The sequence below is a fragment of the Pinus tabuliformis genome, chromosome Q, assembly GCF_031772625.1.
Source record: "Pinus tabuliformis cultivar Carrire ecotype Pingquan chromosome Q, CPIR1, whole genome shotgun sequence".
Classification (NCBI taxonomy): domain Eukaryota; kingdom Viridiplantae; phylum Streptophyta; class Pinopsida; order Pinales; family Pinaceae; genus Pinus; species Pinus tabuliformis.
In genome coordinates, this window is record NC_142296.1 from 1,137,051,832 (window position 1) to 1,137,123,920 (window position 72,089).

Below are 72,089 nucleotides of genomic sequence, written 5' to 3' on the forward strand. Positions count from 1 at the left end.
CACTGCAAGAGTTATCTAGACTGTTGCGTCCCAGTTAATGTTCAGAACTGTATATGCCCACTTTTAAATGATCTACTTACTTAAATCCAACAATAACCATATACAATCCCAGCCTTGCGCATTAACTGTGGCACAACAAACTGAATAAACCAAAACTACATTATTTGCCATTCACTACTTTCCACAATCTTGCGATGTAACGCTTGTTAACCTCCGCAATGATGAGACTCGTACTCAAAACGGATCTGCGCCTCAACTACTTTAACGCAACTATGACTTCGCCATCACTGCCTAAAGGCCCCCTGGTGCGGCGGTGCTCATTGTGAATATGTGAAACACACAAAGAAAGTGATCAAAGATAAGAGGAGACATTAGAAAATTCATTCATATAAAAAATAAAGTTACAAAACCACATTAGGGGAAATCACAATTTCATTGTTTATAAGATGAGATGGAAGCCATTTCATTGGTCCTTTGAGACAACCTTTTTGGTTGTCACTCAATACCAATCCAACTCTATATTCCTAGCAATGTGTGTTAACCTTTTCGTACTAAATCTATTAGAATAATCTAATGAAAATATTGAAATAAAGTGATGCATATGTAGCCACATGCATGAAATATTATTGTGAAAGAATGGATGGATGGAACGCATGGATCCTTTGTGAAATTTTAGGGCTTTGAAGTGGGGACTCAAATCATCCTCACTCAAGAAGAAAAATGGAAGAGGAATAAATGGATCCTTTGTGAAATTTTAGGGTTTTGAAGTGGAGACTCAAATCATCCTCACACAAGAAGTAAAATAGAAGAGGAGCATGTGAGAATGACATGGATGAGATGTTTCCTTCATTACTACATTTTATATTTCTATTCTTATATTGGATATACAATTTATTGAATCTATTGAAGGATTCAATTACAACGCTATCTTCATGGTTGGATTTGGATAATAAGGATGTGAAAACATCATTTATGGTTGACTCACAATGGCTGAATTTAGTTCTTGTCTCAAAAAACATTTAAAATTCATTCATATAAAAAATAAAGTTACAAAACTACATTAGGGGATCACAATTTCATTGTTTATAAGATGAGATGGAAGCCATTTCATTGGTCCTTTGAGACAACCTTTTTGGTTGTCACTCAATACCAATCCAACTCTATATTCCCAGCAATGTGTGTTAACTTTTTCTTACTAAATCTATTATAATAATCTAATGAGAATATTGAAATAAGTGATGCATATGAAGCCACATGCATGAAATCTTGTTGTGAAAGAATGGATGGATGGAACGCATGGATCCTTTGTGAAATTTTAGGGCTTTGAAGTGGAGACACAAATCATCCTCACTCAAGAAGAAAAATGGAAGAGGAATAAATGGATCCTTTGTGAAATTTTAGGGTTTTGAAGTGGAGACTCAAATCATTCTCACACAAGAAGAAAAATGGAAGAGGAGCATGTGACAATGACATGGATGAGATGTTTCCTTCATTACTACATTTTATATTTCTATTTTTATGTTGGATATACAATTTATTGAATCTACTGAAGGATTCAATTACAACACTATCTACATGGTTGGCTTTCGATAATAAGGATGTGAAAACATCATTTATGGTTGACTCACAATGGTTGCATTTAGTTCTTGTCTCAAATAACATTTAAAATTCATTCATATAAAACATAAAGTTACAAAACTACATTAGGGGAAATCACAATTTCATTGTTTATAATATGTGATGGAAGCCATTTCATTGGTCCTTTGAGACAACCTTTTCGATTTTCACTCAATACCAATCCAACTCTATATTCCCAGCAATGTGTGTTAACTTTTTCTTACTAAATCTATTATAATAATCTAATGAAAATATTCAAATAAAGTGATGCATATGTAGCCACATGCATGAAATCTTGTTGTGAAAGAATGGATGGATGGAACGCATGGATCCTTTGTGAAATTTTAGGGCTTTGAAGTGGAGACTCAAATCATCCTCACTCAAGAAGAAAAATGGAAGAGGAATAAATGGATCCTTTGTGAAATTTTAGGGTTTTGAAGTGTAGACTTAAATCATCCTCACACAAGAAGAAAAATGGAAGAGGAGCATGTGACAATGACATGGATGAGATGTTTCCTTCATTACTACATTTTATATTTCTATTCTTATATTGGATATACAATTTATTGAATCTATTGAATGATTCAATTACAACGCTATTTGCATGGTTGGCTTTAGATAATAAGGATATGAAAACATCATTTATGGTTGACTCACAATGGTTGCATTTAGTTCTTTTCTCAAAGAACATTTAAAAGTTGGTTTCCTTAACTATATAAAGTTATTTTTCAATGACATTAATGGGGTTAACAATATATGCATTGGTGGGCACCAATAAATGACACCATAAACAATTTGTAAAAGGTCATAGCATTATTGTAACAATTGGAAATTTACATACTGTTCAAATTATCACAAAAATTGTAAAAATAATTTATTCCATGGATATTAGTGTTCATCTATGGGTTGTTTATCATCAAAAGGATTTAACTACAGGTTTTAATGATTCTATTTGAATAATAAGGATGTGACAACATCATTTATGGTTGTCTTACAATGGTTGCATGTAGTTATTGTCTCAAAGAATATTCAAAATTTTATTTAGATAACTATATAGTGCGTCTTTTTAATGACATTGATGGGGTTAGAAATATATGCATTGGTGGGAACCAATATATGACATCATAACCAATTTGCAAAAGGTTGTAAAATTTTGTAACCAGGGAAAATTCACATATTGTTCAAATTATCATAATAACTTTAATCATAACTTATTCCATGGATATTCGTGTTCATCTATGTGTTTCTTATCGTCAAAAATAACCTTGTGCCAATTTCATTAACATGTATTTTAACCTCTTATCTATATTGAAAAGTAGTTTGTATTATGTTCACACAATTGTTTTTGAGAGGTTTTACAGTGGGTTGATAACTCAATTTGTCATATGATTTCAAGAGATGCACTTCTTTTCTTTTAAAGTGAAGTTGTTGGCACTAGGCCAACCCATAGGCATACTCACTTAAGAGTTCATAGGGTTGAAGGCAATACATCAATATTCATAGGCAGAAAGTCATTACAACAACATTTATCAAGGCCTTATAGCTCATCATGTCAAGTGGAAAAGATCCCAATTGACATCTCTCTCTCTCACACAAATTTTTTGGAGACACATTATGCCCTAGAAAAATGACTTTATGCCAAGTGAGGAAGACCGCAATTGACCTCCACTCTCTCTCTCCTACTCTCACACAAACTTTTTGGAGACACATTATACCCTAGAAAAATGATTTCAACATAAAATTTGTTGTCTTTAAATTTATTATAATAGTATTAATCTTATTCTCATTATATTTTTTATTCATTTAAGTTAAGAAAATTTATATGTGATTCAAATTTAAACATTTGATCTTATTTTATTTCTTCTCACTCTCAACTACTCTCACACAAAATATTTAGAGACACAGTATACCCTATAAAAATGACTTCAACTTGAAATTTGTTGTATCTAAATTTATTTCGATAAAATTAACCTTATTCTCATTATATTTTTTATTCATTTAAGTTAAGAAAATTTATATGTGATCCAACTTTAATCAATTGATCTTATTTTATTTCTTTTCACTATCCAATGAATATTAAATAACAAAGAAGCAACAAAGACATGTCCTTACATTCAATATCTAAATGCTTATATTTATACAGAATTAAAATTTCATGATAATATAAATCCATTTCAATTTTAAGTATATTAAATAACTTATTGAAACTCTTATTTAAATAGGATATTGTCAATGTGGTTAAATATTTTACTAGTAGTTGATCTTATTTTATTTCTTCTCACTATCCAATGAATTTTAAATAACAAGGAATTTACAAAGACATGTCCTTACATTTAATATCTAAATGCTTATATTTATACAAAATTAAATTTTCATGATAATATAAATCCATTTCAACTTTAAGTATATTAAATAACTTAATGGAACTCTTATTTCAATAGGATATTGTCAATGTGGTTAAATATTTGACTAGTTTTGTGTTGGAAAGGATTACATTATAACCCACTTGGAAGAAGAATTATATTCCAAGTTTACAAATTTACTAATGGTAGCATCAATAAATATGGGGAACCATATCACAAATGTGGGAAACCATATCTTAATTTCCCCTAACATATTTTCTTGGGTTGAAAAATATCAACAAGTACCTTACATATAGATGACATATATACTATAGATGACATAAATGTAAAGTACTATCGATGTCATCTATAGATGACATAATGTGAACATCGATGTCATCTATTTATATATGTGCGGAGAAGAACTTTTAAAAGTTACTAAGAAATTTTATTTGGAAAAAAAATTATTAATCACAAAAAAAAACTAGAAAATTAAATTTTGAAAAGGCTTATCAAACATAAAATAGTTTTTTTAATATATTAAAAAAAAAATTAAAATAATCTCATAGTAATTTCATTTTTAATCATTATAAGTATATATCTAGCATATCTAATTCATAGTAATAAGAAGTTCTTGGGGTTGTAAATGCAAAGATAAAAGCATGTTCTTATTTTAGCAATGTTGATTTTGTTTTTTACATTAGTCAAAATATTTAGATATTTTTTATCTTCTAGATTAGGGTTGACCACTTTCTTTATCACATCATAATTTTTTTTAGATTTAGTTGTAATTACATTTTTAATATTATCATCATTTTGTGGAATAACTTTTTTTATTGCTCAATTACTTAGCCATGTCTTAGCATAATTATGTCAATGTGTTGTTTTCTTTGGAGTTTGAAGCTATTTTGTGAAGCTTCTTGTTGTTAGTGGTATTTACCTTGCTCTTGTTATTAGATACCTAGTGAGAACAATTATGATTGGCACAAATGTGGGAAACCATCTCTTAATTCCCCTTACAAGGGTTTTCTTGGGTAAATAAATCTCAAGGAGTTAATTCACCCTACAAGGGTTTTCTTGGGTAAATAAATCTCAAGGAATTATTTACCTATTGTCATGAATGTTAATTAACATTATGTCGTAGAATGCCTTCTTTTTATTCTTCGATAACTTAGCCATGTCTTGGCATAATTATGTCAATGTGTTGTTTTGGTTGGAGTTTGAAACTATTTTGGGAAGCTTCTTTTTGTCCATGTTATTTACCTTGTTCATGTTATTAGATACTTAGTAAGCACAATTATGATTGACACAAATGTGGGAAACCATATCTTAATTTCCCCTACAAAGTTTTTCTTGAGTAAAAAATATCTTAAGGACTTATTTACCTATTGTCATGATGTATTTAAGGTGCTACTTTAGTTTACAAAAAAATGTTTCCCATATGTCATTTATCTATATATATAGAAAATAACTTTTAATATTTACCAGAAACATTATTAGAAAAAAAAAATTATTAATAGCAACAAAAAAAAATTCAAACAACACATAAAAAAGACTTTTAATATATTTAAAAAATAAATTAAAAAAAAATTGATAATATTTTATTTTTTATTATTATAAATATATATAAATTCATAATATTAAAAAGTGTTATTATTAATTCAAGTGCATATTTTATAATATTAATATAAAATAAATATATTAATAAATAAATTAAATATTATTAAATTAAATAAATTATTTTCTTATTTTATAAGTAAAAGTTAATTTTGAAAATTGTTTAATTCAAAATCATTAATATGTAGTTTAATTCAAATTATTAATTAATATATATAATTATTTCCTTACTCAAACTTACCTACCCATAATACAAATGATATGAGCTATTGTTTTTAATATTAAAAAATAAAACTAAAATGAAATGCAGATGATTAACTAAATTTTTGTTTTCAAAAAGCTTCTTTGAACTCGTGAAAAAAATATATATAGGTAAAAATAAAATTAAAATAACTTTCTATCTTATGACTTTAAAAATGAGCTTAAAACTAAGCCTAAACTCACTGCACTTAGAAATAAATAGCTTCCTCACCAAGATAGTAAGTCCCACACATGCTACAAATGAAATTAACCTAAATAGCTTCCTCACCAAGATAGTAAGTCCCGCAACGACGGCCAATAAAATTAACATAAATAGCTTCCTCATCAAGATAGTAAGCCCTGCACCTGCTACCAATGAAATTAACATTCCCTGATGTATCCATGAATGCTTAATTTTTTTAAATGATAAACAATGTTATTAAAACATAATAACTTTGTCAACCTCACCGAACTTTTCACGACAAAAATAGAAAAATGATTCTCCAAATACCAAAATAGCGATAAGGACCAAAGGGTTTTTTCAGATTCATGCAGCTTAGTTCATTTCTTGGAAACGATGAACAAAATACTTAGAAAACCTTCGTTCATCTCAGGGAAACAGTGAACAAAATACTTAGAAAACTGTCCGGCTTCTACGTATCCTTTTGCACCTACGATTTGCACCCACAAACTACCCATGTAACTTGTACTGGTCAGAAGGAGCGCCTGCTGTGTTTCAATCCAATTCATTAATGAAAATCACAAATCTATGATGCACTGATTTACTTATAAAATAACATAAGGTAAAATCAAACTTGAGGCACTTTTCTCCCGGCCAGACCATATTTGTGACGACGTACTCTATTTATTCGACGAGTGAAAGCTCTGATCTACTTGAGTTTCTAAAAAATTAAGAGGGCAACCTTAGGGGTGCCTTTCTCATTCTACAACGAGTCGTCCTGGTCGAGAGAGCAATCGTGCGAGCTGGCTCTTGGCTTGGAGGTAAGCAGGCTCCCCTTTCTCTAATCACTACATGGTCTGCAGTTCGTTCACAGTCCCAGCATCTCCTTCATCTCCTTCCCATGTGATTCGAGACTGGAACCCATGACCAAGGACAAGCGGTTCGAAGCTGGGTGCCGTAGGTGCGAACGTCTCACTCCCGTCTGTGGGAGAATTACGAGCGGTGGTCAAGTAATGGAATAACCAGCGCGCCCAATTTCAAAATTTAAAATTCAAATCCTTGATGCATGTATGGTATGGGATGAAGGAGTCACACGGACGACTGACAACATCACATGTATGGTATGGGATGAAGGCAAGTGCTATTTCATACCCTATGTCATTTCGATGGGCATGAATACAAACAACGATGGCATCATGCATATCTCCATCACTATGCAATCGGAATCTGTTAGCCGGAGAACGGAGACGATGTCAGAACCCGTCTCCCAAGACTGTCCTTAGACTCTGTTAAGAGAGCATTTACTATGCTATAGTCCATGAAATAGCACTTGCCCGCTGAACAAGGCCACATAAATTCAAGAATTGATTATGTGGGGCCATTCATTCATTGGTAAGGAGTACGTTTGACTTTATTGGCTACATTCAATGCATTATGACATCTCCCTAGATCTTCGTTTCAAGTTATCAATGAAAAATAAGCCGCTTCAAAGTCCACTAAGAGTGTGAAACCATAAGCTACCATAGTAAATTTTGTTAACTTCAATTTTATCCATCAAACCCTAAAATATTCTTAAAATTAACACTCCCATAGATTCTAAACCGAAATAAGATATGTCATGTCAACGTCCTCTTATTTCTTATTTACTGTCCTTGCCCATCCCTATAGGCGATGACTTGGTAAAAATCCCATCCCTGCCCATTTCAGTGCATACATCAACCATTTACGCTTCCATTTTCTTTAACCGATCACCCATTGTAACACTCTTTAGACCTATATAATGTGAGAGGCAATGACTCCAAGATGGCATACAACTTAAAAATTAGGTAGATGAAGAATGTGTCTGATCAAGTCATTGAAATCGAGGTCGACCATTCAACAGAATGAAGGTGATTACACTAACTTAATTTAGAAGCGGCCAAATGAATATCATTTTTTGGTTTATACCAAAACTTAAGTCACTTCATCATTATTTTCATTGATGATTTATGCTTCACGTAATTTTCTTTTTGCTAATCGGTAATTGGAGGCATTCCACTTTGTATAAAATTTTGTTGGAGTTACGGAATTAATATCCAGGGATTATGGTTGGTTTTCCTAAATTGACAATGGAAATCCCTCGATTATTTTCATCCGTTTTAGTAGCAGAAATGAAGTATAGCAGCGCTAGAATAATGTACTTTGTATATGATCAAGCGATGTAGCTTTTTGATGGAGTAGTCACTATAATCATATTAATGTGCAGCAGTCAGTGACTTATAGCTTCGCAGCATTAGAATAGACTATTCTGTGTAGGAAGCCATGAAAGTCTTTGATGGGCTACTCAACTAAATCATATCTATGCTTTTCAGACTTTCTTTGAATCTGCTTCATTATAATAACCTCGGCGAAATGGGATAGGTCTCTGTTGAATTTATTCCTTATACGGGAGTTATTTGGGATCACCATGCTTTATCCTTCACCAAGTTCTGTCCAAGGGAAAAATTCATTATTCAAGTTACCTCTATTAATTTCACTTTCAATACATCACAGAAAATAGTGTGCTTTTCATAGTGTACTTTTCAAATTCCTTGACACGCTTAACTTTGTTCATGAATTTATTTTTTAACTTTGACATTATTTAGTTACAAACTTTTGGAACTGATTTTGGTCTAAGTTGAATTTATTTTTTAACTTTGACATTATTTAGTTACAAACTTTTGGAACTGATTTTGGTGTAAGTGGAATACCAAATAAATGTAGTGACTCGGATTTGGTTAAGTTCTTGAGTATTAAAATAAAATTTTGTATATGTTTAATTAAATAAATAAATAAAATTCTCCATATAGTTAGGTCAGTTGAGTTTGTTTTTCTCCCTAGAAAAGGGTAGTTCCAAGGAAGGTTGTCTCTTCTTTTTGATGGGGAAAAGGACGGAGGAAGCCAGAGGAGCGAGGGAAGAGCGAAAGGATATGCAGACCTAACATAGGCCACTATGCAGGTGAGCAATGTACTGCTATACTGAGGAGATTCCTGAGCTGGACTTGGGCCACTGGAATCCTCAGTAGATCCTTACAAGTTGGGAGTCTAAATTGGACCAGGGATCTTGAGGTTTGGAGACTAGACGACTTGGGAATTGAACCCATATTGTCTGGATGAGTGGAAGCTCGGGGGGAGACTGGATGTCATTGTTGGTCTCAAGGTTGGGAGGAGAGACTTACGGTTTTGGTTGGTATAGTTGATCCAATTTATGCTACTATAATTTACTTTAGTGCATTATTGTGTTTTTGTATTATAGACTCGTGCTTCTAACCGAAAATAGAAGAAAGAAAAAGAAATAGTTGTCCATAATTCTTGTTAAGAATATACAGAAGTACCCAGTGTTGTATAATTTTGTCAAGAACCGAATGAGTTAAGCAGGAAAGAACTCTTTTATGGTGTCACAACACTACGTACATTCTTTTAAAAGAAATTCATAAATATAGATTATAAACATTAAGCTTTTCTTCATTAAAAACACCAATGAATGAACATAGATTCCATGCAAATAACTATGATTGTTTTCCTTAATATGAAAATAATGAATTTCATGTGTAACAATGAGAGCAATGCAAGATGATACTAACCCAAGTGAACATGAAAAAGAATAATAAGTAAATTGCATACATTTCCTTGTGAACAACCTATAGTTTGCAAAAAAATGGAAATTCACGCATGCAGATAACTAGCAAAGTAACAACAATGTTGGAATAGTGCTTTAAACAATGTTTAATCAAAACTAAATCTGGTTCTGACACGTTATGACCTTGTCCCATGATATCAACAGAGGGTTTCTCAAGACCATGGGTGGGTGTCTACTAAACTAAGCTCCAATTTGGGAGGCGAATAGAGTCTGGCAACTCCATTTTTCCCACCATATTTGCTAGGCTATTGGGTAACCAATTAAACCAGAAAAGCTAGAGACGTTATCAGAGACCATGAAGGTCTTGGTCAAAAAGAAAATGAGAAGGAAACATAACGAAAAAGGAAAAACTGTACATTCGAATGAAAAAGTGACTATACCAAATTAATTATTAAAGAAAATCATTCTCTGTGTGTAAATATATGAGAAAAAAATAGTCATGTGATTTAACATTAAATAGAGCCATCGTTGGAAATAATATACTCATAGATCTGAATAGAGAAACGCTACTATAAGAAATGAGAGGCATTTACAATTAAAAAATTTGAGATTTTGACAGTGGACTCGAATAAACATCTTCTCCAAGAACTTACTCGAATTGTAAGGGGTTTGAGTGCTCCTGGTAGTAGCAACCCCATTTCAAAAATAAATAAATAAACCCGGAAGGCAAATGTGACAGAGTTGTCTCTTAAAAGAAAATAATGACAGAGCCATTATCAAAACGACTAGTAAGCCATCACTTCTATTATCGAGAACACTATGAAAGAAATTCCCAAAATAATTTACAGGGAAAAACCCTTTTATTTTTAAACCAACAAATAACCCAAGCGAACCCTCATCCAACATAAGGAGGTTTGTAGAGTAACTTGGCACCATACATCGGAAGGAGAATTGATGTCTCTATGGCTGCAAAGAAACACTAGCAGCAAGAGGATGTGCAACAGTTAGATGAACCCGCTAGTAAACAAACATTTAAAAACCTAGGTGGACAAAAAAACAACAGAGGGGAACAAAAGGTTAGGAATACTTAACTCTTGCTGAATCACATCAAGCCCATCACGTAGGCAAGTTAAATGGCCAGAATCCATGGAGGAAGAGAAATTGCAGATTCAATGAACAATGTAATTAGCAACTAGAGGAGTATCATGACAATTTACAAAAAAACACATGAAGGAAAAAGCTTATGAGTGATGGAAGGAAAAGACAAACCTAGTGAATAATTGTGGAGCAAGAGATGACTGGGTTGCAGGAATCGTGTCTAAGGAACGAAGGTAGCCCCACTACCAACAGCTAAAACTCGAGAGAAGATGTATGGCGGTCAGCCGTGGTGGTGGACTGGACATCTTACCTCCAGAAAAGTCTCCGCCTTGAATTTTCCATAAACTCTAACTATATTAGAGTTGTAGAGCAGTGGAGGGAAGGAGGGAAAATGGCAAGTGGAGAGCTGACCAAAGGGGCGCGTAGTTACCTTAACTACCCTAGAGTGATCTCCACTTTCCATGACCACCTTTCTAAATCGACGGTCTAGATCTTTACAGACTAACCCAACAAAGAATTTGGGAGAGTTCCTCATATCTCCATGGCGTCATGTCTTCATACTCGGATGATACCAACATAGGACCACCCATGTTAAATATTTGGGAATCATACCTATAGTTTTTCTTAAATGAGAAAGTTTTCTAGCAAGCCCATTAATAAGAGGAAATTAATTATAAGTACTTAGAAAGATTATATGTAAATATTGTGTCCAATGAGCAACACATAAAGTCAACAACCATATGATGTAGATTAAATGCTATGGTAAATGTAGGTAGGCCAATGACTATTAAATTAAACATAAAGATCAAACAATAGTTATTTATTGGTTGGATAATTGATAGTAATTAACAAAAAAAATTAATAGCCCATTTAATTATATAGCTCACATATCTTGAAGGCCTCCTTATGTGTAAGTTCATGATCATATATTTTTATGTTGATGGCCTATGTTAATGTTGAAGAAGATTTTTAGCTGAAATAGAGATTCTAGTACTTTTTCACGAGGGTGGTAATTTTGGTTTGTATGAGGTTTATATATTATTATTATAGGCCACAGTGAAGCCAAACATTACCAAATTGGGGTATGAGACTCTTACTCTACCTCTTTTTAGTTTTGAACCTATGACTTCTTATGAGAAAACAGATGCTCTTAACCATTAGGCTCACTCAAACTCTTAACGCATGAGCTTAAGAATTATAGGGAAGCTATATAAAATAGAATTTTATTTTAAATTATTATTATTATTAATTATAAAAAAAATTAATATGACTTAAACAATATTCTTAATTATGGGGATTTATCCTACTTTATCATGGAAATTTGTAATTTGTAAATAGTTTTTGTTACAATATCATGGGTCAATATGATGGCTTATCAATATCACATACCCAATATGACACATGTTGATATGAAATTTTCTTTAATTATCTAATTCAAGATAAATTAATCAAAAGAGCATAACTAACTTGCACTAGATAAATCTTACTCCTTGATCTATGGATACTTCTATGAATATTATAGTGTATCCTATGGAGGTTAAATCCTTACCACCCACCTGATAATTACTGATAATTAAACTAAAATTTAGAAAAGAATATTCTGAAATAGATATATCTATCAACAAAATCAATTAATAATCATGGTGAAGTGTATGTATTATTGTTGTATTGTATTATTATTGGAAAAAAAAAGAATCAAATAAATTATGTATGTAGATTTTAATAACGTATTAAGGGAGAATAAATTTTTAGTGGACCAATTTTCCAATCAAGGAACTTCCCTATAAATGGGGAAAATTATTATCAATAACAAGGTATACAACTAACATGTCCCTTGATAGTACTATAATGAAGAACACGGCATGTATCAAGTAATTAAGGAGTCATGTCATTTAAAAAGCTTATCCTAAGGCAAAGAAAATTATGAGAAGAAACCCTTATCATCTTTTCACATGCTTAGGAATTCAACTCCACATGTATTTGAATTTATAGAAGGTAATTCTCCTTCTTGTTGTGAAGGATGTCCTATTTGGAGACTTTGGTCCATAGGTTCAACCACTAATTTGTTGATTTTTGGAAAGTTGGTTTAGGTTTTATGTGTGATTTTAATCCTTTTCTAGAATATAGGTAAGCTACCACCCCTCTTTCGCTTATTTTATGAAGGGATTGCAGTGACTTAGATAGTTTTAGTTTTAGTTTAAGGAATATTATCTTTTTTCCATCCTCTCCTCCATGGGAACTTATTCTACCTTTTTATTAATTTGATTAATCTTTGGAACCCATTATTTTGGGCATGTAATATTTCAATTTTGGTTTTGGTCAAGATAAATTACGGCTCGTATAGAGGTGGAAGGAGTTTCCTTTGTTCCTTTCAACTCTATGAATGTCAAATTCAGTTGATTTATGGTCCATCCTTTGGCTCCATGTATTGATCATTGATCCTTTTGTCTACATTGAATGAAGATACTTTGCTTGGTGCTTGCTTGGAATACCTTAAGTAAATCCAAAATCTATTCTAAGATTTGAGGGATCTAAAGGTGGAGAAAACATATGGAACTATAGTAAGATTTGAGATTTCAATTTACTCTTGCATTGTTATATTTCTCAGATGGATTACATGGAGTTGCAACATATTGTGCATCCTTTGTGATCTGATGAAGAATATAACTAGTCCAATGGAGGCTCAATCTTCATGGATGCAACAAAAGTGTGTAGGTAAGAGCATCAAGTCATTATCCAAATTGTAACTATCATGGGAAATTTGGTACGATAAATAGTATTAGATCACTATTCTATCGACAAGATGAAACATGCTTAGAAAGATGGTAAAAAATCCTAGTAAGGATGGTAAGTTTGGAGTATTCAATCAAATACACTTAGTCAATTCAAATCATTACGGACCAAGGGAAGAATAAATAGTGCACTAACTTCCTAGGAATATGGAAACCATTAATTAAAGTTTAAATCTAGAAAAAATATCCCAGAACAAGTAAACAATCGCGACACAATTTGTTAAGTTTAAATGCTTTACAAAATAGTTAAAATCTTGAAAATATATATTGCTGAAATATTCTAAAATGTTTTTTTTACATAATTAAATAAATATTACTATATCTTAAAAAAACATCTCTACTTTTTAATTGAAAAATTTTAAAATAATTTTTTCATATAATTTTACCAGAATCTTTGCTAATTTTATTTTAATATAAAATTATTTAATCATTATTAAAAAATTATTATACTATACAGTTTTTTTCCTATATGTTATCCCATACAAACAAATTTTAAGTATAATTTAATTACTTTCTTATATATTATCCCATACAAATTTTAATTATAATTTAGTTATTTGATAAGAATAATATCTAAAAGTATTTCTCCTTTTCAATATTAATTTTGTCCTATATTGTGTTCTCCTACGCTCTCTAAGTATAATTCAATTATTTAATCAAGGGTGATATCTTAAAAGTATTAAGTGTGAAAAGCCTCCCTATCTCTGGTTAGTTTTCTCTAATTTCTTTACTGTACGCTGAAACAAAAATTTTATCATGGTTTTAAGATTTCAATCTTTAATAGGTATATTAAAAAATATTGAAGTGCTTTTTGTATGATTTTTTTTAAGTATTAAATTCAAAAATAAATATACATTAAGTTGATTTTGCAAATTGAATTATGATTTTTATTTGGAATTGGCATAGTAATATTCGAGTATTCATAATTTCTATATAAATTTCTTTGTCATTATATATTTAGAAAAAGATATAAAATTTATTGCATAAAAAAACAATGGTAAGAATATACAATTGGAATTGGAATTGGAGCTTACACCCTTTAAGTTTTTATATGGTGAAAAAAACTAAAAACTAAAATCATTTTGACTTAAACATGATGAAAAATTATAAATGGAACAACATGGCCTCTTGTAGATTCCCTTTAAAAATAGTCATCCAAGGTGAAAGGCCCCTTAGAGTGAAGAAGTACTTGCTTGGATAGCTTTTCCACTTGTTGATTAAGCTCCCTAAGTATTTGGGTAATAGAAATCCAGTCGAAGTATAACTCATATGAGGGAGGTTTCAACTATAATATTTTTACTTGATTGTACTTATTTTCCTAATCAATTACCAATTTTAAGTTTCCCATGATATCTAACTTTTTAACCCTTACTTAATAGCACAATGTAGAAGTGTACAGAGAGTCAAAAACCCCAATTTGTATTTTGAACTAGACATTTGATCATAAAGCAAGTGGATATATTGTCAAGTGTTGATATGCAATATCGCTCCAAGTTTGTAGATTGGTATATGCCTTAACTAACACTGTCTAAGAGTCCCCATGGAATCTCCATATTTATGGAAATATTGACCATGCATTTAATTTTTTTTTTTCCTTAGGTTAACCTTTATTCTCCTATATGTCCTTGATCATGAGGTTCAACACGAGCTCTATAGGAACTTGCATATCCTAGTTGATGTTATGGTTCCATGCCCAAAAAACTTCATAGATAAAAGAGCATGGTAGCGCACTAAAACCTACAAACAAAGTGTCCATTAGGCATTCTTGAACAAAGTAGTGAAAGATAAATTTATTATAGGTGGTATTTCACATCAATTTATGGGATATTCTTATCCAAATAACTCTGATATAATAAGAATAGAGTAAATTTATACCTAGTGGCCTTTGGCACCAATGTATGGTCTATACCTATCCAAATAGATCCAATGTATGGGTAGGTAACAAAGAGGTGGTCTATACCTATCCAAATAGATCCAATGTATGGGTAGGTAACAAAGAGGTGGTCTATACCTATCCAAATAGATCCAATGTATGGGTAGGTAACAAAGAGGTGGATAATAGTTCCCACGTAATGCTTACAGAAGGAATAAAAATTGGGACCAATCCAACCTTGCTTTAGTCCACCATCCTAGGTGAGAAATTTGTTTCCTAGGGGAAACCAATATGCAAGATTTGTATAAAAGTGGATATCAATTTTCCATAGTGGCTTCCACCACCACTTATGGACACTTTAGAATTCAACTTCAAGTTGAGTTGAGCAACCCAGTTTGACTATGAAGTCACTAGTCAAAGGGTTGGTTGAATAGCACAACATGTCAACATCTTCTAACATATTAATAAAGCTTATAGAGACCTTGTTTATGAAATTATTCCATTTCTATAGAAGGGGATGTTCTAGAATAAAATCATCTACCATATTCCATCTTTGTCTACAAACGTCATTTTAGTTCTAAGAATGAACATCATGGACAAATATCACTAAATGATACAAAATAATCATTGCATCAAAATTGAAAGACAATAAAGAATGGTTCCCACTATGTTTGATTAACATTCATAGCATCCTAAGAAAATTTTGGTTTCTTCTTTCAAAATCAGATCCATGATATTATCAAATAATAATAAAAAAAAACCAAAACCATGTTCGATATAATTAATTATACTGAATAAATAACAACATATGTAGAAAACAAAGGAACATTATTACTTAAACACAACTTATGTAAAAAACAAAGGACCATTATTACTTAAACATGATGATCAACTTAAATTATCCACAAAAACTAAATATATATCAACATAAATTGTGAAAATGGGCTACGTATCCTTTACACTAAAGGAAATAACGAAGGTTACTTGAAAGAGTGACGAAAAGGAATGTTATGTTATTAAAGAAGTGGAAACTCCATTGGTAATAAAAATGGAGAGTCACCCAAAGGAAAATTATGTTATTTTAAAAGTGGAAAGGCACCATTGGTAATAAAAGTGGTGCTACCTTTATCAGGAGGAGAGAAAACACGATTAAGTATTTGCGAAGAAGTCTCATCATATGGACTGGATTGAAAGACTTTACTAAGCAAATAGATGACTCATTTTTGTGATTATAAGAAAAGATGACTTAAAAAGGACGGAATAGTACGTGCAGACATGGTTACGTAGAAGGGAAGGTAGTAGTATTATCGACTACGGAGAAACTAGAAAACCCCAAAGGGTAACCCCAAAACCCCAAAGGGTAACCCCATAATAATAAGTCATCTCATAATTATTTTAGTTGGTTGTTCGTGGTTCACCAAAAGGGTAACCCCACTCATCCCGTTTCCTCCCCATTATATAGAGCCTCTGTACAAATTTAGTTAGTCCCGACTTGTTTAACCTGTTGGTGTAAGGTGTATTTGAGCAGGTCTGTTATAAGCATTTGCCTTTTTCTTTTTACAGTATCTGAGAGAAAGCCTGGCAGCAAAGTGAAATATGGAGGAGAAACCTTCGGAAGCCTCCCTGCAAACAGTGGCTGCACGGGCGCCTGTCACTGCACAAAGGAGATTGAACACCCAGCTGCAGGAACAAATGCCAGTGCCTTGTATGTAACACAATTACCTAGTTAGTTAGAGCTATCTCTTTTGGCTTAGTTTAATTAGATTGTAAATTCAAGTGAATTTTGATCGCAGAGTTCCGAAATTCAAATGGACAAAATTTGAATCTATAATTTGTAAATTTAAAGATTGACAATTAAGTTACTAGTTCAAAATAGTCTTATCTATTAGTTACAGCGGAACCTAACCCAACTGCGAATTTGAAATATTCCAAAATTAAAATTCATACATATAAATAAAAATGAGTATCATTATACCCAATCGATATAATCGGTTTTTAATGTTGCATCCTAATAAAAAGAAAAATGGTTGCTATTGTCTCATTGATTAACATTGAAGTTTCACTTTCTTTAATATAATTTTTTTTTTTTAGAATTTTTAGCTATTAATTCATGTTATTTCACTAGTATATATCAGTTAACACTACACATTGGTAATATGGTTTGTGTTATCAAAGTATATCAATTAATACTCTATACTGGTAATATGGTTTTGCTTATTAGAGAGTAAAGTATACTGTAATTAGTGGATTGATTTCATTTGTTTAATTTGGTTTTATTTAATATTAAATAAATATTTTGAGTTTTGTAATAATAAATTTTATTTCTATAAAATTTTAATGTAAGAGAAAAAAATTTATATACTAAATTTTTTTATACTATTAAAAATATATTTTAAACTATAAAAATTTACAAATTACTTAAAAGTTATTTTAAATAAAGAATAAAATTTAAATTAATATGTATCTACTCTTAAATATTTTATAAATTCTCAATTTTCGTACTATTTTATCATATCAAATTCCCCACACACATATATATATATATATATATATTTATTATCATTATTTGTGAGTAAAAATTTGGAATGTATTTATATAAATATATATTTATATTTATCCTAAAATATATTAAGAATCAACTAAATTATATTAGAAATCAGTTCAACAACTATATAAATATATTTTATATTTGATTAATTTAATTAAATTTAAATAATATTAATTATAATTATAATAAATTATAATAATTAAATCAAATATTTTATTTATACTTTAATTTTATCAAATATAAATATTAAATTTATAATAATAAAATATTATTATAAAATTTTAAATCACATTATTATTTATTACATTTTATAGTTTACCATCCTTGGATTTTTTATGCAACCTTATTATTGTTAAATAACGAATCCAAAAAAGTAATTTCCCCTCTATCTAAAACCTTATTATTACCTTAGTAGTGTTGGAATGTTATTAACATGATATTTTATGCCAACTTAATATGATTAACCTGTATTAGCTGTGGCGTGGGTTGACTTTGCAGATTTAGCAAGAGCCTTGGAAGCAGTAGATCCGGAGCATATAAATGGGTCTACGGATTACGATAATAAAGGGATGAGCATTCTCCAACAACATTGTGCATTCTTCGACAAGGACATGGACGGAATTATTTATCCTTCCGATACTTACAACGGTTGGTTGGTTGGTTTCTCATCTTATATCTCATTTTCATTAATCAATCTTCTCTTAAATTTATACCCTAATTTCGATAACATTTTAAAAGTTTTAAGTTTCCGGTAATTTTAATGGTAATTTTAATTTTAGCTTTGGTTTTTTTTTATTGAGATTGGTTAGTATTGGGACAGTTTATATTTTCACTAAAAGTTTTTATTTCAATTTTATTTAATATAAAATTTAAAATTATATATAAATTATTATAAATTTTTCTTAATTTTATTATAGATTTTATCTAAAATTTAATGAACAAAAGTTTTGTTTATTAGATTCTAAAATATTGAAAATTTACAATCTGTATTAGAAAATTTGAAATATTTAGTTGACCATTTCAAAGGAAAAATGAAGATCTCACTTTAATCTGTTTTAACAATTCTATTCCTAAACTTTAGGATAAAAATAAATTCAGCATCCAATCACCAACCTATTTTATTCCATGGTAAACATTAAAATAATTTCCTACTTTCATTCTACCCATTCTCCTAACGCTGACATGGTTGAACCTGCAAAGGTTTTCGTGCCGTAGGGTTTAACGTCATACTGAGCTTGGTGGCAACAGTGGTTATCCATGTAACCTCCTACTATACTCTTCCTGTAAGTATATTGTTCATTGTAATGTTTACCAATAAAGCTCCAACATATTTGAATTATGATATTTCCTCATCTACTTTTTATGTGATGTTGGTGAGCAGGGATGGATACCATCTCTGAAACACCCTATATATATTGACAACATCCACAACTTAAAGCATGGAAGCGACTCAGAGACGTACGATACTGAAGGGAGATTCGCTCCTGAAAAGTTTGATGCCATCTTCAGCAAGTACGCTACAAAACACCCCCACAAACTCAATTTCATGGAGATACAGTGCATGCTCAAGGCCAATAGGAATGCAAATGACTTTCTTGGATGGTAATGACAACTATAACTTTTCTGTGTATTGAATATATAAAAAATTTAATGATATCAAATCTCTAATTTTTCAAATTCTGAAATATTTTGTAAATCTACAATCAATAGATGAACTAATTATGGTATGGAACATTCCTGGACCGCCCAGGGTCGCGGCTGAACTGGAATGGACGTTCCTGTACCTTATCGGCAAGAACAAGGAAGGCTTTCTTGAGAAAGAAACGATCAGAAAAATGTTCGATGGGAGCTTGAGGGAAATATTGGCAAAACAGAATTCATCTCACAAAAGACGCTAAATGTCTGTTAATCAAATAATAAGGTCATATCTAGACCAAGAATTTCATTTATGAATAAGGAAATAAAGACGTGATGCCCCATCCAATCGGATATCGAGACGAAATTGTGAAATGTAATCCTGATTGGTCTTATTTGTGCAAAGGTGAAGTCGGCAATGACATATTCAGAAACATTATTTAAATCTTATTAATGATATATATTTTAAGTATCATTTATTTAGTTTCCAATTTCGAATATATATATATATATATATATATATTTAATTAATTAATTTTATAAAACATATTATTGATGAGGGGATGGAAGTTTCGTTTTGTAGTTTTGGTTTTATTGTATAACTAAATGTATTAATTAATATTATGTATCGGTAATCTTTAAACTATTAATAATAAAATCAAGGTTGAATTAACATTTTTACAATATGATTTATAAACATAATTACCATTTATATTATGTATCGGTAATATTTAAACTATTAATAATAAAATCAAGGTTGAATTAACATTTTTACAATATGATTTATAAACATAATTACCAAATATAAAGGTTAAGGTTTAAGAAAACTTCCTTTATTCATACAACATATGTGCAACATTAAAAATAGTTGTTCCCAACATAGCTGATGCATCTCACGTTTCATATTCATTTACTTTACCATTTTGGTTACCTTTCTCATGATTTTACTACCACCATCCACTTACGACAATGGACCTAACCAATCCAATCGACTGTCACATTCTTAACATTTGTTGCACTTACTCATGCACCGAGGTTCATTCATGTCTTACGTTACATGATGGGTACCACACATCTCTCCTCGAGCTCCATTAACCTTCCTCTTTCCTAACAATTTCCCAAGACTCAAAACAATAAAAGGCAAGAAAGGAAACAACAACAAGAATACCATGAAAACCAAAAGCAATACGACACCACAACAAAGTGGCACAACTATGCACTAGACACAATCAAAATCACAAATCAAGTGTAATAATCGCAAAAGACCAAAATCACAAGACTAACAATAGACACCATGACTCAATCCACATGGTTCCCAAGGAATGCTCTACCTAATCTTTCTTCAAGATTTCATGGCAACCTCTCTTGCAATGCAACTCCTTGCATCATGTTGTCATTAACACATAACTATTAGTGCGTAAATAAATATAACAATACACCAATTACCTCATCTTGTTGTACCAAGCATGTTGCTTGCAACTAAGCGCATCCACGCCATCTCTCAAGGGACTCCAATCCTTTGACAAATCCACCTATAACTAAAGGCTAGCTAATATACATGCCAAGTGCATGTTCATGAATATAGCATATATCTAAATAATGTAAAACAAAATCAAGGTTAAGAAGACTCCCCTATAGGCAAAGCATTCATTTGTTTGGAATTAGGGTTTCCAAACATATCCCAAGGAATTCTTGCCCAATTCCTTTCTTTTACCTTTTTACCTTGCTGCAACAGAGGCTTACTATGCGTTGTCACATCACGGGGGCTTCACTCAATGAACCTCTGGCATATCACGTGCGTTCTTGGCATGTTAAAAAATACCCTTAATTTGACTAAATATTAGAAAATATATCTAAAAATCACATTATTTAACCTCCTAACAATATGAACCCAATACACCTTCCTTATTTAAAAACCCCTACTTTTACTACATATTGTAGGTATCCATTTTTTCATCAACATTTTTTATACCCCGTTATATTTTTTCATTAACTTTGGGATCCATTTTTTATACCTACCAATATAATAACCCTTTACCCCCTATATATCCCCCAATATATTATGTCATTTTTTTCTCAATAAATATCCCCTAATATGAAACGACGTGATATGGTATTTCTCCCCCAGTGAATTCCCCCGTGTGTCACATCACCCAACTATAAGTTATATAAACACATCAACTATTACCTTGTCATGTTAATACCAAGCATTATTTCTGCAACTCCTCACACATGTCAACCATATGTTCCAAATATCAAAACAATTATATTGATCAATTTGAAATAAACCTTTACCAAGATTAACAATCATGTCATAATCCATACTCAACTCATATTCATGTCATGTAATTAATCAAACATTCAAGCAAGAAATGAACGCACCATGTCAGACATATCAACTAGAAGACATAATAGGCACCAAACACTTAAATACCAAATAGACAACATAATCAACAATGAAGCACCAAGTATACTACTTAAGCAACTCATACCTTAATGTACCTCAAGGGAGGCTACCTTGTCTACACAATCAATTTAGTTAGCATGATATAACTCCACGAGATATTAAATCAAACATAAATAAGATCATGATATCCAAAATAGCCACTAGCTAACATGTTTACATCATAACTCATACACAATTATCATGGACACATATTCAAAGTCAATTGAGATTATTACATCACCATATTACAAATATGTCAATTCATACCTGGATATCATAACCATAACCATATGCATAGGTCAAACTAGGTTAACAAAATACATATGACATCGAGATCTCAGTGAAATAACCCTAATCATCAAATTAATAGCATATAACAACAATAAGATATATATATATCATGCTCTTCAACGACATAAAACCTAATCGTCAAGCTAAATGTCATATAACAACAACAAGTTAACTTATAACATACTCATCAACAATGTATCATGTAACATAATCATCAAGTTATCTAACCTAACCAACAATAGCGATGCTTACAACCACATGTTACTATCATTCTTGACTATCTGACACATGTGCATATGATTATACTAATCAACTATAATTTATCATTTATGTAACCATAACATCAAAATGCACGTGCATAAAACTAATGTATATAAACCTAATACATATAACAATCCTTGACTTACATATCTGCATGCAAAACATACAATACCTATATGATGATCTGCTCTTGCCTCAAGATCCAACGCTGCAACTTCACTTTGATGATCTGCATCTCCTGCTTTGCCTCATTCAACACATTAGCATCATAACATACCAATAGCACCATGATGACCTAAATTACATACCATGACTTCACAAGGCATGTGTGACCTACTATTCATGCATAAGTATAACCAAGACCCTATATGCATAACAACTGCATATATACATATAACACATGAGTACCAAACCATACACACATAATTCTATCTAGATTCTAATCATCAATGGATGACCATATCAACTTCCCAAACCATGACCTCATGCATGATGAAAAATACCACTCCATTGCGCACAATACCACATGTAACCGTCAACATGCATAAGCAATGCCTAGTCAACTACACATACATATGAATGCATGTCGTTGAGCATAAGCGATCAATTCTTGTAACCAACCTACAAGACTGGTACATGTAATCAAACATACAAGAATGTAGCCTAACATACAAGGATGTAAGTAGGTGGCATATAATCAACATGTAAGCACCATGTAACAATATGTAATCAGTCATATACTCATGACAAATGCATTCCACAAAATCAACATTAAGTTCCTCATGAAAACCTTCCTACAACCATAATCAATCATCAAGAAAATGCAAAAAGCACATGGAATGCAAGTGTAAGAGACATACATGCAACTGACATGCATGCATGACCAACGCACACCACCCATCCAGTCTAAGAGTTGAACCGTGCTCTAATATCACTTTGTAACACTCTCCTCCCACATCCACCCAAGTAACCATGTTGACCAGGGTAAACATGAGAAGAGAGGCTACTATGATAATATTCAACCTCCTATGTGACCTTAAGGAAGTGGAATCAATGACACATCACACACAGTCATCCAACATCATCAACAGAACCCTCAGGAGATAAGTCAACTACTCAGACAACCTGTCCCTAGGTCCCACTATTGTTCTGGAGCTCTTAGGCCATAGTCACTCTCATTCTATCGGTAAGGGAGTGACCAACAACCCAAAGTAACTCTCGTAGGCTTTCCTCCTAGCGACAAGGTACCAAAATTGCTAGTTTCGTGCCAGCAACCCTAGGTTTTAAGCCACTTTTTCAGGCCCAGAGCTCAAGCAACTCCCCATAAGGGAGTGATAGTTTAGAATTAGTAAAATATAAGGAAACAATGATGCAAAACGAATAAACTGAGCAAGACCATAACCATACCCCTACAAGTCATGACAAACATGTTGTCAAACATATCATCAACATGTAACCTATAGGTGTAAACAATAGAATTAAGTGAAGGGATCTCATACTTACCTGATAATCGCTATGAGCCATGTTCCCTCATGCCAATTGCTACACTATGATTTATTAGGTCAAATATACATTATCCATTCATTTAGAAGTAAAAACACGGTGATAGCCATACATAGCTACTTTCATAAAATATACATATAACTAGCATAATAGGAACAAAATTACCATAAACATATCAACCATCAAAATCCACATATACATCAATAGATTTGGACATGGAAATCAAGGGAATGAATTTCTCATTAATGAATGTATTAAACCAACTAGAGATGGGACTACCATGTTCCACTCGACCATAGATTGAATGATCCAAGTCTCTCTTCAACCAATCACCCTCATGCCATATTCTAAGCATGAATGTGAGACTCATAGAACACATAAAAAACACCAGTCAACATGGATGCCACCGGCATTCTCTGCCCACACCATGAGGAATTTGAGTGCCTCCTAGTCCCTCAAGATTTATCGTGAATCCACAGTCCGATCCAGGGATCACTAGGCCCTACACTGAGACATACTCTCCAGACTTTAACGTTCATCCCATCCCAGGATCTGTTGTACCTCTGATATAGTAGTTGGTCAGGCTACCAATGCCAGACGATCTAAAATAATTGTTTTGGGGGTTTTTGGTTTTAATTTTGGAAGACTAATGAAAGAAGATAGATGTAGAATTAGTGTAATTAATCCTTTGGGATATATTAATATCTCAGTAGAGGGCTGCTATAAGACTTTACACAGTGATATAGGTTAAAAGATTGGTGAGTAGAAGACAACAAAAAATATGATTATCACGGTTTCCATACTGTAATATAGAACAATCATAAGAAGGAAAACATTCTAAACTATGTTCAAAATATTCATGGCAGTATACTTAAGCTTACACAAGATACTGAGGATTTATGATTAGAGGGGATTAGCTACACAGATAGTTGCATTAATGCAGTCTCTTAACAGATGATCACTTTAGGAGCTTATAGGAATCAATTGATACTCTAATTGTTTCCTACTTAGATATCTCTGCAAGTCATAAGCATATGAAGAAATAACATAATGATTGATAACTGGAAAAACTTACAGGATAACACAAAACTATGTAAAGCAAGATTTAGAATCCTTTGTTTTGTATTAAGGCCCTAGAAAGACTGAGTACATCAAGTGTATATAAAAGATTCCTCCGAAGGTGACTTCTAGGTTCAAAGTAGTATAAATAGTCACAACTTTGCAAGCAATGCTCTATGAATCTTCAACTCTGAACCCATAACATCTCAAGAAGAGAGTTATTTATACAATAATAAAATTACAAATATCTTAAAACTGTTTAAGATTTATTCAAGGAGAGGAAAAGATCTTCGTGGCAAGAAGATAGGGGCAGTTGTTTAATTGCTTCCTGCTGTCCCCTTTATTCAGGCTGTGCTGGCTTTTATTGTCTGATATTTTTCCCCTTTAGCTGATTTTTTGTTGGTATCTTTCATGCTCACTGATTCATTCAGTTAAATCCTTTTACTGATATTCTTTAACCTCTGTGAATTTTTTTTAACCCTACTGAGTAATTTTGACTGCCGTTCCAGCTTTTACTGTGTTTTTCACAGTAAATTGCTCATTTTGTTCTTCAAACTATCACACAGGCTTTTTGTTTAAAAATCTGGAACAACAGTCTTCTTACCTGCCAAATCTAGAAACTATTAAGAAAAAATCAAGTGGCAAAGGTTCTTTAATGGCTTAGCTGATCTTGAAAGACTATTGGAGGAGTATAGGGCATATCGGAGGTTAAAATGATCGCTAAAATGGCCACAGAGGTTTATTGGGTTCTGCTGTGTAAAACAGGCGTAACAAAGGAAAGACAGTCTTTTATGCATTTAATGGAGAAGTAGTTAATTTTTTAACTATCGGGCAAAAGGAATAGTAATGGAGCGAAAGAGCAGCGGGGAGGGATTAATCATGGTGGGAATGATTTAATTGTGGTTGAAAACATGATTAGTAGTGAAATGGAGGCTTTTCAGGTCATTTTTCATTTAAATAAAAAATCTATTTAACACAACAAATCTGAACAAATTGCATCCGATGGACTTGAAATTTTATTAATTCGAGCAGATAACGGCATTTGGTCCGGGCTCAAATCGGCTATCGCAATTGGAGTATGTAGGGGGTAGGTATATTACAAAGGACCGTGATAGGGGCCGGATGCGACATAGCATTGAACTGTATTATATATTGGGTCTGGTCCAGGCCTCTTATCGCATATCGGAGATCACAAATGGTGGAGGTGTATTGCTTTAGGTGGGGAGCTGCGATATGAGGTGGATGTGATGTGGGATTAGATCAATATATATATATTGTTTCAGGTTTGGGTCCCATTGCGATCGAAGATCGGAGTCGGGGATCGCATCATGGAGAGTAATGCTTTAACTGGCACTTTCCGATGGATGTGATATGGGTAATAAATGATGATTTATATTTCCCTCGGATCCAAGCTCCCTATCGCATATTGCAATGCAGGGGTTGCATTCATATGAAAGACTTGCAATGTTGCCAATGCGATATTGTTTGAATACATAGTTTTATAATAAAACTATGGTATATGCATGTTTTAAAAGGCCTGTGGTCTGGCCGATATGCGATGCGATATTTGTATATAATGCATAGTTTCTAACGAAACTAAATGGTTTTAAGGATAATTAATGAAGGGAGTTGTTACATAGGAATTTGTCACCGTTTGCCACCGTCCCTGTTACCCCTCACCCGCACACTAGAGGACTCATTCCGGGACCTGTGAGAAGTGACATGACCTGAAACCACTTACATCATATTCCTCTAAGTATGAGCTTCATTTGCCCTGAAGACATCTCCTGCAAAATATCCATGAAAACAGCTTTGTTTGCATTAGCGCGGGTCCACAGTTCACTGCCCGCGCGAATCAGGGAAATCCTCTAAAAAGGGCGCGCCATTGGCGCTCTGTCTCAGAGTCGCACTCGCGCCAACCGAATTGAGTAAAGTTTTCAACAAACAAAGCTTCCGAAGGTTCTCCTTAACCCATTCGCCAACTGAATCTATGTTGAGCTAGGATGGTTTGGCTTCGAATCTCCATAGAAGGGAAGTGGTTTGCCACCTTTCATGGAAGTTTCCAAGTGCTAAAGCCAATCCCATGAATAATGTGGTTGATCCTATCTCTTTCCTCTCTATCTATAAAAGCTTGTCTCTATGCCTTGAGCAAGCTAGTAGTAGTTCTAGTCAGTAATTCCAGTATAGTGATAGAGAGTTTGAAGCTGCAAGAGCCTTCTTTGCACCCATAAGGCCAAATCTAAGTAAGGAGATTCTTGTCACCCAAAGAGAGAGAGGCTTGTTCCTCATCCCAACAAGCTTTACAAGACTTGTGTAGCTGAGTACCCAGCCAAAGGAGGATTTGACGTCAGAACAATGGCTGTATTCTTCTTTGTTATTTATCAATAATAGATGACTATCATTATGGTTCCACTCTCATTGTCTTATGTTTGATGTTGAGTTATATCTTTTCTGACTGATATATAATTGCATCTACTAGATTTTATGCTTGTATTCGCGTTGTTATTTGCATGTGCAGGTGTCTAATCATGGAGATCGTGGGGATCGTGATCGGCCGAGGCAAAGGAATGAGGGAAACATCTCTTCTACGAACACTAGCGTTGGAATCCAAGTAGGTTCTCACCATCCACTTTTCATTTGCAATTAGGAACTTGCGTGATAGCATTGTTTGATTGTTGCTAGACCCGGTCTGGGCTAGTAGGGATCGTCTCTGTCCGTAGAGAGGATTTACCTGCACAACAATTTGGCGACTCCACTGGGGAGTCTTGTCTCTTTGGTTTCTCGTTTGATTACTTAGGGAAATTTCTCGGTTGGATTTCTTGCTGTTTCTTGCTCCCTGGTTTGCCTAGATACTGTTTTCAAGCCCTGGGTTGCTTGCTTTTGTTTTTGACTTAGAAAACTCGATTAGCGCACTTTTTAGCCTTACAGTCACGCCAATTGGCGCAAGTTGCTCAAAGACAACCCATGCTAATCCAATAAAAGCGCGAGTTGCAGCCTGACAGTCGCGCCAGGCCTGTCAGCTTTTCTAGTTTGCTTGTTTTCGAGCCCTCTGAGCTTGGATTTGTATCTTGCCATGTCTTTTTCAATTACTGGAGTGTGTTTGATCCTTGTTTGACTGGTTTTAGACCTCCATCCTTCGGGTGTTTGCCTTTTTCTATCGATTTCACATTTTAGCCCTAGGGCATCTAGTGGCTTTGTGCGTCGAGCCTTCCGTAGGGGTTTTGGGTTCTTTGATCGTTCAGTCGACTTTGTGATTACCTTTTTGCGCTTGATCAGTAGTTTTCAAAGCCTTTTGTTGGTATTCAAGTGATTTTCTCCTTTTCCACTTGGATTTCGCTTGACTTCGTTTGGGCTTAGATTACATAGCTCGTAGAGGTCTTTGTGTTTTCTTCTTGGTTTGAAGGACTGTTTTGGTGTTTTGGGGATTCGATTGTGTTCTCATTGAGTGAAATTGGTCTTTTTGCTCGGTGTTACTATCTCTTAAAATTTGTTTAGTGCACTTTGCCATTGAAAAGAAAACGAACAATCTCTTTTGCTTTGTATTGGTTAATGAGAACTAGAAGCTTTTCATTTTGATTAATGATTAGTGATCTTAAAGAAAAGTTTGTGAATTTCCATTAGCTGCATTAGAAGAAGCTGTTTGTTGTTTTGTGATCATTTCCTTTGTGTGAAAGCCTTCTAACTCTCTCGTAATCAGCATTCATCGAATGGAATGACATATTTTGGCATATAGTTTGTATTTAGGCAATTTTGAGAGATTTCATACGCTAGGGCCTGAAAATTGAAACCTAATCAAAGATCAACCGTAAAATGAATTGAATAAACTTAAAAACGCATTGGAACATAACGCTCACTGATTAGAGGTCTAGGCTAGAGACGTGCTCCGGCGTCGTTAAACCTAGTCACTGTTGTTTCACATTACGGTTGGGTGATTCCTCTTTTTGTGACTCGATAGTGGTCTAGCACGGACTTGAGCTCCCACGTACCGTCACGTATATAGGGGAGACCCCACTAGGTTATCATCCTTTATCCACAGGAAGCCGTGTCTGCCGCCTTACAAGCCGTAACACATCGAACACAACATTCGGGAAGATTGATTGTCGTACAGGAAGTCCTTGGTTTTCATACGATTGCCAAGGTGTATATGCAGTTTTACGGATTTGTTTGGTAAACCCTTTTGCCTAGTTCTCCAGAGTAGTCACTTTTGATCCTTTTCAGACTCCTTAAAAGAAAAGGCTCACTTGAGCAGTTTGTCACTTTGGGCTCGCAAAACATTCGAAGGCGACTAGAGTCACCTTTTTGTCCTTTTCTTGACTCTTAAAACATGAAAAGGTCAAGTTCAGTTCCTTTGTCTTAAAATTTATTCAGCCGCGTTCACATTTACCCAGTTAGATCTTGTTTGTGTTAGCTTGAGTAGGCTTCTTTTCGTTCTCGATGGCAACTTTTCCGGGGTTCACCAACCCAGGGATCCCCTCTGATAGGAACCCTGGTCATTTTGCTCCTTTTGGAAATGTTGGTGCTCCTTATATGGCAACGTTGTCCCTCCCAGGGTTAACTGTTGGGTTGCCGGTTTGGTTGTTCTCAACCTCTTTGATCCCTGCCATCTCACCGTCTAGTCAATCTGTCCCTCCACCTGAACAACATCATGTTGATTCTAAGGTGGATCTCTCCCCTTCTACGCCCACTTCTACGTCCTCATCTTCTACTTCACCTGGTGAAAGTCTCGATTTGAGTAACCAGGTGGCTAAGAAGAAGAAGAAGAAGATGAAGAAGAAGGCTGCTAAGGGAGAGGTTACAAGTGCAGCTACCCCCTCGAGTACACCTGAAGTTGGGCCCCCTTCCGCTCCTCCGCGGAAGGTCAAGTTTCCTTGTCGATTATGCAAGGAGTACCATCTTCTTCGCGATTGTCCTGGGATTCCCAGGGTACTAGAAGTACGGTCTCGCAATTCGGCCCGCCCCTCATCGTCCTCTGAAGCTCACGGTGATGCTACCTTATCAGTCGGGAATGGTAAGGGAAAGGGGAAGAATCGAATCCCCTGTAGACTTTGTGAAGGCAACCATCCCCTTCACCTTTGTCCACTCATGGATAAAGCCTCCGTTGCCTTGGAAAGTCTTACAGCCCCTTCACCCCAACTTCCCGCTGGTTATCAATGTCTCTCTGTAGCCGCAGATCGTTCCCCTGCTGACAAAGAGATTGATTCATATTCCTCTCTTGTCCAGCCTCCTCTTCCCGAACTTGGCTCTGCCAAGCCTGTTCCAGACCAGCCATTGGTCGGAAAGAGTGTCAACTCGAGTCCGCCGCTCACTCACTCTGTTTCGGAAGAGAATCACGCCCATGTTCTTCTCGTCTCTTCAGATTCTCCTGAGTCCCGAAATGACTCTCCTAACCCAGCTGCTCCCGAAGGTTCTCCTTCGGTTCCTTTAGCACATGGGGGCAATCATATGATTCCCCCACCAAGTAGTCTGGTCGCTTCCTTTGATTGGAATCACCTGATCGTCGGTCGCCTTCCATCCCATATGCCTTTCCAGATCACAGTACATGCCTGTTCTAAGGCAGTACCTGTCACTGTTTTGGATAAAGGGGCCTCTGTCAGTCTTATGCCATACACTACTTGGCAAGCTTTAGGTTCCCCGAAGCTTGGGCCAGTCACTCAGAATCTATTAGCCTTCGACGGCGGAGCCTGTCCATCTCTAGGAGTTCTCCCAAAGTTCCCTATTACTTTGGGAGGCAAAACCGTCTATATAGACGTCTTGGTTACCCAAGGTGTTTTAGATTTTAGTCTTCTCCTTGGTCGCGACTATGTTTACACCATGGGGGCCCTCGTTTCTTCACTTTTCTGGGTGGTTTGCTTTCCACACGATGGAAGAATAGTGACGATAGATCAATTATCGTTCGTTCGTCCCCGGGTGCCTTCTGCGCAGTTTTCATCCCCTCCTGGTTTTCATCCACCAGTTGCCTCTGCCCCATCACAGATCAACTACGTGGCCACCTATCCCGTGCCTAGATCCAGTGATGCCGCCATCGTGCATAGTGTCCTGGGGGCATTGGGTCCCGATTTCCAAGATGTGACCCTTCCACCGGGAATGGCACTCTTGGTCGCCCTGACTTCTTGTTCATTATGATGCAGTTTGGTCGGAGCTTAGTTCCTTTCCGGTGTCAAGCTCCTTAAAAAATGAAACTAGGTTTGGTTGGAGCATAGTTCGCTTTCCTATGTCAAGCTCCTTAAAAAATGAAATTGGGTCTGGTCAGAGCACAGTTCCTTGTCTTGTGTCAAGCTCGTTAAAAAATGAAACAAAGAATCCGGAGCATAGTTCCTTGTCTTGTTTCAAGCTCGTTAAAAAATGAAACAACTCCTCCTTTTCCAAATCGAGTCTTTGATTAAGATCTCGTAAAATATAAGTCGAGTCTTTCATAGATCTCGAGAGTGAACCTTCATTCCATCCACTTTGTTGAATGCAATGAAGCTTGGGGGGCATGTACCCGATTTACATCTCGTGATTGCCATTTTTATCCGCTGAATTCTGCTAGATGAGCCTTGGTTGTTTCATTCCATTGCCACCATCTCTTTGGCCGATCATATGCTTTCACTTGGTTGTTTTTCCTTTCCTGAGGAACCGCAGCGATGAGTGGTTTTCTTAGCTAGCCTCTTGACCATTACATGTTTTGAGTAGTTCCACCATTGCCGGAACCAGTTGCTACCCTTTATACCACTCGTTCCTCTAGGATGAGTCTCCTTTAAGCTCTTTTCTAACTCGTAAAATATGAAAAGATTGCCGAGTATTTTCCCTTTTTGACTCGTTAAATAGACTAAAAATGGAGGTCTGCTTTTAGCTCTTTTTCGACCGTTTAAAGATGAAAAGATTGCCGAGTTTTCCCTCTTGACTCGTTAAACGTAAATAAGAGGTGGTCGTCTTTAAACCCTTTTCTGACTGTGTAAAAACGAAAAGATCGTTGGACCCTTGTCGTTTCAGGTTCGTTAATGGTTACGAAACGACGTGATGTTGATCGCTTTTTTACTTTTTCAGGTCGATGTCACTATATATGAAAAGTAATCCTCGATCGTAATGATCGGGTGGTTCTTTCGAGCATTGTTTTATACTTTTTCGGGCTCGGGAGACACAACTTTACGAAAAGGGACACCCCTGGAGTTTTCTTTTCTGTTGTCTTTTCAGACTCTCTAAACAAGAAAAGATGTCGAGTTCTTCCTTTGTCAGACTCGTTAAAACTTAATGACATCGGATTTCGTCGAAATGACGCTCACAAGCATATGCTATCCCCATCAAGCTTGTTAAAAATAACTGGGGTACTCGCCAGCAATGGTGGGGAAAATGGACCCATACTTATTATTGTGTCGGCAGTATGTCGCTCTTGAACATGGCACTTGTCTGCATTCGTGTCTAGGTGGGGACATCTCATCTTGTTTTACATTAGCCTCTGTGGGTTTGGGTTATCCTGTTTGACCTCTCATCTACTCATTGCCTCATCACCATGACCTTTGATCCGTTGATGTCAAATACTGCCAAGTCCACTGTCGTGGCACCGATATGTTCAAGAGAAGTTGACCTCTGCAGAATAACAACCTCCCTCTGATACCTCACATAATTCTGATTCACCACAACATTCTTCCTCTGTCTCGTATCAATGATGTGGGAAACATTATGGCCCACCTTTGATCAAGGTCACTTCCTGTCGACTTCAGCTCATTATCCAGGAAGCTGATCTAGAGACTCCCTTCTGGTGCCTTGGAGCCTGCATGCCTCAATGGCAGGTTCTTCGTGTTCGACGAGAGGTTTTCATCATTGGCCTCCGATCGAATGATTCTACGGGTGTTCGACGCCAGCTCACTCATTCGCACGCGTAGATTGTACCTATAGTACCTTGAGGGCCATTGTCATTATTGGTGGTACCTCTCGCGTCTGTTAACAGTTTTCACTATTGGCTGGTAATCAGACGATGTTCATGCATGTTCGACTCCAACTCATGTATTCGCATGCCAGAACTTGTACTCTGTTCAAATCGAGATGGAGCGCAAGACCCTGGATTTTGTTTGTTGGAATCCAGGCTGCAATTTGTGGTTTATTATGATCACTACATGACTCATTCACTGGATGGCTGCGACCATGCCTGAGTCTATTTATCGATCCTCTCTAGATGGCTACGTCCATGCCTTGGATCTAGATTATTGTGTACTCTGTTATGAATGGCTGCACCCATACCACATATATCATGTACTTGAGATATCAGTTGCACTTCTTTACGCAGGTTCTCCGGCGGCCGTGTTTTCAGTGGTGCATGGTCTTGTAAAGCATTTCACCCCTCTCTCTCCCTCGGGCCTCATGCTTTAGGGGGCATCTGTTACACAGGAATTTGTCTCCGTTAGTCACCGTCCCTGTTACCCCTCACCTGCACACTGGAGGACTCATTCCGGGACCTGTGAGAAGTGACATGACCTGAAACCACTTGCATCATATTCCTCTAAGTATGAGCTTCATTTGCCCTGAAGACATCTCCTGCAAAATATCCATGAAAACAGCTCTGTTTGCATTAGCGCGGGTCCATAGTTCACTGCCCATGCCAATGAGGGAAATCCTCTAAAAAGGGCGCGCCATTGGCGCTCTGTCTCAGAGCCGCACTCGCGCCAACCGAATTGAGTAAAGTTTTCAACAAACAAAGCTTCCGAAGGTTCTCCTTAACCCATTCACCAACTAAATCTATGTTGAGCTAGGATGGTTTGGCTTCGAATCTCCATAGAAGGGAAGTGGTTTGCCACCTTTCATGGAAGTTTCCAAGTGATAAAGCCAATCCCATGAATAATGTGGTTGATCCTATCTCTTTCCTCTCTATCTATAAAAGCTTGTCTCTATGCCTTGAGCAAGCTAGTAGTAGTTCTAGTCAGTAATTCCAGTATAGTGATAGAGAGTTTGAAGCTGCAAGAGCCTTCTTTGCACCCATAAGGCCAAATCTAAGTAAGGAGATTCTTGTCACCCAAAGAGAGAGAGGCTTGTTCCTCATCCCAACAAGCTTTGCAAGACTTGTGTAGCTGACTACCCAGCAAAGGAGGATTTGACGTCAGAATAATGGTTGTATTCTTCTTTGTTATTTATCAATAATAGATGACTATCATTATAGTCCCACTCTCATTGTCTTATGTTTGATGTTGAGTTATATCTTTTCTGACTGATATATAATTGCATCTATTAGATTTTATGCTTGTATTCGCGTTGTTCTTTGCATGTGCAGGTGTCTAATCACGGAGATCGTGGGGATCATGACCAGCCGAGGCAAAGGAACGAGGGCAACATCTCTTCTACGAACACTAGCGTTGGAATCCAAGTAGGTTCTCACCATCCAATTTTCATTTGCAATTAGGAACTTGCATGATAGCATTGTGTGATTGTTACTAGACCCGGTCTGGGCTAGTAGGGATCGTCTCTGTCTGCAGAGAGGATTTACCTCCACAACAGGAGTTATATATTTGGGAAAAGGAAAATTATGGATTTAATACTATATGTTAATGTTAATATGAAAATATGAGCGTAAAGGAAAAATGACTAAGTTTAATGCTTGTTAATGAATCATTTGACTTTTTGTATAACATCAATACTTAGGGAAAAATTATTCTTATGGGGTTTTGTTTTTCCTAGGTAAAAGGGATTTTTACCATAGGAAAAGTGATTTTTAGTGGAAAATGGATGATTATGGATATATGAAGGGGAAATTAGTAAATATATGAATAAATGGAGATGAATGGAAAGTTAATTAATCGATCTCTAGACCTTCATTTTCCTTGTATAATTGCCTTATGAGCATAGAAACATGATTAAATATTCTATTTAATGAGAACCAAAAAATGCTACAACATTGGCTCCATCTGGGGATTGCTTTCTCCTGTAGAATGCAAAGAACTAGTAGACTAGTTGCCTTTAGTATTGGGCATGGAGTCATACCATAAAACTACCAACTACTAGTTTTCCATCGTATGTAAAAATATAACCAATCCCCATGGATTAATGTTGTCATTTCAATCCTCTGCTACTGCACACAGCAACCTGCAACTGTAAAATGCAGCCATATGCCTACACTAATTTAGATACTCTTTCACATTGAAATCTAAAACTTGAAAACTGCTGAAGTGAAACAATTGACAATGTAAGCGGAAATAAGTACAAGAGTGCCTAATTCACGAGTTATGGAGTTAATCAATTAATCCCTAGGAAGTTATTGCACTTAACCAAACCAAACTTGATACTGCAATCTTGAAATATAACTAAAATAATTGTAGATCTACTGCACCCTGAAACTGAAAGTAGCTAATCACTCCCACACCTTTATCTAACTGAACTGAAAAACTTTACATTGTTATATGTAATATGTTTTCCAATGTAACCAAGTGCGGAGTGGAATTATTGACAAACCAAGTTGCTAGGAGCTAAAAATCTGAAGAATATATGCAATATGAATGTGAAATCCCATGGAAAACTTATACTCACAAGTGTACTTTAAAAGTTGCATCCTATGTGGACATTTTAGATTTCTGACCATGGTTGAGAGGAAAATACATATACTTCTGATTTCAAGTATCAATGAACCTTGGATAGTAGTAAAGGAAACTGAAATTTCAAAACAAGAGTGGGATCGGTAATCCAGTGGAATAGCCATCCAACAAAGTGGAGTCGCCAGGTGAAAGTAATGCAACTAATACAAATTCCTATTCCTTATTCACGAGCAAGAAATAGATCTAAAATTTATTGTTCCCCGTAGAAATATCTTTGTTACTTCCCTCCTCCGCAATGGCGCCATTCTGATGTTGTACCTCTGAGATAGTAGTTAGTCAGGCTACCAATGCTATAGCATCTAAAAGAATTAATGAAAGAAGATAGATGTAGAATTAACGTAATTAATCCTTTGGGATATATTAATATCTCAGCAGAGGGCTGTTATAAGACTTTACACAGTGATATAGGTCAAATTAGTGGTGAGTAGAAGACAAAAAAATATGATTATAACAATTTCCATACTGTAAAACAAAGCAATCATAAGAAGGAAAACCTTCTGAACTACATTCAAAGGATTCAAGGCAACATACTTTAGCTTACACAAGATACTAAGGATTTATGATTAGAGGGGATTAGCTAAACAAACAGTTGCATTAATCCAATCTCTTAATAGGTGATCACTTTAGCAGCTTATAGGAATCAATTAATACTCTAATTATTTCCTACTTAGATATCTTTGCAAGTCATAAGCATATGTATAAATAACACAATGATTGACAACTGGAAAAACTTACAGGATAACACAAAACTGTGTAAAACCAAATTCAGAGTCATCTATTTTGTATTAAGGCCCCAGAAAGATTGAGTACATCAAGTGTCTACAAAAGATTCCTTCAAAGGTGACTTCTAGGTTCAAAGTAGTATAAATAGTCAAACTTTACGAGCAATGCTCTATGAATCTTCAACTCCGAACACATAACATATCAAGAAAAGAGTTGTTTATACAATAATAAAATTACAAATATCTTAAAACTATTTAATATTTATTTAAGGAAAAGAAAAGATCTTCATGTCAAGACGATAGGGCAGCTATTGAACTACTTCTTGCTGTCCTCTTTATTCAGGCTGTGTTGGCTTTTATTGTTTGAGATTTTTCCCTTTAGCTGATTTGTTGTTTGTATCCTTCACGCTCATTGATTCATTCAGTTAAATCCTTTTACTGATATTCTTTAACCTCTATGAATTTGTTTTAACCCTACTGAGTGATTTTGACTGTGCATTCCAGTTTTTACTATATTTTTCACAGTAAATCGCTCATTTTGTTCTTCAAACTGTCACACAGGCTTTTCGTTTAAAAACCTTGAACAACAATCTTCTTACCTACAAAATCTAGAAACTGTTAAGAAAAAATCAAGTGGCAGAGGGTCTTCTATGGCTCAGCTGAGCTTGAAAAACTATTGGAGTCTGCGGCATATCAAAGGCTAAAATGATGGCTACAATGGCACAGAGGCTTATTAGGTTGCACTGTGTAAAACAGGTGTAACAGAGGAAAGACAGTCTTTTATGCGTTTAATGGAGAAATAGTTAATCTTTTAACTATCAGGCAAAACGAACATTAATGGAGTGAAAGAGTAGCGAGGAGGGATTAATCATGGTGGGAATGATTTAGTTGTGGTTGAAAACATGATTAGCAGTGAAATGGAGGCTTTTCGGGTCATTTTTTCTTTAAATCGAAAATTGATTTAACACAACAAATCTGAAAAAATCGCATATGGTGGACTTGAAATTTTATTAACCTGAGCAGATAACGGCATCAGGTTCAAGCTCAAATCGGCTATCGCAATCAGAGTAGGCAGGGGGTAGGTCTATTACAAAGGACCGTGATAGGGGTCAGACATGACATAGCATTGATCTGTATTATATATTGGGTCGACTCCAAGCCTCTTATCGCATATCGGTGATCACAAATGGCGAAGGTGTATTGATTTAGGTAGGGAGCTGCGATATGAGGCAGATGCGATGTGGGATTAGATCAATATATATATTGTTTTGGGTTTGGGTCCCATCGTGATCGGAAATTGGAGTCAGGGATCGCATCAACGAAGAGTAATGCTTTAACCGGTACTTTGCGATGGATGCGATATGGGTAATAAATGATGATATATATTGGCCTCAAGTTCGGGCTCCCTATCGCATATCACAATGCGGGGGGTGTATTCATATCAAAGGCTTGCAATGTTGCCATTGTGATATTATTTGAATACATAGTTTTATAATAAAACTATGGTATATGCATGTTTTGAAAGACCTATCGTCCGGCTGATATGCGATGCGATATTTGTATATAATGCATAGTTTCTAATGAAACTAAAGGGTTTTCGGGATATTTAATGAAGGGAGTTATATATACGGGAAAAGGAAAATTATGGATTTAATACTATATGTTAATGTTAATATGAAAATATGAGCGGAAAGGGAAAATGACTAAGTATAATGCTTGTTAATGAATCATTTGACTTTTTGTATAACATCAATACTTACAGAAAAAATATTTTTATGGGTTTTTACTTTTCCTAGGTAAAATGGATTTTTACCATAGGAAAAGGGATTTTTAGTGGAAAATGGATGATTATGAATATATGAAGGGGAAATTAGTAAATATATGAATAAATGGAGATGAATGGGAAGTTAATTAATCAATTTCTAGAGCTTCACTTGCCTTGTATAATTGCCTTATGAGCATAGAAACATGATTAAATATTCTATTTAATCAGAAATAAAAAATGCTACAACAGGATCACTAAGCCCAATAGAGAGAAAAATCCACCCCTTGGCTTTACCTTGTATCCCGCCATTCACTAGCAAGGATTCCTAGGCCCACTGTGGCACACAATATGGCTTTATTGGAACCCGTAGTCTAGTTCAGGGGTTACCATGCTAGTGGCTTCGTGATCCTTAGTCTGATTCAGGGACCACTCAGACCATGTGTTTGTCAATTTGCACATCCACCCCACTCAGCTTCGAATCGAATCCGACCATCCCACATAAACTGAATAAGAGAACCCATCACATCAAAGCTATCAGGAAATGGCAAGGCTAAACTGAAAATATTGTCACACCTGACAAAACCCATGCAATCCCATGCATTCCAAATATAGCAAGGAAAATACACATGAAAGTCGATCCCTATAATGAAGCTTGTTGTAGCTCCTCTATCCTGCCTTTCCCTACTTGACCTATTCTTGCTCTTGCCTTCTATCCCTTTCTTGCTCCAATGCCAAAGTGATCCAAAAAAGATCTCTTTGTTTGAGAGTGAGAGAGAGAGAGTAATGAAAGAGCTCCAATACTAAACTGGCAAAAGGTTACCAACTGATCCTTAGAAGCCTTTTTATGATGAGGCCACTATTTTCTTCATTTTCCATTATTTTCCTTAATTTTCCTTATCTCATGCTACTTGTGACCTTTCACCTCCCTTTTCTCCTAATTTCCATTATTTTCAAAAATAATTGTGCCAAAAATGACATTTTGCCCTTCCAAAGCCTTAGCCGTTGCATTTTCCAATTTCCTTCCCCATAAACAACCAAATGAACACCCTCTAGGATGTCATGCCCAACGTTCAGCTTAGAATAAGTGTGCCAGCACCCATCCTCTTATATATTTTTACATGGATTTTTCACTAGGGTCGTTACACATAGTGGTTTCTGGATGAAGATTTGCTACCTGCGGGTAGTGGCCAAAGGATCTATGCAAAGTTATCCATCATTGCATTCCTTTTTCACTTGACAGATTCATTAAGAAATATTTTGAAAGGATATCCTAACCCCTCATCTCTCCTTTCTTTTGCCATGGGAGGACATTGGGGTTTGTTAGGTTGGTCTTCCAAAGGTTCAACCAGTTTGAGCCTTAAATCCTTATACCTTGACCTCGTTGGGGACATGCAAAGAAAAACAGAGAAAGAGTAGGCCTCTCTGATACCACTGATGTAGAGTTATGGAGGAACACAACAAAATACAGATATACACATAAACAAAGAGATGCAACATAAATAAAACTCCATTTCATTAATATCAAAGAACTGAAATATGCTTACATACAGAAATGGAAATAAACTGGCTTGGCTGATGACAGCTTATCTCTAAGAAGAGATGTGGCATCTACATGCCTCTGAACTATGTTACAATGAGGCTCAAAGGACTATTTTTTATTGAGAAACAATGGAAAACCCTAAACATCCAAAAACCTAACCCTCGGAGATGAAGAGCCAAAACTGTGGTCCCTGTTTGGGTAAATTAGTACATCAACTTCTCGGGGTCGAAGCGCATACGATCTCTGTTTTCCTGTCATAATACCTCGTTATGAAGATCACGAAGAGGAGGATGAAAAAAAATAGGTAAATTGGTTTGAGACTTTTTTGGTCTCTCTGTTTTTCCCTAAAAACATCTTTTAGTCCCTCAAAATGACTTCGAAAGTTTAGGACCCAAAAAACTGCGGAAAATAGTATGTTTTGCTACAATTAAGGAAATTGAAAAGAAAAAACGACGTGGGTCCAAGTGGAATAGGAGGGTGGCCAGAAATATCCACCTAGATCAAGACCTCAAGCTAGATTCAAATCATTTTCTTTGGATGAAAGTTAAAAATGAATGGAGAGAAGCCTATTATCAAAGTTTAGAAAATTCTTACTTGATAGGTGAAAGTTGGAATTCATTCCAAATTCCCCAGACCTACATAGGGTTTTTTTAAGATTGATCAGTTAACTAATCCTTTAAAACCCCTATGAAATTCAAATAAATAATGAGTAATTGACTATTCGATGTAATAGAAAGAGATGTCCATAACATTTGGATGTCTCCATGGTCATATTCGACTTCCAAGTAAACAAGTTGTTGAAAACCATCATATAATGTATCTAAACCAGTTTTCCACAAGCTAAATTGGTACAACAATTAGGAAGAAAAAATATAAGGAGGTGAAGGGTATGGGAACCAAATAGAAAGAAAAAAGCCTAATTCAAGCTTGCAGAGCAGTTGACGACCAAGCCAAATATAGTGAATGTTGGGGAGAATGATTTGCTTCTTCCAATATAGCTTGGTAGGATTCACCATGGCTTGATTCAACTAGTTAATTGCATAGCATATGTTGGGCCCTGTGTTAGCTAGATACATCAAGGATCCCCCAAGTTGTATGTAGATGGTGGCATCTACTGCCTGTCCTAAAGGAGCACTCTCCTTCCTCGAGTTGGTAGCTAGAGGTGTGTCTATAGGCTTGTAGTTCTTTATTTGAAATCTTTAAAGTATTTCAAAGGAATACTTCCCCTAACTCACAAATAACTCACCATCACCCTGCCATACTTTTAGCCAAAGGAAGTAAAGCATCAATCCCATGTCTTTCATCTCAAATTATCTTGCAAGATCCTCCTTGCAAGAGTGGATCAATTGATCATCCCCTGTAAGTGTCAAGTCATCAACATATAATACCAAGATAAGCAACACTCCATCTACCACAATGTGATAGATATCCACATCTGCTTCACTTTTGGTGAAGCTCAATCCACCGAAATATGTGTCAATATGAGTGTACCATGCTCGAGGCATCTTCTTGATACCATAAAGGGCTCTCCTGAGTTTGCACACATGTGTCTCCCTATCATATGTCTCAAGGTGGTCTTTACATCCATTTGATGGATATTCCACCTCATCTGCACAACTAATGAAAGAATGGTTTTGGTTGAGGAATATATTTCCACTGGGAAATTTTTTTACTCATAGTCCACTCTCTCTACTCATGATAAGCCTTTGGCCACAAATCTGGCCTTGCAATTCACGATTCCTCCATTAGATGCATGCTTCAATTTGTAGATCCACCTAGAACCACTGACTTGTTCTCTTGTATTCACACCACCTCCCATACATTGTTATTCATGATGGAGTCATACTCCTCCACCATGGAATCAATCCACACTGGTTAAGAAACTACTTCCTCAAATGAAGAAGGCTCTAACTCAATGAGTTCTGTCATGAGAGCCATAGACCTAGTGTACCTATCTAGAGACCTCCTCTCCCTGCGTTGAGATGTAGTAACTCCCACATGCTCTCGTGCATCCTGTACCAATCTGTCAGCTTCTCTGAATCTCTTCCTTCCCTCTATGGAATATTCTAGTTAAGTGGGTGCCCCTACTAAACCTCCTATCTACTCCTCCATTTGTCACTGCTCTACTACATACTGAAGCTCTGTCTGAGGCTCCTCCTTAGGAAGGAGAAGCTCCTCCTCCAGTGGGATACTTATATATTTCTCTCAAGAGCATCTCATAGCCTTCTGCTCATCAAATTTGACATACCGCCTCACTATTGTCACCCTGAATGAGGGAAAATCTACCCCATAATTATGTGGAGTCTCTGTTTATCCTACAAAGACCCCCATCTCAGCTGTAGACTCCATTTGGTTCCTGATATCCTTGGAGACATGACAATACACACTAGCTCCAAAAATTAGAAAATGAGATACATTTGGATTTCTCCCAAATAAATCTTCTTTGAGTGTGATCATACCAAGTATTTTGTGAGGGCTCTTGTTCTACAAATAAATTGTGGTCTTGCATGCTTCTTCACATATACGTAATAGGATACCTTAACCATGCAACATGGCTCTTTTTTCTCCCACTATTCTTTTGTTCTTCCTTTCAGCCACCCCATTTTTTTGTGGGCTATGGGGTGTTATTGATTCTCTTCTAATACCCTCTTTGGCACAAAATTCCTTGAAGGTGTTAGAAACAAATTCTCCTCCATTGTCACTTTTCAAGGATTTCAATTCTCACTAGTATCCTTTTCAACCAATTCTTTGAATTCAACAAATTTTGATAAAACCTCATCCTTCTTCCCCATGAAGAAGATCCAATATTTTCTAGAAAATTCATCAACAAAAATTGCATAATACTTGTTTTTTGTTGCAAATTTTGTACAAGATGGTCCACGTATATCAGAGTGGACTCACACTAAGATTTCTCTAGCTCTTCTATCTCATCCCTAGAAGGTGGATTTGAGATATTTATGCAATGTGCATCCCTTTAAGAGATCATGCTGGTATAGGGTGCTTTTCAGGAGACCAATGGTAATCTTCTACATGATTTTTAAGGCCGCATGGTGTAAGTGTCCCATGCTCATGTGCTAGATTTCTCCAACATCTCGACTTTGCACCTATTTTTGCTTAGTACTAAGTGTAGCGCAAGATTCCACCTGAATTTTGTAGATATTTTTCACTCTAACTCCAATATGTGTCACTTATTTTGTAGATACATGTCTTAGAAATGATTTCCCCTTACTAGAAACAACATCATAGCCTCTATCCTTTAATATATCTATGAATATAAAGTTATTATTTATCCCAGGTACACACATAACGTCTTTCAGATGAATATGGGAGCCTGAATCCCTCGTAAAGGTTATAGTTTGAATTCCTTTGGTACTGTGCCACCCATCATCCCCAAGTTCTACGTGGATCTAGAGATATTTCTCCAACAGACCACTAAGGAATTGTTTGCATCCTGTCATATGGAGTGAGGCACCTGAATCTAGGTATCACACACTCCCCATTACAATGTTGGCTGTGCATGAAAGTAGGGTGAAGTCTATTTCAAATTGTGAGGCAAGTGCTTCACCTCCTACTCCTCTCGAAGGTTTCTTGTTAGACTTCTTTGTGCGGAAACTTTGTTGCATAGTGCCCATATTCATGGCAGTGAGAACATTTTATCATGCTAAGGCCCTTCTTCTTCCTATGATTCTGGCTAGAATCTAGCTTTCTTTGGGTCTTCTTCCCCTTCCTAGCCAAGGTAAAATTCTCTTCCTCCTCAGCTTTGGTTGTTACTCCATCTCTTGTGTTCCTTCATATTTCTTCCTGCACCAAATCAGACCAAAGTATCTCCCAATTTGGCAATTTGTCCCTTTCATTTGCAAAGTCCTAGTAGCTATGCCAGGATTTTCATAGGCCTATGAGAGATAGGATAACTACTCCCCCAAGAAAATCTAGACACTGAATGAATATGGAGAGGTAATGTGGAATGGTTTCATTTTTCAGCTGGTAGATGTTTTTGAGCTTGTCCCTCAATGCCAATTTCTTGGCATCACTTCCATGTTCAAATAAATCAGTGAGGGTCTTCCACATAAAAAAAGGAGTCTCCTTTCCATGTAAATTCAAGTTTATGTGGTCTCTCACACCCTTCAAGATGATCCTCCTGGCTTTTTCAATATCCTCCTTCCACTGGGTTAACTATTGTTTATTTGATATTGTTGGTTTTGGAATGTTAGTTTTGGTGTACACCAACACTCCATTATCATTGAGTACAACTTCCATCATGTCCTTGCAAGATATGAACTTATAGGTTCCATCCAATGCGTAATCCAATCTCAACCCATTGAAAGACATTTTCAGACACTAATGAAAAACAGCTTCAATAAATTTAGAAATCAAAATATATGAAGGAGAAGCTTTATTGACTCATTTTTGTTGTGATTTTGACCTTTGATAACATGTAGAAATTAATATAAATTTTCGACTACTGATTAATTTGAACTGAAAACAAGAGATTACAAATTTCCTCTACTATTACATGGAATGGAAATCACAATTTAGAAATAGATGTAATTACATGCAACCATCAAAATCACAAGAACATAATGATTTATATGGGAACCCAACTTGGAAAAACCCCTCCACTACTTTTCATTAAGAATATGAGAATGAGAAACTATTACAATGCCTGGCTTCAATCCTGAAGGACACCTTGCATTGTAAACTTGTTCTCTTATTGACAGTCTTTCTCTGACCAACAATTAACCAATTAAAGGCCCCAACTTGCTCCAATTTCCTTGTGTAATTTATGAGAAATTAGGCTCTTAAAGAATAGGGGAATTCCCTATTTCCTTGCCCAAATCCAAGGGATTTGATCACCTGCATTAATTCCAAGCATGTAAACTCAACCAATATACTGTTGATAATTAAAACGTGTCTTTTGCTCCACTCCAACTAGGAAATTGAAATTTCTTGCATGTTTGCACTATTTTTAGTTGATTGACTAGTTTAAATGAGAGATCATTGAGTTAACAACAGTTCTACTACTCAACTGACCTTCAACTAATTGAACTATCTACTTGAGCTTAGTTAATTGAATTCAACTGAAAAAAACTGAACTAGATTGCTAAATTTTAGCAATCACTACATGCACAACTCTACTCCAAGCCTATAACTCAAAATTACTGATCTAACTAGTAGACAAGGCCATGTCACATAAGTTAACTGCAATCCAAGTCATCTCGCTGACGTGGATAATCCAATTACTCAACTTGACTAAGGCACAAGTGAAATTGAGCCTTTCTTACTATAATTTCTAACAATCGGCATATATCGACCACATTTACTAATGTCGTTGTGTTAGTTGATGGCCAATGTGCATGAAGAGAAATAATAGATGATTATTGTTAATACTATTAATATTATCAACAATAGATGATTATTCTCAATATTGTTATTTTTATTAATACGATCAATAGTCAACTTTAGTAATATTAATATTATTATTAAACATTTTAATAGAATGACTATGACCAATCAAGTTTGACCGTCGTTGATTTTTCTCAACCATGGTTGAATATAATTGAATATGGTCAATGACTAAGGATGACTATGAATGTACAAGGTTGACTATTGTTGAAGATGGTAAGCATAGTGTTGACCAAGTTCGATCATGGTAAGCTATTAATAATGTATTCAACAATAATATACTTAATATTATAAGATAATAATAACATACTCACCTTAATAGTATTATTATTATTATTAGGAAACTTTATTAATATTAATATTAAACAATTTTAAATCTTAACTGTGACCGATAAAGGTTGACCTTTGTTGCCTAAGGTTGACAATGGTTGACTTTAGGCAACCATGGTTGAATATAATTGATATGGTTAATATTCAAGTCAAACTTATTATTATTATTATTAATGTTATAGTGTTGACCAATTTTGATCATGGTCAACTATTAATATTATATTCAATCATTTAATGATAATAATAATATAATCAACCTCATTTTTATTATTATTCAACTTTATTAATATTAATATTAATATTCTTAAACATTTTAAAATCTTGATTGTGAGTGACTAAGGATGATCTTAGATGACTAAGGTTGACAATGTTTGACTTTGGTCAACTATGATTGACTATAATTTAATATAGTCGAGTTAAGCTGACTTAGGAAAACTATGAGTGGACTTAGCTAGTTAGAGGTTGTGATGTAGAGGTTTGATTTTAAGCCTACGAGCAGGTAGGAAAACAGAGGTCATTGATACTGAAGGTCATGCTAAGGAGAGAGTTCCTATGTAAATACCTGTTTATTTATACAAAAAACTCGATTCTGAGTTTATGTGTGTGGATGGAGTAATTGAGTTATAATCTGTGTCTAAACTAGAATAAGTTCTATGTAACAGAGGTTGCAAGTGGAGTTCGAGCATAACACAGAGGTGAAGAATGATACGAAGGATCGTAATGGATCGCTTGAATCCATTCGAAGGATCACAATCGAGATTCACGAGTGGCTATGTTAAGAGCATGCAGAGTTAAATCAAGAGGGAGTTGTGTTGCAAGACAACTAAATACTAAAACCCTGAAGTAAAATCGAAACCATAGAAAACTTTGAGAAATCATGTAAAGGTCAAATAAATGAAGTGACGATGAAAGGGAACCATCGGATCCTTGAGATTGACAGATATTAATGACAGAAGAAAATGGCGGAGGAATAGATCTGGATCGTCAGATCGACGGTGACAACAATTGTGGGGATATGAGTGTTCAGATGTCTTGATCATGCCTAAAGTCCCGCACTTGATCCTAGTTTTCGATCTCATTTTCGAATGCTTACGTCACAGTCAACTCCGGGGGGTAAGCTTTTTGGTAATCCGTGTGCTAGTTGAAGACCCATAGGTCATAGATTTGATGACCTCGTATATCCAACAAATATCCAGTCATAAAGTGATAAGACGTTAATCTCAGAACAGACTTGAACATTTATAGATTAAGGATTTATAATCCTTATCGACTCTGTAAGGGCAGGTAAACTTCGTGCAAGATTCTCGTGCGATATCGCTACTGAACGTTGTATCAAGTGTGCGTTGATCAAACGGTGGAGGATCATCGATTAGGTTGGTTGATCGAGTGTATGATCAACCATCATATTGGGTAGCAAATTAATGGCAGAGATTGAAGCTGATAGGACTTGGGCCTGAGAAGACCCAAGAAGTTTATGGGCGTGAGTTTAAGCTTGTTTGAGTTTCGGAGGATGAATGGAAATCACACAGTAGCCGTTGATCTCAGGAAGTGAAATCGAAGGTGGAGGATGAATGCGATAAAGGTAGAGCATCAGGAAATGTGCAAAGATCATGGAAAAAGTGGAAAGGTAAGGTTAAATGCGGTTTACGCATATTTCTATTATATGAGGTTATTATAGAAATAAAGTGGATTAAGGGCAATTAACCACGGTATGATTAATGTTGAGTAAATCTGAGACTAGAGTAAGAGGGTATGGTTAATATGCGTGGGTTTAAGAATTAACCAAAGTTTATGAGGGTTGAATAAGATTCCACTGGAGAGGTTAATTAAGGTTTAGACTATTGAATAGTCTTTGAGACATTTTCGCATGAGATTTTTTAAGGGGCCTTAAACCTTAATTTATGAAGGTTTAAATAGGCAGGGTAATTGAAATTCTTAGTATAAATGAGATTATGCATTTTATATCCATACTGTGGGTATTGTCAGCTTAGGCTGGCATCATTTTGGTATCAGAGTAGAATTATGGTTGAAAAATTTGGTATCGGAACAACACAAAAAAATTCTGTGTGAAAATTTCTTTGAAAAGAATTTAGAAGAGAGTTATGTTTTAAGATGTGTATGTAGGCAAGAAGTGATCAGATTTTAATTTGACAACTAGTATGAACACAAAGATAAAGTATAGCAGAATATTGGGATAACTTGCAGATGCAAAGAAATAGAGGACAATCCTTTCAAAGTGTACGTGAATGGTAGAACAAGATCATGTAGAGGTCTTGAAGGTGAGATGATATGTTCTATTTTAATTTTATTTGAAGATTGGAGAGTTTTTGTTCTTTATATTGATACATTGGTAGCAGCATAAGAAGGTGAGAAGTTTGCAGCAACCTAGAGAAAGGAGTGCTCAATTGGTTCCAGAGGAAAGAACTGGAGAGATGCTTAATTAGTGAGCTCAGAGGAGAAAATCTTAGTGAGGCATATGTAGCAAGAAGGATACTTGTTTTTGCAGGGGTTTTGTTGCAGCTCACAAAGGCAATTGCACAGAGGATGTGGGTAGAATTGCTAAGTAATAAAGGAAGCTGATAAGAGTTTCTAAGTGAAAGAAGAGGTGGTCAGAACCTAGTATTTCATTGTGATTGAAATACAAGATGAAGGTTGTGTTCTTAGAAGATGAAGATGAGTTGAAGCCTAAAAGGAGTAGAAAGAAGTGCTCAAAAGAGGTTCTAGAGATAGAAAACCAAGGGCTTGCCAAAAGACCAAGTACAGAGGAAAGATTGGTGAGGTAAGTGGTAGCAGTGAGGACTTGCTGTTGCAGAGGCTTTAATGCAGCTCAAAGTAAGTGAGTAAGGAGCTCATGAAGATAGAGAAGGATAAAATGACTACTGATAGTGATAACAGAGGTTTTGAGGAAGACCACAATGGAATAAAATTGAAGAAGGAGGATGTCGAGGTAAATGGCAAGAGAATGAGTCAAGAGGAAACTGAGATAAAGATTGATGAGATGAAAGAACAACTCAATGCATTAAGGAGGATACTAGAGGAAAACCAAAGGATTGGTTGGGTATTAAAGAAGAAGCCAATGAAGTGGCATAAGTTACAGAGAAGGCTACAACAGAAGCAAGTAAAGTGGTTGATGGAAAAACGGAGAGAAGCTGAGTTGGAAATGGAAGTTTTTATTTGTGAACCAGAGCAAGGTGAAGTTCTTGGTGAATAAGAAGGAATTATTGATGTTTTTTGAGTTGTTGGACAAATGCAGACCAATAAGAGAATGTAAAAGCTTATATTTTTGAATCTAATAATTTTGATGTGATTACAGGTTTTGCAGAGGATGGGCAATCTTTTGAAGCTGTCAAAATTATGGAAGAGTATCTTTCAGAAGATAAAAACTCTGAAGTAAAGAATGATGGAGAATGTCTCTTGAATGAGAAAATAAGTGAATTATTGCAGTAGAAAGAATTTAGTAATACATTGATGTTTGAAGCCATGACAACACAGGAAAAATTTCTTGTGAAAGGAGATGAAATTCAGTTTGAAGAACTGATATGTGAAGAAACAGTTGAGACTGTTGAACCTTGTAATTTTCAAGCTGATAATTTGTGTATAAATGCAGGAATCATAAGTAGTGATGAAGTACTTATGAAGCATCACAGAGAAATTGAGTTGCTGGAGTATTTTCTGGGAAATTCGGAGCATAATAGTGTGATTTTAGAGGAAGGAGTTCACTATAGTGGACAAGAGCAGAAAGAAATCATTAGAGTAGATGATATGGAGGCGAGACTAACTGATAGTCTTGAGTGTACATTAGAGAATTCTTTAGATAATTCTTTAAAGAGGTTGAATCAACATACTAATGTGCTAATGGAAGAGGAGAAATCGGAGCAGCATACTGAAGTGTTGCCAAAGGAAGAAGAGGCATTGAGGCCTTATGTTTTTTATTTTAATAATTGTTTTTTGAGTGCAGGGTTAGTTGCATATGTTGAAGGAAATTTGGCACAGATGATTAGCCAAGTAAAAATGAAAGAGGAAGATTCTATGGAAGAATTTAATCCATGGAACATAGATGTTCAATTGTTGGAGAGAATGCTGGAAAGTCAGGATTCAATGCAGAAGGAGATAATCATGAAAGAGGGCAAGGATGAAAGGGAGGAAATAAGAATAAGAAGAAAAAGAGTAAGAGTAAGAATTTGACAACTTCAAAGTGAAGAAAAGTAGCTTGAAGAGTTAGTGGACAACAACAACAACCTGAAATAAAGAGAAAAAGGTAGAAGTAAGTGGCAGGTATGGGCCAGTCCAAGGATGTGCTGGAAATGGAGATTGAAAAATTATGGAAGTTGATGATGAAACAATCCATATGGAGGAGTTGACAGAAGTTGGAAGGATGATTAATCAGAACTTGAACCTGATTGACAAGGAGAGGAAGATGAAAAATAAAACAATAGACATACAACAACAACAAAGGTGTAGAGCATTAAGACAACTACAAACTAAAGTTTGGGACCCTAGAGGTTTTCTATCAACATATGAAGACAGATGATCAAGAGATCATGAATGTTTTCTACTTTGGGAGTTTGGTGCAGGAGAATTCAGCTCAGAAGAATCATTGTATTTTAGTAAACATCAGGGGGCCTTGTGTTTTAAGGAAGTTGGTTTCCTCAGTGTTGAATTAATGTAATTATTAAGGTTTTGAGTGATAGAAGCTAAAATGGGGATTTAATTAAGTAGTGTGAGACATATTTGTAAATGTTCTTGAATGTAGGAGAACACGAGAGATTTAGGATAGCTGAAATATTTGAGAATTAGTTGTAAAACTTAGATTAGGCGTTAGTTCATGATTTGTGGATTAAAGTGGATCCTTAGGGATAAAGATGAGATTTAGGATTTTGTTGAGAAGTTTATGGATCTAAACCAGGAATTGGTTATAGAATCATTTTATATAAATGTAAGCCAAAAAGGCAAAGAAAAAGGTAGTCAAGTTAGATAGTTGGTCAAGTTAGCTAGTTAGAGGTTGTGAGTTAGAGGTTTGATTGTAAGCCTATGGGTAGGTAGGAAAATAGAGGCCATTGATACTGAAGATCAGGCTAAGGAGAGAGTTCCTGTGTAAATACTTATTTATTGATACAAACAACTCGATTCTAAGTTGATGTGTGTGTATGGAGTAATTGAGTTATAATCTGTGTGTTAACTAGAGTAAGTTCTATGTAACAGAGGTTGCAGGCGGAGCTCGAACATAACACAAAGAAGAAGAATGATATGAAGGATCGTAATGGATCACTTGAATCCATTCAAAGGATCATAGTCGAGATTCAAGAGTGGCTGTGTTAAGAGCATGCAGAGTTAAATCAAGAGGGAGTTGTGTTGCAAGACAACTAAATACTGAAACCCTAAAGTAAACCCAAAACCACAGAGAACTTTGATAAACCATGTAAAGGTCAAACAAATGAAGTGACAATGAATAGGAGCAATCAGATCCTTGAGATCGACAGATCTTAATGACAAAAGAAAATGGCAGAGGAATAGATCTAGATCGTCAGATTGACAGATCAATTAGATCAACAGTGACAACAACTGCGGGGGATAGGAGTGTTCAGATGTCTTGATCGTGGCTAAAGTCCCGCACTCAATCTTATCCACTTTTCTCATTTTCAAACGCTTATGTCACAGTCAACTATGGGGGCTAAGCTGTTTGGTAATCTCTGTGTTAGTTTAAGACCCGCAGGTCGTAGATTTGATGACCGCGTATATCCAATAGATATCGGGTCATAAAGTGATTGGATGTTAATCTCAGAATGGACCCAGACATTTATAAATTAAGGATTTATAATCCTTATCGACTCCATAAGGGTAGGTAAACATCGTGCAAGATTCACGTGTGATATCGCTACTAAATGTTGGATCAAGTGTGCCTTGATCAAATAGTGGAGGATCACTGATTAGGTTGGTTGATCGGGTGTATCATCAACCGTCGGATTGGGTAGAAGATTAACGGTGGAGATTGAAGCCGATAGGAATTGGGCCTGAGCGGACTTGAGAATTTTATGGACGTGATTTTAAGTTTGTTTGAGTTCCAGAGGATGAATGGAAATCGCACAACATCCGTTGATCTGAAGAAGTGAAATCGACAATGGAGGATGAATGCGATAAAGGTAAAGCGTCAGGAAATATGCAAAGACCATGGAAAAAGTGGAAAGGTAATGTTAAATGTGGTTTACCTATATTTCTAATATATGAGGTTATAATAAAAATAAAGTGGATTAAGGGCAATTAACCATGGTATGATTAGTGTTGAGTAAATCTGAGACCAGAGTAAGAGGGTATGGTTAATATGCGTGGGTTTAAGAATTAACTAAAGTTTATGAGGGTTGAATAAGATTCCTTTGGAGAGGTTAATTAAGGTTTAAACTATTGAATACTTTGAAACATTTTCGCATGAGATTTTATTAACGGGCCTTAAACCTTAATTTATGAAGGTTTGACTAGGCAGGGTAATTGAAATTCCTTGAATAAATGAGATTATGCATTTTATATGCATACTTGCGGGTATTGTCAGCTTAGGCTAGCATCGTTTATAATCCTTGATTCTAATTGACCAAGGATGATGTTAGTTGACAAAGGTTGACAACATTTGACTTTGGTCAGCCATGGTTGACTATAACTGAATATGGTTGACTTATGTTGAATAAGGAAAACTATGAGTGAATAAGGTTAAGTATTGTTAAATATGGTAAAAATAGTGTTAACTAAGTTTGGTCATGATCAAATATTTAAATATTGACTATGAAGGTCAACCTTCTTTGACAATTTTTTACTAATATAGTTGACTATTAATATTAATCAATAATAATAATGGGTGATTATGTTTGACCAAGTTTGAAGAGTATTAAATGGAAAACATATTCAAGTATAGGCAACCACATTAGTAAATGTGGTTAACTAATTTTGTAATTTCGCAGTGTGACGTTGGATAAATTGCAATTTAATGTAACATTGTGACAATGTTTGTCACACTGCGACATTGGATAGATTTCTATATTGTTCCAACATGAAAATATTAATATTATTATTAGTTAACTTTATTAATATTAATATAGATATTATTAAACATTTTAAAGTCTTGATTGTGACCAACAAATGATGACCTTAGCTGACTAAGGTTGATAATTTTTTATTTTGTCAACCATGGTTGACTATAATTCAATGTGTTTGATTTATGTTAATTGAGGATGTCTATGAGTGAACAAGGTTTAGTATTTTTAAAGATGGTAATGTAGGATTGACCAAGTTTGATCATTGGCAACTACTTAGACATTGACTATAAATGTTGAGTTTCTTTAACTAATGTGGTTGACTATGCTTCACTATTAATATTAAAAAATAACAATAATAAGTGATTATGTTTGGCCAAAGTTGAAGAGTATTGACTATCAAACTTAGTCAAGCATAGTCAACCACATTAGTAAATGTGGTTGACTAATTTTGTAATGTTGTAGTGTGACATTAGATAAATTGGAACACAATGCAACATTGTGATAATGTTTGTCACATTGTGACATTGGGTAGATTTTTTGTACCATTTGAATGTCACAATATTAGTATTAATAATATTATTATTATTGGTCAACTTTATTAATAATAATATTGATGTTATTAAACATTTTTAAATCTTGATTGTGACTAACCAAGGATGACCTTAGTTGACAAAGGTTGATAATGTTTGACATTGGTCAACCATGGTTGACTATAATGGAATATGCTTGATTTATGTTGACTAAGATGACTATGAGTGAACAAGGTTGAGAAGTGTTAAATATTATCAACATAGGGTTGACCAAGTTTGATCATGGTCAACTATTTAAACATTGACTATAAAACTTGACTTTATTTGACTATGTTTGACTACAAATATTAATAAATAAAATAATAGGCAATTCTGTTAGACTAAAGTTGAAGAGTGTTGACTGTCAAACATAGTTAAGCATAGTCAACCACATTAGTAAATGTGGTTGATTAATTTCATAATGTCACATTTCAACATTGAATAAATTGTAATGTAATGTAAAATTATGACAATGTTTTTCACATTGTCATGTTGGATAGATTTATATACCATTCCAACATTGTAATATTATTATTAATATTATTATGATTATTAGTCAACTTCATTGATATTAATATTAATATTATTAAACATTTTTAAATCTAGATTGTGATTGACCAAGGATGACCTTAGTTGACTAAGTTTCACAATGTTGGACTTTGGTCAACCTTGGTTGGCTATAATTGAATATGGTTCACCATGGTTATATTATAGTTTACCGTGTGTGACTATTGTTAAACATCATTGACTATGTTTTGACTATGGTTGATTATGTTTAAGAATTATATGACTATGATTGACAAAGATTAACCATAATTATCAATGTTCACCATATTTAAACATCACTGACTATATTTCGACTATGACTTACAATGGTTAATGATTATATGACTATGGTTAACCATGGTTTTAATATGATTAGTCATTAGTTAAGTATTGTTTGAATATGTTCAGTATTATTATTAATGTAATTACTTATATCTTATTAATAACATTAAAAATAATGGGTATTTTCTTGCGAAATTTACAAGGAAGAGTGGATGAACTCGAGCTCTAGTTCTAGGGTTTAACGAATCAAGTGACAGAGGGTACCGAGCATCCATGGAGACACAGGGAGGAGGGAGCTTCACTCCCTCCTATAGTTATATGGTAGTAAATAGAGGAAGAGGAGGGAAAAAGAACAAACCTCCACAGCCCTTGGAGGTCAAGGCAAAAAACATAGAAACACAGAAGGTGGAAGGCAACAAAGCCAATGCAGATCAAGGGGCCCACGAAGAAGGATTTGAGGAGGAGAAAGAGGAAGACAGAGGTCAAGGATCAGAGAATAGAGCTAAGATGGGGCCCTGTAAACCCAAGACCATAACTAAACCTTGGGTTATTCTTAATGATCCTGCCCTGCAAGTGCATAGGGATCACATGGCTAGCTATGCCATCATATGTAAATTTATGCGAATCTAGCCATCAGAGAAAGCATTGTACACCTGGATAAAATACAACTGGAAACAAAAGGGGGAGTTAAATATACATCTTGGATCCAAAGGTTTTTTCACTGTGGTGTTCACGAACATGGAAGACAGAGATAGAATTTTTTAAGGAGGGCCATACTTCTTTGCAGCTGTTGGTCTCTATATGCAGCCATGAACCATGAACTTTGTGCCAGAACGAGAAACCTTCACTTCGGTACCGGTATGGCATTGACTATACTCCTTACCCTTAGATTACTGGATGCCTGAGTCTTTAAAAGCTATAGGCAATAAATTAGGTCATTTCTTAAAATTTTCAGAGGCAACTCTAAGGGGAAAATATACATACTATGCTCGTATATGTGTGGAGATGGACCTATCAGGAGCCCTTCCAGATGAGGTCATTCTAGAATTATATGACGAGTAATGGGTTCAAGCAGTTGACTATGAAAATATCCCATTTAGATGTCACAAATGTCATGAGCATGGGCATCTATCCAGAGACTGTCCTCTTAATAGTAGGGAGGAAAACTTGAACACCAACAAAGGAAAAGACCAGACAGGTTTCACCAAAGTATGAGGAAAAGGAAAAGGAGGAGGAAGGAAGACACAAAAGAACCCTACTGTGAATGATAAAACAAAAAGTTACAACAGTTTTGAGATCTTAGGAGAAAAAGAAGCTGATGGAGGGGATAAAGGGGGTTCAAAGAATCAGACAGCCAAGGGGAAAGAAAAATAGATCAGCATGGAGTACACTCAGGAACAGAATGAACATACAATGGACCCTTTAAGTACCATGGAAGTAGAAAAATACCAAGAAATGACTCAAAGTGAAAGTGGTACAGAGGATCAAGATTTACAGGAGATCTCGGAAAGGGAGAACCTAGAACCAGAAAAGTTTCTAGAACAGGGAGGACCTGGACAAAGTCCAACAGATATTCCTTAACAGGGCACATCAATCAGCTGCAGGAGTCAAAAGGGGACATAACAACCAAGAAAACAAAGGGACTTCCTCAATAGGATTGATAATAGGAAAACTAATAAAGAATCCAAGCAAGAGGAGGGGAAGAAAAAGATAGAAATAACTACTACTGGAATGTGGCAAACTCATGATTGATTCAGGAAGGATGAAAGACCTTTCTAGTTACTCCTTCACAACACCACCTCAATGAACATCACAACTTGGAACATTAGAGGACTAGGAAGTAGAAGAAAACAGAGGAATCTCGATAAAAGGATTAAAGAGGAAAAACCTGATATAGTATTCATATAGGAAACAAAATGCTCTGTGGAGAGGATCTGCAAAAAACATAGCAAATGGGTCAATAGATATGAATCCCTTGAAGTTAAGGCAAATAAATCTGTTGCTGGTATTCTCACTCTCTGGGATCCACAAAAGTTTGGTGTGATTGATGCAGAGGCATCCAGACATCACCTTTCTCTGATTTTCCAACCGGTGGGTGATAGAGAATGTTACATGATCATCAATGCGTATGGTCTACAACTAATGGAGGACAAACTTTGACTCCTCATAACACTGGAGGATATGAAAAATAGATACCCATCTCTACCCTGGATTCTTGGAGGTGATTGTAACATAAGAAAATAACTCATGGAGAAGAAAGGAGGAGCAAGAATACTTGGTAGAGACTCAATTGCCTTCCATAACTTCATCACCAATATGAAATAGGTTGATATGGAAACAAGCAATGGAATCTTCACGTGGAATAACAAAAGAGGGGGCTCTACCCAAGTGGCCTCAAAATTGGACAGATTTATGGTTTCAGAGGAACTTCTTCTTAGGGGAAGCAGCGTCACTGCACTCATACTACCTTTTGGAGGTTCAGATCACTAGCCTATCAAATTGGAAGCTTCCCTTTTTTGAAAACCAAGGAACACCCCCTTCAGGTTTGAGAATGTGTGGCTCACACATTTAGATTTCCTCACAAACATTGAACAAGGGTGGAAGGAAGAGCTTCACCTTCAGGGTACAAAGATGTTCCTTCTTCACTGCAGGCTCAAACACATTAAAGGAAAACTCAAAGAGTGGAATAAAAAGGAATTTGGTAACATCTTCAAAGCTAAAGGAGAGGTGAAAAAGAAACTAAAGGAAATAAACCAAATTCTTATCACAGAAGGCTATCCAAATGAAAAGAAAGAGATGGCGGAGTCACTCTAGCAGGATTGGGACAATAGATGGCTTTAAGAGGAAATACTTTGGAGACAGAAATCCATAGTACAATGGACTAGAGAAGGGGAGAGAAACACCAAATTCTTTCACAGATCCACCATAGCTCACAGAAAAAACAGTAGTATTGTGAAACTTACAGATCAACATGGTATAGAGAGAAACACTCATGAAGAGATGGAGAAGGTTCTACTCCAACATTTTCAAAAAAATTCTGAGGAAACCTCAGAAGATAGACACCAGTTTATGGAAAAATTCACTCAGTACATTCCTAAATTTGTCACCAGAGAAGATAATTTCAATCTCAATAGACTAGTAACAGAGGAAGAAATTGAGGAAGCCATGAAAGAGATGAAAAATGGAAAATCACAAGGCCCAGATGGCTTTAATGTGGACTTTTTCAAAGCTTGTTGGAGGATAGTGAAACAAGACATCCTGGAGGTAGTGGAAGACTCTTGAAGATTTAAGAAAGTCTTAAAGGCGCTCAATGAATCTTTTATAGCCTTAAGCCCCAAACAGGAGAAGTCCACCTCTCCAGATAGATTTCGACCTATAGCATTATGCAATGTGATATACAAAATTATATCCAAAGTCATTGCCAATCGTATCAAACCTCTCCTCCCAACCCTAGTGTCAGAGGAACAGACGAGCTATGCAGAAGGAAGACAAATTCTTGATAATATAATTCAAGAATATGAAACGGTTCATTCACTCATCACCAACAAACATGGGAATGATAATGCAGCTGGACATAGCAAAGGCCTATTACAAACTTAGTTTTTCATACATAAGAGAAATTTTAAAAGCCTATGGCTTTGATCACAATTGGATCAAATGGGTTATGGCCCTAGTTACCACTGCCAGCTGTTCAATTCTTCTCAATGGCACTCCTTCCAAAACCTTCAGGCCTTCTAGAGGTGGCAGGCAAGGAGATCCTCTTTCTCCTTTCCTCTTCATTCTAATGATGGAAGGGTTACGAAGAGCTATCAGAGCAGCTAAGGAGGAAGGGAGAATTCAAGGTCTGAGACTCACTCAAGGTGGGGACACGGTGACATATCAACAATTCGTGGATGACACTATGCTTCAAGTAACATCCACTGTTAAGGAAGCCAAAGCATTCAAACATATTTTGAATGAGTTTTCCAGGGAAGTAGGCACAGAGGCAAGTCTCAATAAATCAAAGATTTTCTTTTTCAATACAGATATTTTAGTTCAAAGAAATGATTCCATAATTTTGGGCTTTCAAAGGGAGTCATTGCCTGTGAAGTACCTGGGAGTTCCTCTCACTGAAAAACCACTTCATAAGGATATTTGGGAGCTTGTTCTTAATAAGCTAAAAGATAAGATCAACAACTAGACAAACAGAGCTCTAAATCTAGCAGGGAGACTGATTCTCATTAAGTTTGTCCTGCAAAGTATCCCTATCTATATGCTATCTGCCATTCCAGCACCAGCCGGTGTAATGACCAATATAAGAAACATTCAAAGAGACTTTCTCTGGGAGAAAGGTGAAGAAAAGAAGAAATGGGCCCTTGTTGCATGGGACAGAGTATGCAAACCTAAGTCCCATGGTGGCTTGGGTCTTCATGACCCAGGAATTCTAAATAGAGTTCTTGGAGCCAAAATCTGGTGGAGATGGTTGAATGAAATACAAGCCCCTTGGGAAAAACTCTGGAAGCACAAATATGTTAGTGAATGGCAGGAGGAAAATCTCATCAGAATGACAGGACAAGTAAAAGTTTCTGCAATTTGGAATAGGGCATGGGGGAACAAGGCCCTCGTCCAAAACCATAGTTTCTGGGAGATCATAAATGGGAACCCGACTTGGTTCTGGGAGGACAATTAGCAGCAAGAGGACAATCTTCGAAGTGAAGAATTAGAAAACATTCACATCGATACCATCAACAGAGGACTAAGGTGGGTAAGTGACTATTGGGACCAAGCAAGGAACGATAAGAAATGGAGAACTTGGAAACTTCTATATTACAGTGGAATGGGTATGTTGCATACTCAAGCTATAACCCTTCAAGGTCTTTTAGACAAGAGACAAATCTTGAACTCAAACTTGAACGATCAACTAAGATGGGGGAAGAACAAGACAGGTCTCTTCAACCTCAAGGAAGCCAAAAGAATAGATGCAGGGCTCAACCTTCCAAACACTGATAAGACGTGGAAAGAAATCTGGGAAAATCCTCATTGGATGAAAGTAAAACTGTTCAAGTGGCTGGTTCAACAGGGCAAGATTTTGACATGGGATAACCTAAGAAAAAGAGGCTTTGTTGGCCCCTCAAGATGTCATTTATGTGGAAAACATGAAGAAACTACAAATCATCTACTGAATAGATGCACTTTCACCACAATACTCTGGAATTGGGTTGGAGAAGTCTTTGGGTAGACAGACAGAAATGTTAATGACATCACTACTACGTTGAAGAATTGGAGGAAATTTTTTTTGGGCAATGAGATCATTAACTCTGCCTGGATGCTGACCCCAGGATTCATAATCTAGAATGTCTAGAAGGAGCACAACAACAGGATCTTCAAGGAGAAAACGAGTCTGGTGAGTAGCATCCTTAAGCTAATCCTTAAACAACTTAAAGAGACTGTTCATATCCTGGGAAGTGCAGCTACTGGCAAACCCATCAGTCAAAGAGAGGCTAGAATTTTGGAGAAGTTAGAGCTCAAGGTTCTTCCCCCTCAGGGTTCTATGTAGATTAACAGGAAGACCTCAATAGACGAGTCTTCTTGGCAACCCCCTTCTCATGGCTTTTTAAAATTCAACATAGACGGGGCTTCAAAAGGGAATCTGGGAGAAGCTGGCTATGGAGGGGTCTTGAGAGATGATGAAGGAAACATACAAATAATCTTCTACAGTTATCTAGGAAAAGCAACCAACAATATGGTTGAGCTCATGGCAATGGAATCATGCCTAGAAATACTACTCAAGCACAACATTCACAATGTCATCATTGAGGCTGACTCAGAATTAATCATTAACTTAGTGAAGAGGATAAATGGTGGTGCTACTCCCGAGAAAATCTGAGAACACTGGTGGCTTCTGCAAGTCTACCAAAGAATTCAAGTGCACCTATGAAGGCTGAGAACTCTTAGGTTGGTGCATGTTTGTAGGGAAGCCAACAAAGTGGTGGACTGGCTTACAAATGAGGGAGTTTGAAACAAGCATACCAACTTGTGCTGCTAGTGGGAGGAGATAATGAATGATAGGTTTAAGGAGGGATGCTCATCCAGGGTCATCATCGACCGACAGAAGCATCAAGAAAAATCTAGAGTCAGAATTTCCGAAGCAGAGCCACATAGATGGGGTCTTGTCGATCTAGATTCATTATGAAATGTTTTGACTTATGTGAGGTCCTTTTTAGAATGCAAGTCTATTTCGATCTTCTTAACTGAGGTAACAACCTACTAGCAGTCTCAGAGGGTTGGCCGGAAGGAGGGACCTTCATCTTCCTTTAGCCCTTGTGCCAGAATCTAGACTTTCACGACAGGCGCAAAACCCCCATTTGTATTCCTGTGATCGCTTTACTGCCCTCGGGGTGGTTTTTGGTATATCACAAGCTCTTTAGGCTAGAAGTAGTTTTTCACAATCAGGAGTGATTCCACTCAGCACACGACACGTGGCTTTGGGTCGGGAGGAAATAACGCCCTCATCATGTGCTAACTATCGGTGCTTTTAGTCTACGCGATATGATCCCTAACCGTTGGATCATGCGAGGGAATTCAGCGACTAGGATTGAACATGCATGTTGGTGGGACTGATACAATGGTTATGTTTCGAGCGGTTTGCATGACCTCATGGGAATCGTGTGCAAATGATGGATTTTGGGCGGCAAAAGTGATCGACAGATATACCAAAAATGGACCCGATATGATTATAAATTATGGTTTACAAGTTCATTAGGTCTGATGTGTTGGTTAAAGGGTGAGCTTGTTGGCCACCCGATATGATTATAAATTATGGTTTACAGGTTCATCAGGTCTGATGTGTTGGTTAAAGGGTGAGCTTGTTGGGCACTCGATATGATTTTCATCCGATAGATCTTCAGCTTAGAATCCAACGGTCAGTTTTGGACTGCTGGTTTATTTTTTCGTCTCGTGACCATGGGTTGGGGTGGGACTATCCTTTTGGTGAGCCCCACCGCCAAGGTCACTGATTGTACACTATTTCTCTTTTTAATTGAATAATAAGGATCCGCTCTTGCCTCAGCAAAAAAAATAACATTAAAAATAATATTATTAACATTAATAATATTATTGCACTAAAAAATATTGACATTGATGCACTCAAAAATATTAATTTGTGCTAATGATATTATTAATAATAATGTTTTTAATATTAATGGGAATATTTTTATTGTTATTATATTAATGATATGCATTAATATTAAGCTATTAAATGTAAACGGATACAAAATGTAATAATAATAAAATCTCTAAAAAAAAATCATTAATTAACTTAAAATTTTTCCCTCATATATGTTATTTTACGTTCATATATGTTTAGAATTAGAGTTTGAAGATTGCTTGAAATTGAGTTTTAAGGTCATTGGGCACACCTTGATGGAATAGGAATAGGAGTACCGCTAAGACACTGACAATTTTAATCGCTTCTAGGTTTTCGAAAACCGCACTCTTATGGCTACGATAGCTTTAATTCACTTAATGGAAAAATATAAAATTGTAGTAAAATCTGAGAAAAATATATAGCCAATTAAAAAAATTAACAATGATAAAATAAATTTTATTGAACAACAACCCTTAGTTTTGGATTTAACATAGGTAAAATTACACATCTGCTATTGTTAAATTTGTATGTTCAGGACAAGTTTCATAGCTTTATTGAATTTACCAACAAAATGAATTGAACATTCCAATGCCAAAACCTGGTAAGTTAAAAAGTTTCGTAACCCTCCATGTACAATGATCAATCTCTTTCATATATTCATATGAGAGCCTATGCATTCCAGAAAAAATGTTGAACAAAATGCACAACAATAAAGGTTGAATAGTGGGTTGAATAAAGGGAGGCATATGCCAAATTGTCCATAGTTGTCACTTGCATTAAATTTTATTAGGGTGTAAATAGATCATAAGATACTTGCCAATATTCTTTAGTGATTGATAAACAAATACAAAATCATAGTGATTGCCAACTTGCATTTCTGACCATGAGGAAGAAGAGTATCCCCGTTATCAGTGAAGATTCTTTGACCTCAGAGAATGATAGCAAACTGTGATCATGGCCAATATTAGTAAAGAGAAAATGACTAATACAAAGCTGAATTATAGTCCAACTACAATGCAAGGAATAACTCTAAGAAACAAAGGAGGGACATAAACATAGTGCATACAGTTGCCAAATAGTCAATAATATCAACAAAACCTCAAAGTTAAAACTGTTATGTTGAGATATTAATTCTACTGTCAGTTAGGCGTCATGATATTTAATTCCATTTTCTGTTAGGTGTTATAGTCATTTTTTGTTTTCTAGAGTTGAGTTTAAGTTCAATCTCAATGCAGTCATTTATTGTTGATGTCTCCACTGTAATTATATTTAACTGATTTTTAATATTGAGAAGAGTTTGTTGGAGAATCTAATTCCAACCACGTCAAAATCGTCCCTCCAAGTGTCCTAGTTTAGTGTCACTAACTCCAATTTAAGTCGAGTTTAACTCCAATCATTTATTACTGATGTTTCCAATGTAATCTTATTTAAGTGATTTCTAATACTCAGAAGAGAAACTCCTTTGCACTATCATTTTGTTCTCTTTATTTTTTTCATGGTATCAAGCTTAAACTGCATAAGACTCTTTGACAGAGCAACATGGATTAGAGAAGATTGCATAAGACTCCCTCATAGAGCAACAACTTGAGAAGAGAAGCAGAGAGAACAGGCTAGCCAGCGTAAGACTCTTTGATAGAGCAGCTAAAGTTTGAAAAAGCCTGCTGCGAAGAAGGAAAAAGAGAACATAAGACTCTTTGAGAGAGAAGCAAAAGTTTGAAGAAGCCTGCGAAAAGGTAGCAAGAGAATGAAGAAATCAGCTACAGCTAAGCCCGGGAAAGCGATTGAAAAAAGTTCAACTCAAAATCATTTTCAAAATTTTTGTGAGGGAAAGCTGTATTAACACACCCTACACCATTGGAGACAACGTATTAATGCCCACGCAAAGTACCAGAATTGTGTTACCGTTACTTTTAATTGCAACGTTGCTTATCGCACAGAGCATTACCCGTAATATTAAAAAGAAATTAGCGTTCACGAGGCACGAGGGAAGAAAGGTCAATGCACGAGGTGGATTGGTACAGCGATTTGCTGGAAAAGTCAAGGTACACGACGTAAATCATATTCGTCATTTTTTAATCTCTTAAAGTAAGTACGGTATGATGAACAATGGCATCGTTTTTATAAAGAGTCATTCGTTTCTTAGAAAAGACTAATATGTTGCATTAAAAAGGGGCATATGTGAATTATTAAACGCTTCGTGACCATTATTTTTATGAGGACTTTGAAAGCATTATTTTAAGAATGCTCATGTTATTCAAAAAAGGGCTTACATTGAATTTTTGTCATGGTATGTTCTTGTATTGCTTTTCAAAAGGGTCTTGTTTAAAAGACAGATTTCTTTCAAAACAATCGAAAATCAAATTTGTTTGTTAAAGACAAAGGGGATATTGTTCAAATTGAAGGGATTTGTGATAGTTTTGTAAAAGAAACATTGTTTTTTTGAGATTTTATAGACTTTTTGTTTTTTTAAAGATGAATAGAGAAGCCACAGTCACAAAAATATATTTATGCAAGCAACCACTAAGTCTGTAAGTCAATTTGTTTATTGATCCACATTCTTTCAGCTCTTAACACATGGGAAAAGCTAAGAGGCTTCCCTTGGTTTCAGATGCAAAGAAAACCAAGGAGGCTTGGGATACTCTTAAGCGATGTTTTGGTGTAAGGGAGAGTGTTGAAGTTGAAGATGAAGGTGGATTTACAATAACAAATCTGCAACAATATGAAAAATTTGTTGAATCCCACTATACACAGCCACAAGTGGATGAAAATTCGGTGATTCTAACAACAGATCTTGTTGATGAAAATATGATGAATCCAACAATAGAGCTTGCTGATGACAATTTGTTGAATCGAACAATAAAGCTTACTGATGAAAGTTTGGTGAAACTAGCAACAGAGCTTGCTGATGACAATGAAACTTCCATTGGAGCAGTTAATGCTATGATGAATCCGATAATCAATATTGTTGATGTAAATTTTGATGAAGAATTATTGGCAAATGATGAATGGTTGCAGGTGATGCAACAAAAAAATCATAGAGACAAGATGCAATTCAGTGAGAAAAGCCCACATGAGTCAGTGGAAGGCAACCTGTTTGCAGTAGCAAACATTAGTAAAGAAGTCGAAGAGAGAGAGACAAAAACAAAGGAAGAGGTAAATAAGGAATCTGATAAAGAGAAAACAGAGACAAAGGCAGAATCAGAACTGGAAGTGCAATAAAAGGAAGCTCTCATTATAGAGAAAGAGGAACAGAACCAATGTGGTTATGTAAATATTTCTAATTCTAACATTGATTTTTAGTGTGTAGATACACAGAATAATTATTAGGAAGAGTTAAATTTCCTTCAAACAAGGCTTGCAACACCATGCCTTGATGAACTCTACATAGAAGTTGTAGAAATGAATGTTGAAGACAACATGCATGATGAAGAAATTAATGAAATTTTCAAGTATTGGAGTCCTGAAAAGATGAAACTATATCATGGTCTTATGTTGCAGAAAATTGATGATGAAAAGGGAAATACAGAAGATAATATGTGGCAACACCTGATCCGGATTTAAGCAGGAACGCAATAGATTATAGAGATAACCATAAATACAGAGATGCGATAACCATAAAAACAGAGATGCAACAGAAATAATAATATGCGATAACCATAAAAACAGAGATGCCGCGGAAATAACACTTCATTTAATTAATGGAGAATACTGAAATATGCTTACAAATAGAAATAACCCAGCTAGGGCGATGGTAGCTTATCTCTGAGAAGAGATGTGTCGGCCACATGCCTCTGAACTGTTTCGAACTGTCTTTACAATGAGGCTCGAAGGCCTATTTATTATTGAGAAACAATGGAAAACCCTTAACATTCCAAAACCTAACCCTAGAAGATGAAAACGCCAAACTATGGGCTCCGTTTGGGTAAATTGGTACATCAACTTCCCGGGGTCGTAACTTTGGCATACGATCTCCGTTTTACGCGCATGATAGCCCGTTGAAAAGATCTTTCTGAGGAATATAACGCAAACAACGATTTTCTATCTAAAGTATCGCAGGAGCGGGATTTCCCAAAAAACGTCGTTTAAGGCCTCAAAACGGCTCCGGAAGTTTAGGACCCGAAAACTGCTAAAAATAGTAAATTGTGCTATAATTAAGGAAACTGAAAATGTCAAGAGGGACAATGGTGGGGGTCTAGGTGGACTTGGCAGGTGGCCACCAATATCCACCTGGATCATTCCTCCCCCCTTAGGAAGCAATGGTCCCCATTGCATTGAGTTCCTCCATGAGATGGGGAAACTTTTGCTGAACTTGGTCCCTGGTGAGCCACTTGCCATTGTGAAGGAGTTGGCCTGCTTTGACAACTCGATACAGTTGAATATTCTGTCGGCGAGTATTCTTGATCTGTGTGTCCATGATTCGATCAGTTGCAGCTTGTTCCATGCAATCTGGATTTAATTCTGTGGGGGTGAGCTGTTCTGCAATGCCGGATGTATCTAGCAATGGTGGAAAGTATGGCCGAAGGCGGTCCACATTGAACACTGGGTGCAGGCCAAGGAATGGGGGAATGCTGAGTTCAAATGCATTGTCTCCCACAGCCTTAGTAATGGTGTAGGGACCATATCGGAGTGGTCTCAGTTTCCGATAGGCTCCAGTAAGGCGTTCCTTTTGTAAATGCAACCAGACTTTGTCACCCACCTGAAACTTGTGTGGTACCCCTCCAGGTAACGAGAAGTTGTTCCTGTGTTCTGTCATGACTGTATCCCTCTGTTGCTGCTGCTGTGTGGAGGAACCCTTCGCGGGGGTCATGGATGTAGCAACGATCTTCCCCTTACTTTGGGAACGAACCAGACAGAAAATAAATTTCCTAGTCTGTGAGATGAGCTTGCTGCCTTTCTTAGCAGTGATCAAAGAGGTGGCGGTAGGTGGGGCTACCTCTGGTATCCTGTATAATGAATTATCCAAAGAAATGATGACAGCGCGAGGCCTTGACTCATACACAGCATGTCGCCTCCACAAGTATGGCTGGCCTAATAGTACATCACAAACATCCAGAGGTGTAACATCACACAATACCTCGTCTGTGAAGGGCTTGATGCTGTAGGGAAGGCGGCACTGCTGGCGAACTTTGAGATCTCGTCCTTCGTGAAGCCAACCGATAGTGTACGGCTGTGGGTGTGGTGTAGTTGGTAGGCCCAACCGCTTCACGACCTCTGCTGAAATGAGGTTCTTTTGGCTGCCACTGTCGACAATGAATTGCAGCGGCGAACCCTTCACCCACATCTGTGAGTGGAAAAGACGTTCCCCCTCCTCTGGATCTTCGGGCTCATTTTTCTGGATCTTGGCAGTAGCAACAGTGGCGCTGGGATCCGCATCAATAATCTGCTTCCCTTTGTCATTCCCCTTGTCGGGTTCTGACTCAGAGTCGGAACATGCATCTGATTCGGAAGCCTTCAACTCGGCCACCAGCGACTGCTTGGTCCGACACTCACTTGTGTTATGAGTGGGACTCTTGTGGAACTCACACCACTTTCCTGTGTCCTTCTTCGGCTTCGTGGTGTTGTTCTTTTCTTGCAGCTTCGACGGGTTGTCTTGGGTCACCCCGCCTTGGCTTTGTCCTTTGGGCTTTGGATTTGCAGATCCAAAGTCTCGCTTCTTCTGTTTGAACTTTTGCTCGATTTTGACAGCGTATCGGTATGCTGTGCCGAGTGAGGAGATGTTCAAGAACTCCATCTCTTCCTGGATGTATCTGTGTAGGAAGCCGCGGTATTTGAGTACCAGATGCAGCTCAGAATCTTTGATACCCAACTGTGTGCGAAGGGTATGAAAAATGTTTGTGAACTCCGGCACATCTTGGTCTCGTCCCTGCCGCAGTGTGGTCCATTTGATGTATTTGTCCTCATAGCTTCCGACGGGGTAGTACTGCTCCTTGATGGCATCCCGGAAGTCATTCCAAGTGGGTGCGATTGAAAATAGTGAGCCTGTACTTTCATCCTTCTGCTCGCAATAGGTTTCCCACCAGTCCTTGACGTGGGGGGCTGCTTTGAGAAGAGCGAAAACAATCTTCTCCCGACTTGAAAATTCGTGAACAGAAAAATACCCATCTAGCAGATTTAACCATTTATCTACGGCATCTGCGTCTATTTGACCCTCGAAGATGGGGATTTCAAAATTAACTTGTACCTTAAACGGTGTGGCGTTTCCAGAGTAGCTGTTGGAAGCCGATGCGTCACCTCTGGGTAGCCGCTGAAGGATCTGCGCAAAGCTATCCATCATCGCGTTCCTTTGCCGCTCGAGCGCTTCTTCGAGCAAGATTTTGATAGGATCTCCTGCCCCCTCGTCTTTCTTCTCATCCGCCATGGGAGGACGTCGAGATTTGCGAGGCTGGTCTTGCAAAGGTTCGACCAGTTCAAGCCCTAACTCCTTATATCCCGACCTCGTTGGGGACATGCAAAGAAAAACAGAGAAAAAGCAGACCGCTCTGATACCACTGATCCGGATTTAAGCAGGAACGCAATAGATTATAGAGATAACCATAAATACAGAGATGCGATAACCATAAAAACAGAGATGCAACAGAAATAATAATATGCGATAACCATAAAAACAGAGATGCCGTGGAAATAACACTTCATTTAATTAATGGAGAATACTGAAATATGCTTACAAATAGAAATAACCCAGCTAGGGCGATGGTAGCTTATCTCTGAGAAGAGATGTGTCGGCTACATGCCTCTGAACTGTTTCGAACTATCTTTACAATGAGGCTCGAAGGCCTATTTATTATTGAGAAACAATGGAAAACCCTTAACATTCCAAAACCTAACCCTAGAAGATGAAAACGCCAAACTATGGGCCCCGTTTGGGTAAATTGGTACATCAACTTCCCGGGGTCGTAACTTTGGCATACGATCTCCGTTTTACGCGCATGATAGCCCGTTGAAAAGATCTTTCTGAGGACTATAACGCAAACAACGATTTTTTATCTAAAGAATCGCAGGAGCGGGATTTCCCAAAAAACGTCGTTTAGGGCCTCAAAACGGCTCCGGAAGTTTAGGACCCAAAAACTGCTAAAAATAGTAAATTGTGCTATAATTAAGGAAACTGAAAATGTCAAGAGGGACAATGGTGGGGGTCTAGGTGGACTTGGCAGGTGGCCACCAATATCCACCTGGATCATTCCTCCCCCCTTAGGAAGCAATGGTCCCCATTGCGTTGAGTTCCTCCATGAGATGGGGAAACTTTTGCTGAACTTGGTCCCTGGTGAGCCACTTGCCATTGTGAAGGAGTTGGCCTGCTTTGACAACTCAATACAGTTGAATATTCTGTCGGCGAGTATTCTTGATCTGTGTGTCCATGATTCGATCAGTTGCAGCCTGTTCCATGCAATCTGGATTTAATTCTGTGGGGGTGAGCTGTTCTGCAATGTCGGATGTATCTAGCAATGGTGGAAAGTATGGCCGAAGGCGGTCCACATTGAACACTGGGTGCAGGCCAAGGAATGGGGGAATGCTGAGTTCAAATGCATTGTCTCCCACAGCCTTAGTAATGGTGTAGGGACCATATCGGAGTGGTCTCAGTTTCCGATAGGCTCCAGTAAGGCGTTCCTTTTGTAAATGCAACCAGACTTTGTCACCCACCTGAAACTTGTGTGGTACCCCTCCAGGTAACGAGAAGTTGTTCCTGTGTTCTGTCATGACTGTATCCCTCTGTTGCTGCTGCTGTGTGGAGGAACCCTTCGCGGGGGTCATGGATGTAGCAACGATCTTCCCCTTACTTTGGGAATGAACCAGACAGAAAATAAATTTCCTAGTCTGTGAGATGAGCTTGCTGCCTTTCTTAGCAGTGATCAAAGAGGTGGCGGTAGGTGGGGCTACCTCTGGTATCCTGTATAATGAATTATCCAAAGAAATGATGACAGTGCGAGGCCTTGACTCATACACAGCATGTCGCCTCCACAAGTATGGCTGGCCTAATAGTACATCACAAACATCCAGAGGTGTAACATCACACAATACCTCGTCTGTGAAGGGCTTGATGCTGTAGGGAAGGCGGCACTGCTGGCGAACTTTGAGATCTCGTCCTTCGTGAAGCCAACCGATAGTGTACGGCTCTGGGTGTGGTGTAGTTGGTAGGCCCAACCGCTTCACGACCTCTGCTGAAATGAGGTTCTTTTGGCTGCCACTGTCGACAATGAATTGCAGCGGCGAACCCTTCACCCACATCTGTGAGTGGAAAAGACGTTCCCCCTCCTCTGGATCTTCGGGCTCATTTTTCTGGATCTTGGCAGTAGCAACAGTGGCGCTGGGATCCGCATCAATAATCTGCTTCCCTTTGTCATTCCCCTTGTCGGGTTCTGACTCAGAGTCGGAACATGCATCTGATTCGGAAGCCTTCAACTCGGCCACCAGCGACTGCTTGGTCCGACACTCACTTGTGTTATGAGTGGGACTCTTGTGGAACTCACACCACTTTCCTGTGTCCTTCTTCGGCTTCGTGGTGTTGTTCTTTTCTTGCAGCTTCGACGGGTTGTCTTCGGTCACCCCGCCTTGGCTTTGTCCTTTGGGCTTTGGATTTGCAGATCCAAAGTCTCGCTTCTTCTGTTTGAACTTTTGCTCGATTTTGACAGCGTATCGGTATGCTGTGCCGAGTGAGGAGATGTTCAAGAACTCCATCTCTTCCTGGATGTATCTGTGTAGGCAGCCGCGGTATTTGAGTACCAGATGCAGCTCAGAATCTTTGATACCCAACTGTGTGCGAAGGGTATGAAAAATGTTTGTGAACTCCGGCACATCTTGGTCTCGTCCCTGCCGCAGTGTGGTCCATTTGATGTATTTGTCCTCATAGCTTCCGACGGGGTAGTACTGCTCCTTGATGGCATCCCGGAAGTCATTCCAAGTGGGTGCGGTTGAAAATAGTGAGCCTGTACTTTCATCCTTCTGCTCGCAATAGGTTTCCCACCAGTCCTTGACGTGGGGGGCTGCTTTGAGAAGAGCGAAAACAATCTTCTCCCGACTTGAAAATTCGTGAACAGAAAAATACCCATCTAGCAGATTTAACCATTTATCTACGGCATCTGCGTCTATTTGACCCTCGAAGATGGGGATTTCAAAATTAACTTGTACCTTAAACGGTGTGGCGTTTCCAGAGTAGCTGTTGGAAGCCGATGCGTCGCCTCTGGGTAGCCGCTGAAGGATCTGCGCAAAGCTATCCATCATCGCGTTCCTTTGCCGCTCGAGCGCTTCTTCGAGCAAGATTTTGATAGGATCTCCTGCCCCCTCGTCTTTCTTCTCATCCGCCATGGGAGGACGTCGAGATTTGCGAGGCTGGTCTTGCAAAGGTTCGACCAGTTTAAGCCCTAACTCCTTATATCCCGACCTCGTTGGGGACATGCAAAGAAAAACAGAGAAAAAGCAGACCGCTCTGATACCACTGATCCGGATTTAAGCAGGAACGCAATAGATTATAGAGATAACCATAAATACAGAGATGCGATAACCATAAAAACAAAGATGCAACAGAAATAATAATATGCGATAACCATAAAAACAGAGATGCCGCGGAAATAACACTTCATTTAATTAATGGAGAATACTGAAATATGCTTACAAATAGAAATAACCCAGCTAGGGCGATGGTAGCTTATCTCTGAGAAGAGATGTGTCGGCTACATGCCTCTGAACTGTTTCGAACTGTCTTTACAATGAGGCTCGAAGGCCTATTTATTATTGAGAAACAATGGAAAACCCTTAACATTCCAAAACCTAACCCTAGAAGATGAAAACGCCAAACTATGGGCCCCGTTTGGGTAAATTGGTACATCAACTTCCCGGGGTCGTAACTTTGGCATACGATCTCCGTTTTACGCGCATGATAGCCCGTTGAAAAGATCTTTCTGAGGACTATAACGCAAACAACGATTTTTTATTTAAAGAATCGCAGGAGCGGGATTTCCCAAAAAACGTCGTTTAGGGCCTCAAAACGGCTACGGAAGTTTAGGACCCGAAAACTGCTAAAAATAGTAAATTGTGCTATAATTAAGGAAACTGAAAATGTCAAGAGGGACAATGGTGGGGGTCTAGGTGGACTTGGCAGGTGGCCACCAATATCCACCTGGATCATTCCTCCCCCCTTAGGAAGCAATGGTCCCCATTGCGTTGAGTTCCTCCATGAGATGGGGAAACTTTTGCTGAACTTGGTCCCTGGTGAGTCACTTGCCATTGTGAAGGAGTTGGCCTGCTTTGACAACTCGATACAGTTGAATATTCTGTCGGCGAGTATTCTTGATCTGTGTGTCCATGATTCGATCAGTTGCAGCTTGTTCCATGCAATCTGGATTTAATTCTGTGGGGGTGAGCTGTTCTGCAATGTCGGATGTATCTAGCAATGGTGGAAAGTATGGCCGAAGGCGGTCCACATTGAACACTGGGTGCAGGCCAAGGAATGGGGGAATGCTGAGTTCAAATGCATTGTCTCCCACAGCCTTAGTAATGGTGTAGGGACCATATCGGAGTGGTCTCAGTTTCCGATAGGCTCCAGTAAGGCGTTCCTTTTGTAAATGCAACCAGACTTTGTCACCCACCTGAAACTTGTGTGGTACCCCTCCAGGTAACGAGAAGTTGTTCCTGTGTTCTGTCATGACTGTATCCCTCTGTTGCTGCTGCTGTGTGGAGGAACCCTTCGCGGGGGTCATGGATGTAGCAACGATCTTCCCCTTACTTTGGGAACGAACCAGACAGAAAATAAATTTCCTAGTCTGTGAGATGAGCTTGCTGCCTTTCTTAGCAGTGATCAAAGAGGTGGCGGTAGGTGGGGCTACCTCTGGTATCCTGTATAATGAATTATCCAAAGAAATGATGACAGCGCGAGGCCTTGACTCATACACAGCATGTCGCCTCCACAAGTATGGCTGGCCTAATAGTACATCACAAACATCCAGAGGTGTAACATCACACAATACCTCGTCTGTGAAGGGCTTGATGTTGTAGGGAAGGCGGCACTGCTGGCGAACTTTGAGATCTCGTCCTTCGTGAAGCCAACCGATAGTGTACGGCTGTGGGTGTGGTGTAGTTGGTAGGCCCAACCGCTTCACGACCTCTGCTGAAATGAGGTTCTTTTGGCTGCCACTG

At 36.8% G+C, this 72,089-nt stretch overlaps 1 protein-coding gene across 1 annotated transcript; it reads left to right on the forward strand.

The window, feature by feature from the left end:
* Nucleotides 1-16,926: 16,926 nt before the first annotated feature.
* LOC149223557 (peroxygenase-like) lies at nucleotides 16,927-19,804 on the forward strand. Its single transcript, XM_089383341.1, has 5 exons — nucleotides 16,927-17,063; nucleotides 18,405-18,554; nucleotides 19,107-19,189; nucleotides 19,288-19,508; nucleotides 19,657-19,804. The coding sequence occupies exons 1-5, from the start codon at nucleotides 16,955-16,957 to the stop codon at nucleotides 19,802-19,804; spliced, it is 711 nt and encodes a 236-aa protein (XP_089239467.1). The 5' UTR covers nucleotides 16,927-16,954.
* Nucleotides 19,805-72,089: the final 52,285 nt, after the last annotated feature.

Coding starts and splice junctions, on each gene's coding strand:
- LOC149223557 (XM_089383341.1), top strand. CDS start 16,955: ATGGAGGAGAAACCTTCGGAAGCCTCCCTGCAAACAGTGGCTGCACGG. Junction 19,190..19,287: donor CCTCCTACTATACTCTTCCT/GTAAGTATATTG, acceptor GTTGGTGAGCAG/GGATGGATACCATCTCTGAA. Junction 19,509..19,656: donor GCAAATGACTTTCTTGGATG/GTAATGACAACT, acceptor TGGACCGCCCAG/GGTCGCGGCTGAACTGGAAT.